This window comes from Anomaloglossus baeobatrachus, chromosome 9, assembly GCF_048569485.1.
Source record: "Anomaloglossus baeobatrachus isolate aAnoBae1 chromosome 9, aAnoBae1.hap1, whole genome shotgun sequence".
Taxonomy (NCBI): Eukaryota; Metazoa; Chordata; class Amphibia; order Anura; family Aromobatidae; genus Anomaloglossus; species Anomaloglossus baeobatrachus.
The window spans coordinates 110,789,330-110,856,874 of record NC_134361.1 but is presented as its reverse complement, the minus strand read 5'-3'; the positions used below and the strand labels follow the sequence as shown (position 1 = coordinate 110,856,874).

The following is a 67,545-nucleotide window of genomic DNA, read 5'->3' as shown; positions in this document are numbered from 1 at the left end:
TTTTTTTCCAAAGTGCCAACCAATCCAATTATGTAAATAATTGATTGTAACCTTACCTTTGCAGTCTTCTCTTCAGCAGGGGGCATCACGCTCATGCATGCTTACCACACAATGAAGCAGAGCCCCTGCCCTTTCCAGACACAGCAGTTGGATTGATCTTTCTGGAATAAATTGCAGCATATTAGACAGAGATTTTAGCCTGGAATGCAATCAGATGTCACCCTGTAATCCACATCTACATTTCAAAGTCTGAACATCTTGAAATCCCATAAATATTTGCTCCCCTCCCCTTTCATTGTGTAGTTATGTCCCCCTCCCTGGCCACTTCCTGGTAAACATGTCCCCCCATCCTGATACTGTATATATTTCCTACATTCTGGTATATTTGTCCCCATCATGGCCCCATCCTGGTAAATATACCTCATCCTGGTAAATGTCCTCCATCCTGGTAAATGTACCCCATCCTGACATATTGCCCATCCTTGTAAATGTTCCCCCATCCCGGCATTTACCCCATTCCTGGTAAATGTGCTCCATCCTGGTAAATGTTCCCAATCCTGGTTAATTTACCCCATCCAGGTAAATGTCCCCCTTCCTAGCATGTACCCCTTCCTGGTAAATGTACCCTATCGTGGCATGTTTTCCCCATCCTGGCATGCACGTTTCCTCCATCCTGGCATGTATGTTTTAACCATCCTGGCATGTATGTTTCCCCATCCTGGCATGCATGTTTCCTCCATCCTGGCATGCATGTTTCCTCCATCTTGGCATGCATGTTTTCCCCATCCTGGCATGTATGTTTCCCCATCCTGGCATGCATGTTTTCCCCATCCTGGCATGCATGTTTCCTCCATCCTGGCATGTACAGTTAGGTCCAGAAATATTTGGACAGTGACACAAGTTTTGTAATTTTAGCGGTTTACAAAAACATGTTCAGAAATACAATTATATATATAATATGGGCTGAAAGTGCACACTCCCAGCTGCAATATGAGAGTTTTCACATCCAGATCGGAGAAAGGGTTTAGGAATCATAGCTCTGTAATGCATAGCCTCCTCTTTTTCAAGGGACCAAAAGTAATTGGACAAGGGACTCTAAGGGCTGCAATTAACTCTGAAGGCGTCTCCCTCGTTAACCTGTAATCAATGTAGTTAAAAGGTCTGGGGTTGATTACAGGTGTGTGGTTTTGCATTTGGAAGCTGTTGCTGTGACCAGACAACATGCGGTCTAAGGAACTCTCAATTGAGGTGAAGCAGAACATCCTGAGGCTGAAAAAAAAGAAAAAATCCATCAGAGAGATAGCAGACATGCTTGGAGTAGCAAAATCAACAGTCGGGTACATTCTGAGAAAAAAGGAATTGACTGGTGAGCTTGGGAACTCAAAAAGGCCTGGGCGTCCACGGATGACAACAGTGGTGGATGATTGCCACATACTTTCTTTGGTGAAGAAGAACCCGTTCACAACATCAACTGAAGTCCAGAACACTCTCAGTGAAGTAGGTGTATCTGTCTCTAAGTCAACAGTAAAGAGAAGACTCCATGTAAGTAAATACAAAGGGTTCACATCTAGATGCAAACCATTCATCAATTCCAAAAATAGACAGGCCAGAGTTAAATTTGCTGAAAAACACCTCATGAAGCCAGCTCAGTTCTGGAAAAGTGTTCTATGGACAGATGAGACAAAGATCAACCTGTACCAGAATGATGGGAAGAAAAAAGTTTGGAGAAGAAAGGGAACGGCACATGATCCAAGGCACACCACATCCTCTGTAAAACATGGTGGAGGCAACGTGATGGCATGGGCATGCATGGCTTTCAATGGCACTGGGTCACTTGTGTTTATTGATGACATAACAGCAGACAAGAGTAGCCGGATGAATTCTGAAGTGTACCGGGATATACTTTCAGCCCAGATTCAGCCAAATGCCGCAAAGTTGATCGGACGGCGCTTCATAGTACAGATGGACAATGACCCCAAGCATACAGCCAAAGCTACCCAGGAGTTCATGAGTGCAAAAAAGTGGAACATTCTGCAATGGCCAAGTCAATCACCAGATCTTAACCCAATTGAACATGCATTTCACTTGCTCAAATCCAGACTTAAGACGGAAAGACCCACAAACAAGCAAGACCTGAAGGCTGCGGCTGTAAAGGCCTGGCAAAGCATTAAGAAGGAGGAAACCCAGCATTTGGTGATGTCCATGGGTTCCAGACTTAAGGCAGTGATTGCCTCCAAAGGATTCGCAACAAAATATTGAAAATAAATTTTTTTTTGGGGTTTGGTTTATTTATCCAATTACTTTTGACCTCCTAAAATGTGGAGTGTTTGTAAAGAAATGTGTACAATTCCTACAATTTCTATCAGATATTTTTGTTCAAACCTTCAAATTAAACGTTACAATCTGCACTTGAATTCTGTTGTAGAGGTTTCATTTCAAATCCAATGTGGTGGCATGCAGAGCCCAACTCGCGAAAATTGTGTCACTGTCCAAATATTTCTGGACCTAACTGTATGTTTTCCCCATCCTGGCATGCATGTTTTCCCCATCCTGGCATGCATGTTTTCCCCATCCTGGCATGCATGTTTTCCCCATCCTGGCATGCATGTTTCCTCCATCCTGGCATGCATGTTTCCTCCATCCTGGCATGCATGTTTTCCCCATCCTGGCATGCATGTTTTCCCCATCCTGGCATGCATGTTTCCTCCATCCTGGCATGCATGTTTCCTCCATCCTGGCATGCATGTTTCCTCCATCCTGGCATGCATGTTTTCCCCATCCTGGCATGCATGTTTCCTCCATCCTGGCATGCATGTTTCCTCCATCCTGGCATGCATGTTTCCTCCATCCTGGCATGCATGTTTTCCCCATCCTGGCATGCATGTTTTCCCCATCCTGGCATGCATGTTTTCCCCATCCTGGCATGCATGTTTCCTCCATCCTGGCATGCATGTTTCCTCCATCCTGGCATGCATGTTTTCCCCATCCTGGCATGCATGTTTCCTCCATCCTGGCATGCATGTTTCCTTTATCCTGGCATGCATGTTTCCTCCATCCTGGCATGCATGTTTCCTCCATCCTGGCATGCATGTTTCCTCCATCCTGGCATGCATGTTTCCTTTATCCTGGCATGCATGTTTCTTCCATCCTGGCATGCATGTTTCCTCCATCCTGGCATGCATGTTTCCTCCATCCTGGCATGCATGTTTCCCCATCCTGGCATGCATGTTTCCTCCATCCTGGCATGCATGTTTCCTCCATCCTGGCATGCATGTTTCCTCCATCCTGGCATGCATGTTTCCTCCATCCTGGCATGCATGTTTCCTCCATCCTGGCATGCATGTTTCCTCCATCCTGGCATGCATGTTACCTCCATCCTGCCATGTATGTTTTCCCCATCCTGGCATGCATGTTTCCTCCATCCTGCCATGCATGTTTCCACATCCTGCCATGTATGTTTTCCCCATCCTGGCATGCATGTTTCCACATCCTGGCATGCATTGTTCCCCCACCGCCACCCCACGCTGGCATGTGCGTTCCCCCTCCCCCACCCCGTGCTGGCATGTGCGTTGCCCCACCGCCACCCGTGCTGGCATGTGCGTTCCCCCACCGCCACCCCACACTGGCATGTGCGTTCCCCCACCGCCAGCCCGTGCTGGCATGTGCGTTCCCCCACTGCCACCCCCCGTCCCCATCTTGACACAGCCGCACACGAGTTAATAAAAAAAAATTAAAAAAAAAAAAGCAACACACAACTTACCTTCCAGCACCCGCTCCACCGCTGCGCGCCGCTGGGTCCTCAGTTCCCACGTGGCCAGAAGGCCTCATTACGCCGGTGCCGCTCACTGACGCTCCTCCGTCTCCTAGGCAACACACCTGCAGCCTGGGAGAGGAGGAGTGTCAGAGCAAGGAGAAATGTCTCCTCCGCTCCAACACAGTTTTGATCTGCTGGCGCCACTGCACTAGCAGATCAAAGCTGCAGGATCTGGCGACAGCACGCGTGCCAGCAGAATGGGCTCTGCGTGCCCCTGGTGGAACGCGTGCCATAGGTTCGCCATCACTGGTATAGAGCATCTCAGTGGGCACAGAGAACATCAGCAGAGGATAGAGCATCTCAGTGGGCACAGAGAACATCAGCAGTGGATAGAGCATCTCAGTGGGCACAGAGAACATCAGCAGAGGATAGAGCATCTCAGTGGGCACAGAGAACATCAGCAGTGGAGAGAGCATCTCAGTGGGCATAGAGAACATCAGCAGAGGATAGAGCATCTCAGTGGGCACAGAGAACATCAGCAGAGGATAGAGCATCTCAGTGGGCAGAGAGAACATCAGCAGAGGATAGAGCATCTCAGTGGGCACAGAGAACATCAGCAGTGGAGAGAGCATCTCAGTGGGCACAGAGAACATCAGCAGAGGATAGAGCATCTCAGTGGGCATAGAGAACATCAGCAGTGGATAGAGCATCTCAGTGGGCACAGAGAACATCAGCAGAGGATAGAGCATCTCAGTGGGCACAGAGAACATCAGCAGTGGAGAGAGCATCTCAGTGGGCATAGAGAACATCAGCAGTGGAGAGAGCATTTCAGTGGGCATAGAGAACATCAGCAGAGGATAGAGCATCTCAGTGGGCAGAGAGAACATCAGCAGAGGATAGAGCATCTCAGTGGGCACAGAGAACATCAGCAGAGGATAGAGCATCTCAGTGGGCACAGAGAACATCAGCAGAGGATAGAGCATCTCAGTGGGCAGAGAGAACATCAGCAGAGGATAGAGCATCTCAGTAGGCACAGAGAACATCAGCAGAGGATAGAGCATCGCAGTGGGCACAGAGAACATCAGCAGAGGATAGAGCATCTCAGTGGGCACAGAAAACATCATCAGAGGATAGAGCATCTCAGTGGGCATAGAGAACATCAGCAGAGGATAGAGCATCTCAGTGGGCACAGAGAACATCAGCAGTGGATAGAGCATCTCAGTGGGCACAGAGAACATCAGCAGTGGAGAGAGCATCTCAGTGGGCAGAGAACATCAGCAGTGGAGAGAGCATCTCAGTGGGCACAGAGAACATCAGCAGAGGATAGAGCATCTCAGTGGGCACAGAGAACATCAGCAGAGGATAGAGCATCTCAGTGGGCACAGAACATCAGCAGAGGATAGAGCATCTCAGTGGGCACAGAGAACATCAGCAGAGGATAGAGCATCTCAGTAGGCACAGAGAACATCAGCAGAGGATAGAGCATCTCAGTGGGCACAGAGAACATCAGCAGAGGATAGAGCCTCTCAGTGGGCATAGAGAACATCAGCAGAGGATAGAGCATCTCAGTGGGCATAGAGAACATCAGCAGAGGATAGAGAATCTCAGTGGGCACAGAGAACATCAGCAGAGGATAGAGCATCTCAGTGGGCAGAGAGAACATCAGCAGAGGATAGAGCATCTCAGTAGGCACAGAGAACATCAGCAGAGGATAGAGCATCTCAGTGGGCACAGAGAACATCAGCAGAGGATAGAGCCTCTCAGTGGGCATAGAGAACATCAGCAGAGGATAGAGCATCTCAGTGGGCATAGAGAACATCAGTAGTGGATAGAGCACCTCAGTGGGCACAGAGAACATCAGCAGAGGATAGAGCATCTCAGTGGGCACAGAGAACATCAGCAGTAGATAGAGCATCTCAGTTAGCATTGGGAATATCAGCAGAGGATAGAGCATCTCAGAGGGCACAGAGAACATCAGCAGTGGAGAGAGCATCTCAGTGGGCATAGAGAACATCAGCAGAGGATAGAGCATCTCAGTGGGCAGAGAGAACATCAGCAGAGGATAGAGCATCTCAGTAGGCACAGAGAACATCAGCAGAGGATAGAGCATCTCAGTGGGCACAGAGAACATCAGCAGAGGATAGAGCATCTCAGTGGGCACAGAGAACATCAGCAGAGGATAGAGCATCTCAGTGGGCATAGAGAACATCAGCAGTGGATAGAGCATCTCAGTGGTCACAAAGAACATCAGCAGTAGATAGAGCATCTCAGTTAGCATTGGGAATATCAGCAGAGGATAGAGCATCTCAGAGGGCACAGAGAACTGGCTTTAGACAAGGAGGAAAGCACATGGAAGGGAAATAAATGCAGTAATGGAACTTTGCTGATCCATGAAAAGTGAAGACAGCAGCACACTGGATACATAGAAGAGCTCACATCCAGCCTATATTACTGTCAGAGTGTATATCAGAGCATAGGCTATAGACGTGGAGGAAAGCACATGAAGGGGAAATAACTTTTGGAGCTGTGCTGATACATAAAAGCAAGGGAAGACACCAGCACCATGAAAAAACAAAGATTTAATTTCCAACCTATATTACTGAGAGAGACACTCCTATAATAGAAAAGTAGGTTAACTCTTGCTAGCCTGTCTATGAATGAGCACACAGCAGTTCAACACTAGAGTCTGCCTGTGTTGATCAGAAACACCAGAGTAACCATTGTACGGAGTGTCAGACTCTGCAATGTGAACAGAGCCTGACACTGCCATGACAGTCGTCAAGTTTTGTGCAAAACTCCGTGTGACACCCGAGTGCTGCAAAGTAACAGTGCTAACCAATGAGCCACCGTGCTGTTATATTTTAGTCATATAACTACATGGTTACTGCTGAGAATTTTAATAACCCCTGGCTGTATTTAAGAGTCCATCTGCAAAGAAGAAAAGAAGAGTATAGAAGACCAGGTGTTGTAGAATCTTTTTTATGTAACAGCCGTGAATGCTGGAGGCTAAAACGCTATAGAAATCAGATGTATTCAGCATCATGAAAAGAATAATGGATGTATAAAGCTGCACGCCAACACAGACAGCACAGTAAATCCTATTACATAAAGCCGTGTACTACAGCTAACACTCAGCTTAGAAAGGTGAATGGTATCTATAGCAGTGAAAACAATGTATTCTTCATAATTAATGACAGATATATATACTGTGGGGACAGACGGGATATATAAAGTGACATAAACCATCCAACTTCTAACTGCAACAAGTAATGTTATTCTAATCAGTTGTTATATACTGTATATCTATTTAAGGGAGCTAAAATCTGAAGGAACACCAAAAAGATGTATCAGGACAGAGGTAATTATACCAATAGTTATGAAAAAGTCATATTTTATTGGATACATAGGTTAAAAACAACATAAAACTACATGAACACATAGTTTCAACAAAACTAAAATTATGGTGGGTGAGAGATCATGGGAACCCAAAGGATATAAAGTGTAGATGTCATATAGAAATATATTACAAAGTATGTATAAATTCATACTCATAATAGTATATTCCTGTGAAATGCCAAAGGTTTGAAATACATTGCCTACAGAAACAGTAAAACATAGACAATATGCTATTAAGTAGTATAGCCCATGTATAAATTAAATCATCAAAGCAGAAGTCACAAAATTATAAATAGTCATCTCACCCAACAAACACCCGACACGTGTTTCACCAATGCTTTGTCAGGGGTGAACCGTGCATTGGGTGTTTGGTGACTGAGATGACTATTTATGACTTCTGCTTTGTGTCTATGTTTTGCTATTTTCAAATGAAATGTATTCCAAACATTTGGCATTTTGCATGAACGTACCAACATGAGCACCTACTTATACCTACTTTATAATATACACTAAGGAGCAAAAGGGTAACAATGTTTTGAACTTTTAACTTTCAGGTTCCAAATCTCACCATTCACTACAACTTTGAGTGTGCTAATAAATACTGGAAAATAGAGTACAGAAGCACAGAGGAATTAGAGTAGTGAAAAATTACAACACTTTATTGATGTAAAACCAGGTAAAATCAATCATGAGAGAGAAATGATGCAGAAATAGAGAAAAGAGTGGGGAAAGGGGGAGGGGGACAAAGAAAAGGGAAGCACAGAAAGGCTGCTGCAATAAATGGTACAATACCAAGGGTAGTGTGGAATCAAAAAATGCTACATAGCAGAGAAACAAACCAACGGGAGAAGTAAGTGCAACAGTGAAAAGTCTGAAATCATGTCGACATAAGCCCTGAAAACCATAAAGAGTCACAGTACAATGACATACATATAAACAGAAACCCCTATAGATATTCAATAAGGTGATATTACTAACCAAACAACACCTTATATCAAAAATGTCTTTATTAAGATTCACTAAAATAACACGAATGAAAGGTTCATATAAGCTCATCAGCAAAGTGCAAGTGTCAATTAACATACATTCCAACTAGTAGAGCGCCCAGGACAGTAGTTGGTTATAGATTAAAGACATATATATATATATATATATATATATATATATATATATATATATATTTATATGACAGCGATAACACGTTTCACGCGCACAGCGGTCAGGCAATCAGGATGCAAGGGGTAGATATAACATGTCAGAAATTGCAAAAAATGCTGTGCCAAATATCAAACAATACATAAAAACCTTATAAACATGTGGCACAGCAATCCCATACGATATACAATTCATCATATCATTTACACATTTACATATACATAGATACATTCCAGTTATGAATCAGACCTACATATATCATAGTGCCAAAATAAAAAGGCTAAAGATACAGGTTGACAATTATGGCAATTGGCTAAGCAGAAAAACCTCCAATATAATATCCATCAGGAAATCCAATTTAAGATGAGAAAAAAAAAAAGAGGGGATTTCTCCAAATAAAGGTAACAGTGGACTGTGCATATGGCCAATACAAGAAGATCTAAGAATAATAAAACAAGCAGGGAACAAATTAGAAAAAACATAATCAATATAAAAATAAGAAAAGAGAAAAGACAAGAAAATAACTGATGAGCAGTCACAAAAAGGAAGAGAAGCTCAAAGCCTCGTTCAGACCTTTCGGGACGAGCATGTCAAGAGTCACCATCCATCCATTTCATTTCACACTGTGCGAGTCATCGCTTTTATCCCCTAATTTCTCCGTGGATAACGTCAATCCCGCAAATTTTAAGACATCCGGGGTCACATCCGTGGTGAGATTTAAAGTGACGAGGAAGCGTCTTGAGCAGAGACACATCCTCGACACTCCTCGCAGCTCCAATGTCCCGTACATGTTCCCTTACCCCAACGCGGAGCTCACACGAAGTAAGTCCCACATAGGTCAGGGACATGCACAGGTGGCAAAATAAACAACAAAGGTAGTACCACAAGAAATATAGTGTCTGATGGTATAAGATCTAGAATCTTTCGAAGAATGAAACAAAGAACATTACAGTACAACGAAGAACATTAGAGCATGCGAGGCAATGTCTACATGGATAACAACCACGGAGTGGGCCACTGGATCCGAAGGGATTAGGAGATGGAGGGATATAGTGACTCTTGACAAGCAAGTCCCTCAGGTTCAGAGATCTACGGGCAGTCATAAGGGACCTATCGGGGAGAATGAAAGCAAGCATGGGGTCAGATTTCAAGATAGACCACTGTCTAGTGAAGACATCCCTCATGCTTTGCCATTCATGGTTATAGGTCCCTATAAAGCGAACATTAACATCGCAGCCCTCATCCCTTTTTTTGTAACAATCACTCACAAGGCGTATTTTTCACCCTTAGATAGCCTGGTTTAATGGAACGGTTGCTGTACCCACGCTCCCTGAAATGCTCCCTCAACACTGTTTCTCAAAGCTCTCATCGAAAGAGCAGATTTGTCTCATCCTAAGGAACTGACTGGTTGGAATGGCATTTATGGTTGCGGATGTGCAGATGTTGCATGCCAGTAAGAGTTGGTGGCGGTAATTTTGCGAAAAACATCAGTCTGAATGGAACGCTTCTTATCAATCTGGATAGAAGTGTCCAGAAAGTCAATGATTTGAGGACTATATTTATAAGTAAGTCTGGTGTTATACTTGTTCTGATTCAATTCAGACATGAAATTCCTAAGCTGCACTGTTGTGCCCTGTCACAAAAACAAAATGACATCAATGTAACGTATCCAGCACTGCACATGGGTGCGGCCCGACACCTTGTCATTGCCAAACACCTCAAACTGGGGTCTCTGAGTCTGTGTCCCACCGGTCCGAGGTCGACCTGCCACCCGTTCGCTGGGTAAGGTCTTGACACATATGGAGGGATACTCTCCAGCTCAGGCAGACCCTAGCACAGAGTCCTGCTTAGCTCTCCAAGTTCCTGCTGTTTAACTGACTCAATTCTTTCTTCACACATGCCGTAACCCTCTGCTTACTCCTCCCTCCGGCTCCTTGACAACCCTCCAACTGTACTTTCTGTGTTCCCTAGTCTAACTCTTATCCTCCTGCAGCTTGTTCCCTAGTTCCACTTAACCCTAATTCTATACCTGGCCCTGTACTACATCTCCTGCCGAACACAGCATGAGGGACCAGTACGTTATCCACAGTATCTACAACATATAAACGCATACATTTCCTTACTATCCAATCTATACCAGCGGTAACTGCTAAGTGGAGCCGAACGATGCGCCCATTCGGCTCTGCTACATTCTACCTTTATCATTACACATACAATACATATTTACACCATCTTCATAGGAGGGGGCGCTATATACAAGCACTAACTTGTATAGGTTCATCGGTGTCAACTGGTTGGGAGAAAGAAGCCACTGAAATGCCTTTAAATGTGTCTCTCAGGTGTCTATCTAAACAGTCATTGTCATTTCATATCTTCCTTCAGGGACTATGGGCAGAGCTTGTATGCCATCATGTCCCTAATCTGACCCAAAAGTTCCTGACAGGACTGACTTTTGAGAGCAGAGTCGTTCCAGTAGGTCTCTACTGTCCACCATCTAAACTGTGAGCAATAGTCCTCAACTCTACAGTCTCCCTGAACCAGCTTGTGGATCTTGGATTCAGCTACTGTGACTTTGTCAGGGTTGTCATAAATGAGGCCAAGAGCAAAAAAAATGCCTGAAAAGAGGAAAAAGCAGGTGATTCCTCAGGCAACGAAAATGCCCAGGCCTGCGGATCCCCACGGAGCAAGGATAAAACAATGCACGCTCTTTGACTCTCACCCTCAGAACAGAGTGGACAGAGGCAAAAAGTACAACTTGCAAGAGGCAAAAAATATTGAGGACTTAATTCTCACTCCGTCGAAGCAGTCCAGTAACGTTACCTTGCGTTACCACTGTTCCATTAGGACTAGTGAGTTGTTGATGCCTGATGTCCACAACCTCCAAGGACAAAGTTTGAATTTGTGTGGCCAAAACGTCCACGTGGTCCATGATGACACCTCGGCATACACTATGGAGTGGGCTGGCTGTAATGTTAAGCATGTGTGTACCGCCCCAGTGTCAGCAGCCAAGCTGCTCGGATCCGGATCAGCGGGGGCTCGAGGGGCGTCCGGACCTGGGGGTATCACGGCCACTCGAATGAAAGGGGAGTATTTACAGGGGATTGTGTATGGAATAGTTTGTGATGCCACCCGTGGTGCGTTGTAAGGTGGAGTACCACCACTGCGGCTGAGAGTGCCCAGTGGCGATGGAGTGGGCAGCCAGGTGTTTAACCCCTCCACGGGTAGGGGAAATGCCCTGGGACTCAGTGATGGTGACAGGGAGATGCCGTTGGGGAGGTAAGGGTTACTTGCGTACTCACTCAGTCCAATAACGCTGACACCGACAACTGTAGTAAACCAAAGTTCTGGACACCGCTGCCGCTGAGGGGGAGCACACCTGGGTTCCGTTTCCGTTGGTGTTGCCTGTTGATCTGTGACCTTCCCCTTGGCACCTTGTTTCTCTCGGATTGGTCCCTGTAGCCTGAAACTAGTCGGGTCCCGCTCCCCAGTATGGCTAACTGAGGGAGCTTGCTCTCAGGGTTCACGCTTGGGATTTCTTGGACCGTATTTGTGGAAAGTCCTATCCCTCTCGTTGCGCTAGTACCCCGATTTTGGAGCGCGTGGAGAGCGGATCTTGAACTTCTCCTGACACTTTAGACCTCCCCTTAACCAACCCGCCAAGTGGGCGTCCTTATTCCACTCAGGCCGTCCACTGTTGTGTCTGGTGGGTGTGGTGCAGAGTGTTCCTAGGATTTTGATTAGCTGGTCTTTGGCAACACCATTTGGTTAGGGACCCGTAACCAAGGAGGAGGTGGATATTGCATAGAAGGGCAGATTGCACAATACCCTGTGACGACCTGATAGCCCAGGGCGTCACATGTGCGTAACCCAAAGCCTATCTCAGTGCTGCTGCACCTCAACTCTACTGGTTGCTGTACAGACAGGGATCCCTAGCTACACAGCCCCCTAATGGTTCCTGCACAGATTGGAATATCCCTAGTCACAAAACCAGAAACCAACAACATGGACGTGTCTGCCTGAAAGGCTGTTGGGTTGTTTCACGTATCTCCTGAGGAACCAGTGGGGACATTTCTATACACTACAAACCAAGATAGGGGAAGCATGTAGAGGTAGACAGGTACCCAAAGTAAGGAAACATAAAACACATACAAAAATAGTAAGGAGAAATAATAAATGCAAGAAAGAGTTACCTCCTACGGACCTAATAGCAAAGAAAAAGTGTCGGTAAGACAAATAAGAATACACAGAGCAAATGCAACACTGGTCTCATTCTATCAGGCAAAATCCCCAGCAGCGGGGTTGGAACTCCATAGCAGAAAACCACATGGAAATAATATAGCCAGCAAAGAAGACTGGAATCAGGAGAGTATAAATAACCCCACACGGGATGTGATAGGACAGAGACAATAAGCAAGTGAAAACAGCAGATAACTGAAAACCAAAAGGAGAGAAGCAAAAGTAAAAGATCATCAGAATTTGGATAGGAACTGACCAGACTGTGGCTCCGCAAGGAAGGGAACAGGCCCTGGAGCAGGAGGCAACCGGTTAAAGCCCCGAGGCAGTTCTATTGATTTATGAATTAATATAAAAACAAAAGGTTACTCTATAACGGTTCTTATCAGCTACCATATACTCCGAGAGCACCAGTGCTGAAAATACAGGAGTTGGTTCCAGGTTTTTTTTTTTTTTTAACATTTCTGCCTTATGAATATGTTTTTGAATGTCAGTATCCTATCAGTGTATATTTTCAGCAGCTGCCATATTATGCAACAGTTACACAAATCAAAGCGACAGACAAATTTCAAGCTGGTACATTCATTCCATGGATATGTGGTTCTGAGGGCCGGCTCCAGGTTTTTGTGGGCCCCGGGCGAAAGAGTCTCAGTGGGCCCCATCCACATGCAAACACGCACATACAGATACATACAGGCATATGTACATATACATATTTAAAGAGAAATTTTCAAAAACACATATAAACAGACATAAATCCATACACAGTCATATACACTGACACACATCATACACACAGACACATTAGAGACATTATTAATATGGGGAAGCCGGCAGCAGCCTAACTCACCTCCCCCGCTTGTCTCCCGTTCAGCTACTCCAGGGCATGTGTCTATGCTGCACCGATTGGTGGCTGTCACTAACAGACATGGCCACACACAGACACTGCTGTGTATACATCACAGGAGAGGCTGGGGACATACACATTACTGGGGGGCATACACATTATTGAGGAGGGGGACATACAGCAATGGGAGGCATACAGCTCCAGAGGGGGGGGGGATACAGCTCTGAGGAGTGTACAGCACTGGGGTGGAGGGGGACATACAGCTCTGGGGGTGTATACAGCACTGGGGTGGAGGGGAAATACAGCTCTGGGGGGTATACGACACTGGGGTGGAGGGGAAATACAGCTCTGGGGGGTATACAGCTCTGGGGGGTATAGAAGTATGCAGCCCCCAAATTCCTCCATATAACATAATGTATCCATATTGCTCCACATAATTTAATGCAGCCTCATATTACTCCATATAATGCACCCACATATTCCTCCATAATGTTATGCAGCCCCCATAGTCCTCCATATAGAATAATGCACCAAATATTCATCCATAAAATATAATGCACCCCAGATTGCTTCACATAATATAATGCAGCCCCCATGTAGCAGCACCATGCAGCAGCCCCATGTAGCCCCCCATGTAGCAGCAGCATGCAGCCGCATGTAGCAGCACTATGCAGCCACATGTAGCAGCACTATGCAGCCACATGTAGCAGCACTATGCAGCCACATGTAGCAGCACTATGCAGCCACATGTAGCAGCATTATGCAGCTCCATAGTCATCTGGCCACCGTGATTAATACATACTCACTTGTCTTCGTTCCCACGCTGCTCCAGTCTCCTCAGCGTGTCCACTGTTCTGCCACTCTGACAGCTCAGGACACAGGCGCGCACAGTAATGACGTCATCGTGCTCCTCAGTACTGAGCTGTCAGAGGCTGAGCGCAGAGACAGATGATGAGAGAGGCAGTGTGCCGCTCCTTCTATAATCATTGCATTCCATTATATTGGCATCTGTGATGCCGGTACAATTGAAAGTGCGATCCTCAGCGGGGGAGGGGGGTCCGCGGGAGGTGAAGGAGACCGGTGCAGCGCTGGCATTGGGCCTCTCCTCTCCGAATCACGGGCTCCAAAGCGGTCAAGTGGCCTGCCGCCATTGGCGGTACGCCACCCTGCTGTCTGAGAGTGGGCCCCCTCGGCAGTCCACGGCCCCGGCACTTGCCTAGGTGTGGCGGGTGAGGACGCCAGCCCTGGGTCCTGATATATCTTACTGATTCATCACTGGCCCACCCTTCGCAGAAATGATCTCATTTGGAAATATTTATCCACCATAAAAAAAACACTCAGAATTCTGGAATAATTACATAACTGAATTAATATTTTTACTGCAAATGCTAACAGAATGGCACAATATAGTAAGTTAATAAAAAAACAAGATGATCTAACTATAGGGCTTTGAAAAAGTTTTTATACAACACGAACTTTTCTGCATTTTTTCACATTACAACCACAAACGTACTTTATTGGAATTTTATCTGATATACCAACACTAAGTAGCAAGTATTTGTGAAGTGTAAAGGAAATATTTTAAAAATATAAATATATAAATCTAAAAATTATGAGGTGCATTTGTATTCAACCCCCTATAGTCTGATACCCATAAATAAAATCCTGAGTAATCAATTACCTCCACAAGTCGCCTAATTAGTACATTGAGACCACCTGTGTGTAATTTCTTCTCAGTATAACTACAGAGATTCTGTGAAAGCCTCGGAGGTTTTATTTGAGAACATTAGGGATCAAACAGCATCATGAAAACCAAGAAACACACCAGACAGGTCAGGGATAAAGTTATGAAAAAGAGTAAAACTGGGTTAGGTTATAAAAAAAAATATCCCAAGTTCTGAACATTTCACAGAGCACTGTTCAATCCATCGTCCAAAAGTGGAAGGAGAATGGCATATCTACAAACCTACCAAGACATGGCCATCCACCTAAACGGACATCCCATGCAATGGAAGGACTAATTAGAGAAGCAGCCAAGAGGCCAAGAGTGACTCTGGAGGAGCTTCAGAGACCCACAACTCAAGGGGGAGAATTTGTCCACAGTGTAACTAGTAGTCGTTAATTCCACAAATTTGGCCTTTAAGGAGGAGTGACAAAAATAAAGTAATTTTTAAAAGCAAGCTATAAGAAGTCCTGTTTGCAGTTTGCAAGAAGCCATGTAGGGGACCCAGCTAACGTGATAACCCAATGAAAGCTTTCATCCAGGGCCAATAACTGGTTTGTGATCCATCAGTCTGTCTAATCTAATAAAGGTAACTTTATTTGCCAAATATTGAGCTGTAAAGCACCATGCCAATATTTTTTTCATTTCATCGCTGGAGTTTTGCTTTAAATCTAAAGGGCACTTTACCCACAACGATATCGCTAACGATATATTGTCGGAGTCACGTTGTTAGTGACGCACATCCGGCGCCGTTAGCGATATCGTTGTGTGTGACTAAAAGGAGCGACGATCAACGATCGCAAAAACGGCACAAATCGTTGATCGTTGACACGTCGCTCCTTTTCATAATATCATTGGTGGTGCATGCCGCTGGTTGTTCGTCGTTCCTGCGGCACCACACATTGCTATGTGTGACACCGCAGGAACGAAGAACATCTCCTTACCTGCGTCCACCGGCAATGAGGAAGGAAGGAGGTGGGTGGCATGTTCCGGCCACTCATCTCCGCCCCTCCGCTTCTATTGGGTGGCTGCTTAGTGACACCGAACGAACCGCCCCCTTAAAGGAGAGATTGTTCAGTGTCTCCAGCGTCGTCGCTTAGCAGGTATGTGCGTGTGACGCTGCCGTAGCGATATTGTTCGCTACGGCAGCGATCACCAACATGACGAAACAGCGACGTGGGCGGGTGCTATCGCTAGTGATATCGCAGCGTGTAAAGCACCCTTTAGTTCCCTAACCAGTGTCATATGCTTCATCTTCTATTGCCGCAATTGCTGTCAGTCTCATGATTTGTGACCTGCAGGCAGCTCCAGTATTTCCTGGAGCATACAGGAGATCACAACTCTATACACATCTATGAGAACCTTGTTCTGGCTCTCAGAGATACATTGGGAGGTTGTGACATAACTTCTGACTTCCGGCCAGTCAGAAGTTACAGTGGCAAAAAAAAAAAAAAAAGACAGCTGCACTATGAAATGCTAAAGCATACAAACCATGAATGTAAGAATATAGACAGGTATTACTGCTAAAGGAAATCTAAGAACCAATTGAGATATTTAGAATACAAAAATGGCCATTGTTATATCTGCCCAGTGGCCACGTCAAGGCATATCTCATGTTACTGGGAAGAGACAATGAACTGAAGCCTCTCTATGGGTCAGAAGTTACAGCCACAGGATGGCACTGCAGGACTGGAGTGGCGTTGGTAAAATGTGAAGCCGCTGGAAGATGATAATTTGACAGGGCATGGGGCTTAGGGGTGCTTCACACAATCGCTGCTACGGCACGGTTTTGGTGACGCAACAGTGACCTCATTAGCGATCTCGCTGTGTGTGACACTGAGCAGCGATCTGGCCCCTGCTGCGAGATCGCTGCTCGTTACACACAGCCCTGGTTCGTTTTCTTCAAAGGCGCTCTCCTGCTGTGACACACAGATCGCTGTGTGTGACAGCGAGAGAGCGACGAAATGAAGCGAGCAGGGAGCAGGAGCCGGCAAATGGCAGCTGCGGTAAGCTGTAACCAGGGTAAACATCAGGTAACCAAGTTCGTTACCCGATATTTACCTTAGTTACCAGCCTCCGCAGCTCTCACGCTGCCAGTGCCGGCTCCTGCTCTCTGCACATGTAGCTGCAGTACACATCGGGTTAATTAACCCGATGTGTACTGTAGCTAGGAGAGCAAGGAGCCAGCGCTAAGCAGTGTGCGCGGCTCCCTGCTCTCGCGGTTATGATCGCTGCTTCGGCTACTGTGTTTGACAGCTAAGCAGCGATCATAACAGTGACTTACAAGGTCGCTGTTACGTCACAGAAAATGGTGACGTAACAGCGACCTCGTTGTCGCTGTCGCTTAGTGTGAACCAGCCCTTAGATTTAAAGAGCCACTCCAGTGCTTCATCTAGGTAGAACATCTCAACTTTGTTGTTCCTTTCCGTCAAACATGGTGGTAACAGCATCATGCTGTTGGGAGGCTTTGTTCAGCAGAGACAGGGAAGCTGGTCAGAGCTGATGGACCGACAGATGGAACTAAATATAGGGCAATCCTGGAGGAGAACCTGTTAGAGGCTGCAAAAGTATTGAGACTGGGGTGAAGGTTCACCTGCAGCAGGACAACGATCCTAAACATCCTGCTAGAGCTACAATGGATGGTTTAGATCAAAGCATATTCATGTGTGTGAGTTAACCAGTCACAGTCCAGACCTAAATCCCATTTAAAATCTGTGGCAAGACTTGAAAATATCTGCTCACAGACGCCTCCATCCAATCTCACTAAATTTTCAGACTTATATTTTTAAAATATTTAGAAATCCATGTATCATATCCTTTACACTCCACAATACTTGCTACTAAGTGTTGGTATATCGCATAAAATCAGAATAAAATATATTTAAAGGGTGACTGTCACAAGGTTTTTACTACTTAATCTGAGAGCAGCATAACGTAGAAACAGAAACACTAATTACAGTGATGTGTCACTTGCTGTAGTTTTGATTGAATCAATGTTTCATCAGCAGGAGATCATCATTACAGGACTTCTTGGCCTGCTGCCAGGTAGTCAAGCATAGTATCATAGTTTTTTTTTAGGTTGAAGGGAGACTCTAAAGCAGGCTTTACACACTACAACATCGCTAATGCGAAGTCGTTGGGGTCACGGAATTTGTGATGCACATCTGGCCGCATTAGCGAAGCCGTTGCGTGTGACACCGATGAGTGATTTTGCATCGTCACAAAAAGGTGCAAAATCGCTCATCGGTGACATGGGGGTCCATTCTCGAATATCGTTGGAGCTGCAGGTACGAAGTAGTTCGTCATTCCTGCAGCAGCACACATCGCTCCGTGTGACACCGTAGGAACGAGGAACCTCACCTTATCTGCCGCCGGCCCCAATGCGGAAGGAAGGAGGTGGGCGGGATGTTACGTCCCGCTCATCTCCGCCCCTTCGCTTCTATTGGGCGGCCGCTCAGTAACGTCGCTGTGACGCCGCACGGACCACCTCCTTAGAAAGGAGGCGGTTCGCTGGTCACAGCGACGTTACAGGGAAGGTAAGTATGTGTGACGGGTCCGACCGATGCTGTGCGACACGGACAGCGATTTGCCCGTGTCGCACAACCGATGAGGGCGAGAAAGCACGCTAGCGATATTGGTACCGATATCGCAGCATATAAAGCGGCCTTAAGTCCATCTAGTTCAACCCGTAGCCTAACATGTTGATCCAGAGGAAGGCAAAAAAAAACAAAAAACAACAACGTGGCAAACAAGTTCCAATGGGGGAAAAAATTCCTTCCTGACTCCACATACGGCAATCAGACTAGTTTTCTGGATCAACACCCTGTCATAAAATCTAATATACATAACTGGTAATATTAAATTTTTCAAGAAAAGCATCCAGGCATATTGATCAACTTTGTATAACCCCACCCCCATAACCGATTGTTAGCTTTTTGTTTACACTTACCAGGGCAGAAATCTGCCAGTGATGTGGGCGGGGTTATATAGAGCTCAACATACAGAGAGCTTGCAGATCTGCAGAAAACAGTGATTTTATTAAAATGTCAGAAAGCAGCTCAGTAAGTGACACATCACTGGAATCAGGGTCTCTGCCCCTATTTTATGCTGTTCTCTGATGGAGTAATAAAAACCTAGTGACAGATTCACTTTATGTATATAGGTGTAATGTAAAAAATGTGGAAAAGTTCACAGGGTATGAAGGCACTGTACAGAGGAATATAAAAAAAAATAATTCTAAACACATTTGCTGGAATTTATTCTGGTGACACAAGATAAGAACTAGTTTTTCATCTTTCCTTAGGTTTGCAGTATACCTTCTTCAGAGATTGAAATGAAATCTGTCAGCAGGATTTCACCACCAAACTATTTACATGCACCAGTAGCTCTTCCAAGGACAAGTGCCCCCATTCACCTTTTGAGCCTCCCCTATTTCCTCATAGACTGTAAGCTTATGAGAACGGCCCTCACTCCTCCTGGTATCTGAATTTTGTTATTTTGTATTGTCTTATATTGTCTGTACATCTCCCCTCTGAATTGTAAAGCGCTGCGGAATATGTTGGCGCTATATAAATAAATAAAAATGATTATTACCTTTACATGACCAGTCCACTCCTCCATTACTGAGATTAATGTTTGAACTGTTCTACAAATAGCTCTTCAGCATCATGTATGTGTATATCTGAAGCCTCTATCACTCCAGCTCTATTCCCCCATCCAGTACCGCCACCTTCTTGACTGGCAGCTCCTTTGCCTAAAGCCACACAGCATGGAGGCTGTCAGTCAAACAGAAGGTGACGGTGGTAGGCGGGGGAATAGAGCTGGAATGACAGAGGCTTCAGATCTACAAAAATAGTTCAGCCTCATTAGCATATCAATTTAAACTGATTCTTCACTAATGGAGGAAAGGACTGGCCATGTAAATGTATTGCTAGACTTGCTTTTTAATGAGAACCATGCATATAAATACTTTGAGGTGGTCAGATGGTAGGGGGAGGATGAAATCCCGCTGACAGATTTCCTTTGATCAATTAAAGCGACTGTCACCAGGTTTTTGCTCCCCCATCTGATAGCAGCATAATGTAGAGACAGAGACCCTGATTCTAGCAATGTGTCACTTACTGAGCTGTTTGCTGTCATTCTGATAAAATGAATGTTTCCTCTGCTGATAACAGTTATACAGAGCTCATTAATATGCTGGACTACCTGCAGCACGCTAAGTAGCCCTCTAATCTCCTGCTGATTAAACAGTGATTTTATCAAAACTAAACTAAGCAGCCCAGTAAGTGACACATCGCTGGAATCAGGATCTCTGCTCCTATGTTATGCTGTTCTCAGATTAGATGGCAAAAACCTGGTGACAGATTCCCTTCAAGGTGACCATATAGTTAAGATTAATGCCATCTGAATCCAGTACTGGTGTGTCTGACCCTTGATGTGTCTACTAGCTACTCACTCCTCTCCATCCATTCAGAATATATCAACGCTCAGCTCAACTAAGTGTGCATGTGTATACTCATTAGTAATATTAGACACAACAAAACAATGTAAACTGTATGGCCAGCTTAAGAACAGATGTGGGTTCAAGTTCACAAAACCTATACACATACATTACAAGAGCATACATAGAGTCAAGCAAACTTTGAAAACATGATGTACTGATTTCAGATGACTTAATACAAACCTGAAGCATGACCTTTCGATTCTGAGAAGTGATATTTAGACAAATCAGAAGAATTCCAAGGATTCATCTTGGCTCATAAATATTTGTTTAATACACTGTACCAGAAACACTTCCAAAAATCCAGGGTAAATACAGGGAGAAAAAAAATCAAACTGTTTATAACAATTTTTTCTATACTTAAAAAGAATGTGTTTTAGCCCTTTCACGGCATTCGTCAAAAGTGAAGGGGTTCCTGCAAAATGACGTAAATGTACGTCATGGAGAATCATGCAGGAGCTGTGCCCACACAATTGCCGCCGGTAGCTCAGAGTGAGACCGGAGTCACACTTGCGAGTGCCTCATGTGTCATACGCGAGAGTCTCACTTTACCCGGCATGCTCTCTGGACAGGAGCGGTTCAGCTGCATATATTTCTATCCAGCTGAGACGCTCCCGTCCCGAGAGCAGCAGGCCGTGACAGGGGAAGCATTGCGAGACTCGCGCATATTACACGTGAGTTACTTGCATGTGTGACTCTGGCCTAAGTGATAGCTGAGCTCCAACGGTCACAGCCAAGGCCGTTGACCACACCGCACCTCCCCTGACTGTTTAACCCCCTAAAATACAGTATTTAGGCTGGGTCAGGGAGGGAGCGTCCTCTCCCACACGATCGGAGCCCTGCAAAAGTAACGCAACGCAGCCTGAGGTCAAATAACCTCCGAGTCTGCCAGGTACGGTGGCCTGTTAGACCATGCCAGGACCATGGTCTAAAAAAGAGAATTTTGTTTACTTACCGTAAATTCTTTTTCTTATAGTTCCGTATTGGGAGACCCAGACATTGGGTGTATAGCTTCTGCCTCCGGAGGACACACAAAGTACTACACTAAAAAGTGTAGCTCCTCCCTCTGAGCTTATACACCCCCTGGTGAGCAGACCCAGCCAGTTTAGTGCAAAAGCTGAAGGAGAATAGCCACCCACAAGTAAAAACAGAGCAAGAACCGGAACAACCGGAGACTCTGCCCACGACAACAGCCGGTGATAACACGCGGAACAAGAAACTGCCAACAGGCAACAGGGAGGGTGCTGGGTCTCCCAATACGGAACTATAAGAAAAAGAATTTACGGTAAGTAAACAAAATTCCCTTTTTCTTTATCGTTCCTATGGGAGACCCAGACACTGGGACGTCTCAAAGCAGTCCATGGGTGGGAATAAACAGAAAAACTGAGAAGTAGGCAGAGCCTAACTTCACAAATGGGCGACAGCCGCCTGAAGGATGCGTCTGCCCAAGCTCGCATCTGCCGAAGCATGAGCATGCACTTGGTAGTGCTTTGAAAAGGTATGCAGGCTAGTCCAAGTGGCAGCCTGACAGACTTGCTGAGCCGTAGCCTGGTGACTGAAAGCCCAAGAGGCACCGACAGCTCTGGTCGAGTGCGCCTTGATCCCCGGCGGGGGAGGCACCTGAGAACACTGGTAGGCATCCGAAATGGTCGACCTAATCCAACGGGCTAAGGTCGGCTTAGAAGCAGAGAGGCCCTTACACCGACCTGTGGTTAGCACAAAAAGAGAGGTGCACCGCCTAAGAGCAGCGGTGCGAGACACATAGATCCGGAGCGCCTGCACCAGATCCAGAGTATGCAACGCTTTTTCAAAGCGATGAACAGGAGCCGGACAAAAGGAAGGCAGGGTAATGTCCTGGTTAAGGTGGAAAGGAGAAACCACCTTAGGGAGAAAGTCCGGAGTCGGACGGAGAACCACCTTGTCTTGATGAAAAAACAAAAAAGGTGACTCCGAAGAGAGCGCAACCAAATCAGAGACTCTCCTGAGGGAAGTTATGGCCACTAGAAAGACCACTTTCTGTGAGAGACGAAACAAAGAAACCTCCCTAAGAGGCTCAAAGGGGGGTTTCTGCAAGGCCGTGAGGACCAAATTGAGGTCCCAGGGATCCAAGGGCCACCGGTAAGGCGGAATGATGTGAGACGCGCCCTGCATGAAGGTGCGGACCTGAGCCAGCCGGGCGATACGCCGCTGGAACAGCACTGACAGAGCCGAGACTTGTCCCTTGAGAGAATTGAGGGACAGTCCTAGCTGCAGACCGGACTGTAGAAAGGACAGAAGGGTCGGCAAGGAAAAAGGCCAAGGAGCATGGCCGGAAGAGCGACACCAGGACAGGAAAATTTTCCAAGTCCTGTGATAGATTTTGGCCGAGGAAGACTTCCGGGCCCGAGTCATAGTGGAAATGACTTCAGGAGGAATACCAGAAGCCGTCAAGATCCAGGACTCAAGAGCCATGCCGTCAATCTGAGAGCCGCAGAATTCTGGCGGAAAAACGGACCTTGTGAGAGAAGGTCTGGACGGTCCGGAAGATGCCACGGCACCTTTACGGACAGATGGAGCAGGTCTGGGTACCAAGCTCGCCTGGGCCAGTCCGGAGCAATGAGGATGACCCGACGGCCCTCCATTCTGATCATGCGCAGGACTCTGGGCAAGAGAGCTAGAGGGGGAAACCCGTAGGACAGACGAAACTGGGACCAGTCTTGAACCAGAGCGTCCGCTGCGAAGGCCTGAGGATCGTGGGAGCGAGCCACGTAAATCGGAACCTTGTTGTTGTGACGGGATGCCATTAGGTCCATGTCCGGAGTGCCCCACTTGCGGCAGATTGCCTGAAACACTGCCGGATGCAGGGACCACTCGCCACTGTCCACGGTTTGACGGCTGAGATAATCTGCCTCCCAGTTTTCCACGCCTGGGATGTGGACTGCGGATATGGTGGACTTGGAGTCCTCCGTCCATTGAAGGATACGTTGTACCTCCAACATTGCCAGGCGGCTGCGTGTCCCGCCTTGGTGACTGATGTAGGCAACCGCTGTCGCGTTGTCTGACTGGACTCGGATGTGCTTGCCCGCCAATAGGTGGTGAAAAGCTAGGAGAGCCAGGAGCATGGCTCTGGTTTCCAGCACATTGATCGAGAGGGCTGACTCGGACGGAGTCCAAGTGCCCTGTGCTCGGTGGTGGAGACATACCGCTCCCCAGCCGGATAGACTGGCATCCGTGGCGAGGACCACCCAGGACGGAGCCAGGAAGGAGCGTCCCCGAGACAGAGAGAGGGGCCGAAGCCACCACTGAAGAGAGCTCCTGGTCTGTGGCGACAGAGCCACTAACCTGTGCAAGGAGGAAGGCCGCTTGTCCCAACAGCAGAGAACGTCCAGCTGCAGAGGACGCAGATGGAACTGGGCAAAGGGAACAGCCTCCATTGACGCCACCATCTGACCCAGCACCTGCATCAGGTGCCTGATGGAATAACGGCGGGGCCTCAGCAGAGAGCGCACCGCCAGTTGGAGGGACTGCTGTTTGATTAAGGGCAACTTCACAAGTGCCGGCAGAGTCTCGAACTGCATCCCTAGGTACGTGAGCCTCTGGGTCGGAGTCAGAGTGGATTTGGGCAGATTGACCAGCCACCCGAATTGGGCTAGAGTGGCGAGAGTGAGCGAGACACTCCGCTGACAGTCTGCGCTGGATGAAGACTTGACTAGAAGGTCGTCCAGGTAAGGAATCACTGCCAACCCCTGGAGGTGCAGAACTGCAATCACTGCTGCCATGACCTTGGTGAATACCCGAGGGGCCGTGGGTAACCCGAAGGGGAGAGCCACGAATTGGAAATGTTCCTCTCCGATTGCAAAACGTAGCCAACGCTGGTGAGAAACTGCAATTGGCACATGCAGATAGGCATCTCTGATGTCGATGGATGCCAGGAAATCCCCTTGGGTCATTGAGGCAATGACTGACCGCAGAGATTCCATGCGAAAATGCTGCACCTGAACAGGCTTGTTGAGAAGCTTGAGATCCAGGATGGGCCAGAAGGAACCGTCCTTTTTGGGGACTAGGAAGAGATTTGAGTAGAAACCTCTGAACCGTTCCCGGGCGGGAACCGGTACAATTACTCCGTTGGCCTGCAAGGATGCCACGGCCTGAGAGAAGGCGGCGGCCTTGGAACAGGGGGGAGTTGACAGAAAAAATCTGTTTGGCGGGCTGGAAGAGAATTCTATCCTGTAGCCGTGGGAGATGACATCCCGCACCCACTGATCGGAGACGTGTTGAAACCACGCGTCACCAAAGTGGGAGAGCCTGCTACCGACTAAGGACGTTGCTGGCGCGGACAGATAGTCAAGAGGAGGCTGCCTTAGTGGCAGCAGCTCCTGCGGTCTTCTGTGGACGCGCCTTTGTGCGCCAGTTGGATTTTTGGTCCTTGGCTGAGTTAGTGGACGAGGCCGAGGGCTTAGAGGACGACCAGTTGGAGGAACGAAAGGAACGAAACCTCGACTGGTTCCTACCCTGGACAGGTTTCCTGGTTTTGGTTTGTGGCATGGAAGTACTCTTCCCGCCAGTAGCTTCCTTAATAATTTCATCCAGTTGTTTACCGAATAGCCTGGACCCAACAAAAGGGAGCCCAGCAAGGTACTTCTTTGAAGAAGCATCTGCCTTCCACTCTCGAAGCCACAAGATCCTGCGGATAGCGAGGGAGTTAGCCGAAGCCACCGCAGTGCGGTGAGAAGTCTCCAGCATGGCAGACATGGCATAGGATGAAAAAGCGGAAGCTTGGGAAGTTAAGGCAACCATTTCGGGCATAGATTCCCTGGCGAGGGAATGCATCTCCTCTAGAGAAGCAGAGATGGCTTTGAGAGCCCACACTGCTGCAAAAGATAGGGAGAACGAGGCCCCTGCCGCCTCATATACAGATTTGGCCAGAAGGTCAACCTGGTGGTCAGTGGAATCCTTAAGAGAGGTGCCATCAGCCACTGATACAACGGTCCGGGCTGAGAGTCTAGACACCGGGGGGGGGTCTACCTTTGGTGAATGAGCCCACTCCTTGACCACCTCAGGTGGAAAGGGAAAACGGTCATTAGAACCACGCTTTGGGAAGCGTTTGTCAGGACAGGCCCTAGGCTTGGTCACAGCGGCCTGAAAACTGGAGTGGTTAAAGAACACACTCTTTGTCCTCTTAGGCAAGGTAAACTGGTGCTTTTCTGCCAGAGAGGGTTGCTCCTCTGATACTGGCGGATTGAGGTCCAGTACAGAATTAATGGACGCAATCAAATCACTAACATCTGAGTCACTTTCGGACAGATCAATGGGGCACATGGAGGTAGCCTCCGAGCCCCCTGTAAAGGCATCCTCCTCGTTCCGCGAGTCAGCTTCTGAAACAGAGCCACGGGACGAGGAAGGGGAGGGAGCCCTACGTCTCCTCTTAGGAGGACGGGGTCTGGGACCAGATGAAGAATCCTCTGTGAGCTCCGCTGAGAGAGCCCTAGCAGCAGAGGCACCCTGTGAAGGGGGCTGATGCATGTTCAGCAAAGTCCGGGACAGCTGTCCCATGGAGTCGGCAAAAGACTGGGAGATTGACCTAGATAAGGATTCTACCCAAGCCGGGGGTTCAGCCACAGGAGCCGGAGCAGCCAGAGAGACCACTGGGGGTGCGATTCCAGGCTGAGGCATCGTCAGGTTAGAGCAGGCATCACAATGTGGATATGTGCTCGGTTCAGGCAGCACGAGCTTACATGCAGTGCATACTGAATATAGCTTTGGAGCCTTGCTCCTCGTGTGAGACATGCTGCTGAAGTGGGGGCTCTGCCAGAGTGACCCCCAGAGAGTATATATAGAGGCCCACAACCAGAGGTTGTGGCTTACCAGACCGCTGGAGCGGTGTTGTGTGCCCTCCAGATCCCGAAGCCCGGACCCCCAAGCACCTCAGCAGGGATGCTGCAGCCAGTGCTGATCGCAGAGAAAACGCTGATAAAATGGCGCCGGAGCGAGGAGAGGGGGAGGGACCTACTCTGAGAGCAGGATCTGGAGGGCCAAAGAGACTTACAGGGGAGGAGACATGTACCCAGTGAGGAGTGTCTCTCCCCTGTGTAGAACGGCCGCTGGGCGGAGCCGCACTGTCCCTCTGCATGAATGACATGCGAGGGCAGTGAAACCGAAAGTAGGCCTCCGGCGAAGCCGGGGCCTAAATTTGAGCGGTGCGGCCGGCGCACAGGCACCATCGGCGCGGTTCTCAGGCGACAGCCAGAGAACCGGCCAGAAATGTCAGAAAACTCACTCAGCACACTCTCCCACCATAATAAAGTACAGGGACCCCTAGAATATAAACGTCTCAGGTACTTAGCTTGCTGAGACGCAGGGTTCCAAGTCCCTGGGGATGAGTGCTCCGTCCAGCAGGATCCTGAAGGGCTGCGGATGGAGACCGGTCTCCTGCCAAGCATGGAGAACCGTGCTGGCTCCCACTTCAAGCCAGAGCCCGAGGGATGGTGAAGGAGCGCGGCATGTAAGGCTCCAGCCTTGGAATCAACCTTAACAGCACCGCCGACACAGTGGGGTGAGAAGGGACATGCCGGGGGTCCAGACTTGGACCCGCTTTTCTTCAAAATCTTTCCAAAAATGAAAAATCAGATGAGAATGCATGTGTGGATGTATGCCTCCTGAACACAAAGCAATGAACTGGCTAGATCTGGTTCTCCAGGGGGTGTATAGGCTCAGAGGGAGGAGCTACACTTTTTAGTGTAGTACTTTGTGTGGCCTCCGGAGGCAGAAGCTATACACCCAATGTCTGGGTCTCCCATAGGAACGATAAAGAAAGGCGTTCGGTCAGCGTCAAACTGACAGGTATAATGTATTGCCATGCTTATTATACCAGCAATCAGAGTAATAAAAGATAATATCCCATATTGTGAAATAAATATTGTTTTTTTTTCTAGAAATCGTAATACAGAATAAAAATATTATACTAATAAATACATATATGTAAAAAAAAATAAACAAAAAAGTATACATATTTGGTATCGTCGCGTCTGGAACAACCTGATCTATAAATTATAGTAGTTAACCCCTTCACTTAATACTGTGAAGAAAGAAAAAAAAAAAAGCAAAAACAATGTTTTTTTCATCATATAGCTAACAACAAAAGTGGAATATAAAGAGATGAAAAGTTGTATGTAAATAATAATGTGTAACTGGAAACATAATCGTGTCCAGTAAAACTTTTACTGTGCAAAATAAAAAAAAAATAAAAAAAATATATAAATATGGTCTCGTTTTATTCCTACTGACCGAAGAATAAATCTGTCTTATCACTTTTATGACGAGGTGAACAGCGTAAAAAATAAAAATCTTGAATTTCTGTTTTTTCTTGATTTTGCCTCACAAAAAAAGATCAAAAATTATGTGGCCCAAAATGGTACCAATAAAAACTCCAACTCATCTCACAAAAAACAAGCCCTCAAATAACTGTTGGCCGAAAAATAAAAAAAAACAAAACAAACTATAGCCTTCAAAATACAGTGATGCAAAAAACCTTTATTTTGTAACAAAAAAAGAAAAAAAAAAGCTATTCTTAGTGTGATAGTCGCCAAACCTAAAAAAACTATATGAATCTGATATCGCTGAAATCGTACTCGCCTGAGGAATAATGCCGTCTAATCACTGATACCGCAGTGAACCAAGTAAAAAAATAAAATCAATTCTTCAACTGCTGTTTGTTTATTCTACCTTCCAAAAGGTCACAGTAAGGCTTTGTTCACATTTATCCTGCGCTCTACAATGAGCGCTTACATGAGCAATTATGTGTAAATCTCTGAAAAATGTGATTCAGACAAATTTCCCAAAGAAAAATTCATTGTAATGAGGCAGATGGAGTCATTTTGACCTACCATCTGGCCTGTGGTCCGGCAGTGTACATCTTTTTACGCCTCTTTTTAAGTGTGCACAAAACTGCAAATGCAGTTTTGTGCATCTTTAAAAAGACACAGATGAACAGAGGCCAAACATTCTGGAGCAACTGTGCTGCCTCATTAGTGAGTGGATCTGTTGGGGGTTTCACCAAAATCAAGTATTTCAGAGATGTAGATGGAAACTCAATGTAAGTGCTCAGTATAGAGCTCAGAATAAATGACAACTGATCCAAAATGTTCTGTACCCAAATTGCCACCAATAGCATTCAAATCAAGCCTCAAAAAACAAGTCCCCACTTAGGTCCGTCAACTGTTAACGGTTACTGGTAGCACAAAAACTCTGGGAAAGCGTTGTGGCTCCTCACCCCCACCCCCATAAAAAAGAAATCCAGCAAAATCTATACTCTCAAATTCAAATACTCTACCCCCCCCCTTCTGAGCACCATAATGTGCCTAAACCACAGTTAAGGTCCACATTAATGCACATGTGCTGCAATGGTTTGTGGCTACCATGTCACATTGAAAAAATCCCCGAGGGTGAGAACAGCAGAGCACCCCTCATAGGTGACCTTATTTTGCAAATTACACCTCTCAATGAATTGATCTAGGCTTGCAATGATCATATTAACACGACAGGTGTGTCACAAAATGTTATACTATTGGTCGGTGAACAAAACAGAATAACATTTTTATCACTAAAATGTTGTATTAACCCCAGATTTCCAGTTTTCACAAGGGGAACAGGTTAAAAAAATGCCCCATAATACATTACACAACTTCTCCTGAATGTGACAATACCCCATATGACTGTACACTACTGTTTGGCCGCACTGCAGGGCTTGGGAGGGAAGGAGCGCCATTTGACTTTCGGAGCAGATTTTCCTAGAATAGTTTGCAGAATAGTTTGCAAAGCCCTTAAGATGCAGTGTGCGGATGAGACCTAAGTGCCAGAACAGCAAAGCCCCCTGAAGTGACTCTTTTTTTGGAAATTACACCCCTCTGGGAATTTATGGGTGCAGTGACAATTTTGTCTCTGGGAAACACCCATGAAGTCAAATGCAGTGAATATTGCAAAATTAAAAATTGCAAATAAGCCCCTATAGTGCTCAGTACATTGCAGTGCTAAGTACATTGTCCCTAGCTCATGCTTCTGGTGATCCGCACCTAGTAAATTAAGCGGACTCTCTAATCTAGTTTAAAAGGCATAAAATTGAAAAGCTCAAAAATTGTGAAATTTTCTGTAAAATGGTCAATATTTTTATACACACAAATATTGACAAAATTTACCACTAACATCAAGTATAATGTGTCAAAAAAAAGTTTTAGAATCGCTGGGATATATTGAAGCGGTCCAGTCTTATTACCACAAAGTGACCACTGGTCAGAATTGAAAACATTGGTCTGGTCAGGAAGGTGGAAAAGGGCTGTGGGGTGAAGGGGTTAAAATGGATAACCCATTGTTGTCAGAGTCTCCCTACAGGGTGTATTACATGGAAGGTCTGAACCCCCTGTTATGTATAGATACGGCACATGGAAAGGGAGTGTCTTGGAGACTTTTTTTAATCTATTACCCAATACAGGTGCAGTTTATGCAACCTGTACTCTGCGAGAGGTCAGAGCCTTGGGGCTGTCACTAGTCACATACTCAGACAATTATTATTTCTTACAGAGAAACTCACTCCCTTTAATTAGGATTGTCTAGTTATTTTAATTGATCCTAAGTCAATATACGATAGGTGTGGCACAACCAACATGCAGTTGTTTGGAGCGGCCTCTTTCCTTTTTACACAACTTAAAACAAAACACTAGCGCTCACGGAAAAAGATGAAAGGGCACTGTATCAACTCTAACACAAATGAGTTTTTTGAGAAGATAGCTAGACAATTTTGAAAGCTGCAAGCAGTGGACAGGGTCCGCATGAACCGGTCAGGGTAAAAAAACCAAAACGGAATTATGTATATGACTGCTGTGCTAATAAAGAAAACAGCGAGACGGGAATTGGTTAAAATATGTATAAATACTAAAAATATTTTGGATACCTGCAGTTTTGGAGGTTGATTGAGTGATATTTAAGGAGTTAATGTAGATCCAAAGTAGAAGTAGTATGCAGAGTTTCACTAGTATGGCAACAACAAAAAGGTTTAGGTTGGTTTCAGACGTCCGTGTTTCAGGTACGTGTGACATCCGTTTTTAACACGGATGTCACACGTACCCATGTTACCCTATTGTGTACTCTCACACGGCCGTGTTTTCACACGGACCGTGTGGCCCCGCTATTTCACACGGAGACGTGCCCGTTTTTTCTCCAGCAGCACGGATGTCACACAGACCGCACACTGATGTGATCCATGTGACACGTACCGGAGAAAACAGGTTTTTAAATAAAAAGATTTTCTATAGTTACCTATATCCAGCGATTCTGACTCCGGCTCTGCTGCCTCCCGCTCATTATTTTCATTGATTATTCACAGCAGTGAGCAGCTGGGAGCAGGGGCATCGCGGTGACAGCAAAGGAGACCGCACCGCCGAGAAGAGCATCGCTGGGGACAGCATCGCTAGTGGCAGGTGAGTATCCTGCCAGCATTGTGTGCGCAGGGACGTCCAGGAGGTCATCGGATTTCCCAATGAACTCTGATGACCTCCTGATGACACCCCTGTGACAACTGCGTTACAGCGAGTGTCACGATGGTGACTTCCAGGGGTTCATGAGAGTTCATTGAGAACCCTGATGAGTCCCTGGCTATCACTGGACAAACTGCTGTATACTCACCTGTCACCGGCGATGTCCCCAGTGATGTCCCCAGCGAGCCTGTCCCCACGATGTTCTGGCTTCCAGATCCTCAGGCAGTGAATAATCAATGAAAATAATGAGCGGGGATCAGGAGCGGGACGCAGCAGAGCCAGAGACAGCATTGCTGGATACAGGTAAATATAGAACATCTTTTCCTTACAGAGACACGTGTTTTACCCGGCACGTGTCACACGTATGCAAACACAGATGTCACACGTGTGACACGTATGCCACACGTATCACCATAACCATATGTGTGACTGGTACCTGATTAAAAACACGGACGTCTGAAACCAGCCTTAAAATGAGTATGAAACAAAAAAGTGGGGGGGGGGGGGGGGGAATGGATTACAGTGGGGTCATAGATATAAACTTGCCTTTTTGGGTTCTTGGATGGAGATAGGGATTGTAGTTCCCTAGATAGTGGACTCTGAAAGGGCAACAAAAGGTGTATGGGTGACTGAATGTTGCCTAAGGGAATAAAATCAGTGAATGGGGGAGGTTATGATATGATAGTACAGTGATGCTAATACCTGGCATATGGGGGCTGTCTGATCAGGGTGTCCAAATATGTAATGCCCAGATTGGATTAGATGTAGTTTCCAAAGGAGGATTAAAAGGCTGTAAATATACAAACATAGTCTGACTAGTTCCAGACTTAACAAAATGACTAAAGATCTGCCTGGTGCAGGAGAAGCAGGTACAGTGCACTTGCCTTGCAGTGGTGGTCAGCTGTGTAAGCGCTGGCTACACAGGAACAGATTTTCCTTAGAGGTGTGCTTAGAGACACCGTGGATCTGATGGGAGCAGTGGGCGCTCTAATGTGGGCAGTGACACTATCCTATCTTAAACTTCCCCCATTCACTGATTTTTTTTTCCCTTAGGCAACATTCAGTCACCCATACACCCTTGTTGCCCTTTCAGAGTCCACCATCTAGGAAACTACAAACCCTTTCTCCATCCAGGAACCCAAAAAGGAAAGTTTATATCTATGACCCCACTGTAATCCATTACCCCCTCCCCCACTTTTTTTGTTTCGTACTCATTTTAAACCTTTTTGTTGTTGCTATACTAGTGAAACTCTGCATACTACTTTGGATCTACATTACCTCCATAAAGATCACTCAATCAACCTCCAAAACTGCAGGTATCCAAAACATTTTTAGTATTTATATATTTATACATATTTTATCCAATTCCCTTCTCACTGTTCTTTATTAGCGCAGCAGTCATGTACATAATTCCATTTTCTTCGTTTTTACACCTTTCTGTACAGTACAATTCCATAGTTTTGGAAGCAGCTGTGCGCAGTATTGGAACTCAGGACTATTCATTTACCAGTATGGAGTTGTGCTGGTAAACAATGTAGGATACACATCCCATTTAATCAGTTAACCTGACAATGGTGGCAGGAGTCAGACCTTGCTTTGATTTAATATTGGATAGGCCAACGTAAAAGCATGGGAATACAGTGGATTATAATCTGTAAAAATATAGAAAAGTACAGAACTGAATACACAAAGGAGATGATTTCTTTACTCTCAACCTATTTAGTCACCTGGCTAACTACCCTACATTTATAACTCACTTAGATGTGCCGAACAACCATATACTGCAGTAAACAAGTGATTGCACTCGTTTACTGCAGTTTACATCGACCATCGTAAACTGGTTGTTCGGTCCCCATACAGCAACAAATTGTCAGCACCACATTCCCCATTTCCAGCGGGTGATGAGCTGCTGTTAATTTATCAGGACAAATGATCTCATAACTAGAGAAACTAACATTTTGCCCACTTGTTGGGTTATCACCATCGTGTTTACAATTATCAGATCTTCTAAATATCAGGGATAACACAATTTCTCATCAAAAGAAAAGCTTAAAATATGCCAAAAAATAGAAGTAACGTAATACGAAACTTCCTTTCAATAAACGGATCCAATCCTTGTTGCTTATACTGAACATTGAAGTATTTTTTTTCCATTCTCCTCTGCAGTGGCATATGAGGTTTGTCCCAGAGTGCAGAATATTCGCAGTATTCAGGCTCCTGCACATGGTTGTATTACGGATTTGTCTTGTAACAAGCTGTAATGTGGCTGCCATAAAACCTCTATTGTAACTCCAAATGCCTCCAATTTCACGTGAAGACATTTTTCTTTTGTGTTTATAGAAAACCAGACGTAATTGCTGCATGTTACTTCAGACTTTGTAAGAAGTAAGTATCTACCACTAGGATAATATTGATGCTTCTAGAAAGAAAATCTTCATATACTGGAGCGAGGACATAGTTCTCAGAAGCGTGTAAGAAACATACATTTTTCTTATAGAAGTAGAATCACAAACAGGATAGATAATTTGCTGGATTTGGTCTTGTCATATAGACCAGATATAATTTCAGATGTACAGGTCCGGGAGCACTTGGGCATCAGCGACCATAGTGTAGTAAGTTTCAATATAATATTCAATAGAACATTTCAAAAGGGAAAATGTGGAAACATGGACCTTCAGGAAAGTGGATTTCAACAAAGTAAGAGAAGAGCTTAATGGTGTAGATTGGGACCATATCATGGTAAATAGGGATACTGAACATAACTGGGGCAAGTATAAGGATATATTGCTAGAATCCTGTAAAAAAAAAACAAAACAAAAAACTTATACCCTCTGGTAATATAAGGTCCAAAGACTACCAGCCCCCTTCCACTATGGTTAAATAAGACAGTACAGAATATAATAAGACAAAAACAAAGGGCATTTTAAATCTTGAAAGACGAGAATACAGAAATAGCATTTCAGGAATACAAAAAAAGAAATCAAGCTATCAAAATTAGCTACTGAAACGCAATTCGCCAATGACATTACAATAAATTCCTCAAATTTTTAAAAATACATAAAAGCCAAAAAGTAAAACAAAGGATGGTATCAGCCCCTTAAAAAGATAACAGGATAATTCTATAGAACAAAGAAAAGGCTGAGATATTAAACAGGAACTTTTCATCCATGTTCACCAAGGAATTGACTGGCCCAGGGAACACTCAAGTCAAATATCAAAGTTTACCACTTGATATAACTAAATTTAACACGAGAGGTCACCTACGTCTGAGCAAATGAAACATTGACAAATCCCAAGGCCTGAATGGCATTCATCCACAGTTATTGAGGGAATTAAACTCAGTAATTGACAGACCGCTGTAGCTCATCTTCTTAGACTGTGTTGTAATAGAGCTGGTGCCACAAGATTGGAGGATTGCTGATGTGGTACCGATATTTAAGAAAGGTAAGAAGGTAAATGCAGGCTTCTACTGTCAGGTAAGTCTGACATCAATGATCAGTGGCGTGCAAAATTTTTTAGGCCATTTTAAGAGATGATATGGAGCAATATATTGCAGAGAATATAAAAAAGTGACAACCACCATGAATTTACGAAAGATATGTCGCGTCTAACCAACATGCTGGGTTTCTATGAGGAGGCAAGTGCAAATCTGGATATCGGTAATGCAATTGATGTGATTTGGACTTTGCAAAGGCATTTGATACTGTACCACATAACAGCCTTATAATGAAGCTCCAGAAGCAGGGACTAGGGGAAACTATATGCAAATTGGTAAGGAATTGGCTAAAAGATAGGAAACAAAGTCGTAAATGGTACACTTTCTAAATGGGCTATAGTCAGGAGTGGGGTGCTACAGGGTTCTGTGCTAGGATCAATTCTTTTTAATATTTTTATCAATGACCTTGTGGATGGGAATGAGAGAAAAGTGTCAGTCTTTGCTGACCAGGACTGTGGAGTCGGAGTCGGTATAAAATGCACCGACTCCTAAAAATATATAATAAATCGGGGACAGTAGTGCAATGCAGAATGTGCTGAATATTTTACTAAATAATAACATTTAGTATAATGCTTATATTTAAGTGAAAAATGTATTGTAGTACAATGTGAACATTAGACATTTAATTATTTTTATGATAAAATATATTTATTGGAATACAACTTTAGAACACAAAAAACTAAATTGTAAATATGTAATACATTATATATATATTATATATACACACACACAAGATATATATGTAATCTACTGTATATTATAGTGTATTACATAATTACAATTTATTACAGTTTGTGTTCTAAAGTTGTATTCAATAAATATATTGTATGTTCTATCCAAATATCTTGATTATTGTATCAGAAAAATTATTAAATGTCTGATGTTCACATATACATGTTCATGTATTACAATACATTTTTCACCTAACTATAAGCAATACATGTAGGAGTCTGAGTCTGTGCAAGAGAAATTGAGGAGTCTGAGTCGAAGGTTTTGTTTACCGACTCCACAGCCCTGTTGCTGACAACACCAAACTATGTAGATTATTAAAAACTAACTTTGATATTACAAAGTGATCTGGATAAGATGTCAGAATGAGCTGACACTTGGCAAATGAGATTTAATGTTGATAGATGTAAAGTAATGCACCTAGGACAGAGTAATCCTATTGCTGCATATACATTAAATGGAAGTATACTCAGGACTACAGAACAGGACACAAGAGGTTTTCTTCTGATGACTCTTCCATGAAGGCCATATTTGTGCAGGTATCTCTAAACAATAGAAAAATGTACCACAACTTCAGTCTGCTAAGTTTTCCTGAAGGTCTTTTGCAGCCAAACGGGGGTTATAATTTCTCTCTCCAGCAATCCTACGAGCAGCTCTCGCAGAAATTTTGCTTGATCTTCCAGATCTTATCTTGACCTCCATTGTTCCTGTTAACTGACATTTCATAATTACATTACAAATTGAGAAAAGGGCAAATTGACAACACTTTGCTATCTTCTTACAGCCTTCTCATGCTTTATAAGCCCCCACCCTTTTCAGAGTGCTAGGCAGCTGCTTACAAGAACCCATGGCTGCTGTTTATTGGCACAAGGTTAAAAGGAGGCTGGGTGTCTATAAAGCTGTGAAATTTACATTACGTGGCCTTTCCTAATGATAACAGTGAACAAGCCATAACCCTAACAGGCTAATTAAGGTCCGAAACTTTGGTCAAAGTTATCTAAGTAAACAAATCTTCAAGTGTGTACAAACTTTTGCATTGGCCCATTTTCCTTTTTCTAATTTTTAAAATTTAAAAGATGAAAAAAAAAAAAATATATATATATATTTTTTGCCTAAAATACAAAGGAAACATGTCATCTTTAACTTTATGCCTTTTAAAAATCATTTAATCTTCAACTTGCTTAACTGTTCACAATAACAGTAATTTTTACCAGGGTTGCCAAAACGTTTGCATGCCACTGTATTTGCAACATGCACATGAGATTTCAAAAATCACATTCACTCTGCTGGGACAGTAAAATGTTGCATTTTTCCATGGCAAAAAACGCAACGTGTGAACATGTCCTACTTATCCCAAGCCCTGCTTTATTTGTCCAGACATTACTGAAATGTAGTTCCTTATTCACAGGCATATGAAATGAGTTTTTTTTGTTTTAAGGTAATGTCCACCTACCTCAGAGCCCTAAAAGTGAGCCAGGGCCCGAAAGCAGCTTTCTAGATGATCACAGCAGGCAACGGTAAATGTAAGGTGGAGATCACATGCATTGAACACCTAAAACCTGCATCAACACGTGCTATTGCAAATTGAATATGTGGTTCGCAATTTTCCCCCTAAAACAGCACCAATATGTATGTGGTTATGGTTTTTAGCCACATCACATCAGGTCACCAAAACTGGTGTTTTTATTTCATCTATACACTTGACTAGCATAGGTATGACACGCACAATTTGTGATACAAGTTCATAAGCTATATTAAAAGCCATAAAGCCACATGATCTATAAAGATGGTCTGGTCTTATCTAGTATCGGAATAGTTTTTTTTTACTGAAAATGTAAATCATTACTACGTCAGTAAGAAATATATGCTGAGTTACAAAATTTGATGTTTTAGACATAAATAAGAAAAACTTGAAATATTCCCATCATGTACAAACAGCAATGAGGAAAAATCATACACAATTGTTGATGTAAAAAAAAAAAAAATTGTGAAGACGTTACAGACTTCAAGTTTTTAAATCAGCCCTATTGAATGAAGAAAGTAGAAGTAGCTGTCATTTTAAAGTCTCTTCTTTCGCGCATAGCCCCCCCCCCCCCCCTCACACCGATGTATCCAGTCCAGATCTGACACTACAGGTCATTCAGGCCAAGTCTAGGAGTTAGCCCAATCCTGGAAACGAAAGCAGTCACTTGCGATCTTCCACACGCTGTTTGATGGTGTGGTGTGCAGTGTCAGGAGGAAAATTTGGTTAAAGTAGTGATGTTTATTTCCTTCAAATTTGACAGATCCATGTGCAACCACCAGCACCGTCTTCTGTCCTTGAGTAGCTATTTCTTGAAAAAGAAAGAAAAAAAAAAAAAATGAATACATTTATTAGTACAAAACAAAGATCTAGGCCTAGATTTGCCAAGTCCTAGACCGCCAAGCTGCTTCCCTTCCATCACCACCAGCTGCTCACTGCCTGTTATCAAGTGCAATCTGCTGAGATGTCAAAACAGACTGCAGCAAGTGGGGTCTGGACATTGGTTGTGTAATCGGGGGTCTGTAAGATACTGCACATAGAGGCATACCCTTTCTTGTGACAGTTTATTCATCATCCCACCACTGTGCTTCCATGGCCATAACCTGTACTTTCCAGAGAACGGCTCTACCTCACTGGATATAAAATCTTCAACTTTGGAAAGTGCTAAAATCTTAACATCCATCAGTGGAAAAACGAACGCGTTTCTGGTGCAGAGGGCGCCTTTACTAACATACTATCAGTGAAGGTGTCGTGTGCACCAGAAGCGCGTTGAGTTTCCTCTGATGGATGGTTTTTGCATATAAAGATATTTTTATAAACTTTCTAAATAAAGTTGTAGATTTTATATCCATTGAGATGGATCCTCTCCCTCTGAATATTATGGCTATTTGTGCCACTGGTACCAGCGCTGCTCCGAAAAGAAATAGGCTGTTATGGTGACTTTTTTGTAGCCATAACCTGTACATTTTAATTTTCTTTATGACGGGCAGTAAAATCTCTGTCCTTCACCTCTGTGAACATGGTTTACTGCCTGATTAGCAACGGTATAATACTGTATCTTTCCACATCCAGCTGTCAGGTATATACAGCTGTAATGGAAGAGTAGGAGATTCCTGCATGTGAAAATAACGACTTAAAATGTAATTTTACTCCAACTGCTTTAGGAGAACATGCAACAAATTCCATAGTTCAGAAACAAATGTCCCATGCGTTTTGAACCCATACATTGGTTCTTAGTGAAGGCAGTACATTACACTGTTGTAAGGGCTTAGACAACTAACAGGTGACAGAGATCGTAACAGCTACTGATTGGATGATGTAAGAGCGGCAAAGAGAAAATGTACCGTATTTTTCGGACCATAAGACGCACCCTGGCTTTAGAGGAGGAAAATAGGAAAATAAAATTTTAAGCAAAAAATGTGGTCATGACACACTTATGGGGCGAGGATCTGCTGCTGACACTGTTATGGGGTAATGTCCTGCTCATACTCCTCACCCTGCTCCTATACTCCCCAGCCTGCTCATATACTCCCCATGCTGCTATATACCCCTATCCTGCTATATACCCTCATCCTGCTCATATACTCCCCATGCTGCTCATAATATACCCCTATCCTGCTATATGCTCTCATCCTGGTGTATCGCAGCATCCTGTGGCACATAAAAAAAAACAAAAAAAAAAAAAAACAAAAAAAAAAACAAAAAAAAAACCAAACGTTCATACTCACCTCACCCCACTCCCTGCAGCACCGCTCCTCTTACCGTCTATGTCAGCGGCAGCGCCGCTGAATGCAGCAGTCCCCCTGCAGCATCGCGATGTCCTCCGGTGGTCTGTGCCGGCGGCTGCGTGTGGACACGTGCGCACAGCGATTACGTCATCGCTGTGCGCACCGCTAGTTACGCAAGTCAACTGACCGGACAGACGGGAGGAGGAGCGATGCTGCAGGGGAACGGTGAGTAATCTGTACTGATTCACTGCCCCCCGCGCTGATGATGATGCGCGGGGGGCAGTGAATACAGCCGCACATGATCACTCCAGTTGCCAGGGGTGATCATGTGGGCCGACTGTTTATCCCTGCCCATCACCCCGCCCACCTGTCAGCGCCGACTTCACCGCTGAGAGATGGGCGGGAGGATGGGCGTGCATATTAAATGAGCTGGCCCACGTGGTCACGGCAGGCTGCTACAGCCTGCTCGTGCCCTCGATGACCCGCTCCACCGCAGCACCCTCATTCCCCGCAGCCACAGTCAGACCATAAGACGCACCCCCAACATTTGGGGGGGAAAAAAGTGCGTCTTATGGTCCGAAAAATACGGTAGATTATGCATTTTTTAAGGGATTGTCTACTACCCAGCGTGTTTGCCCCCAGTAAAATAATTATACTCACTTACAGTGCTGGTGCCGTTCCAGCGGTGTTGGCACTCGCTCTCCTGGGGCTCACACGATGTTGTCACATCATGAGAGCCCTGCGCCCTAATCAGTGCTTCACTCTCCCCGCCTTCGTACAAATTGAACTTCCAAGGTTAAGTAAGGACTGTGGCGACCTGCTCACTTCTTGTTGATATTCAATTTGATTGAAGGCTGGAAGAGTGAAGTCAGCGCTGACTGGGTGCAGGGCTTGCATGATGTAACAATGTCACGTGAGCCCCAGTAGATGATTGACCACACCGCTGGAACAGCGCTAACACCGGAGTGCAGTATGTGTTTTTATTTTAACAAGGGCCAACAATCTGAGGTGGGGATGTCCGACTAGTGGTAACCCCCTTATAAGACAAATGAAGCACATACTTTATTCATATAAGGTTACATCACTTCTATAGTTTAATCCCAAGGTAGCCCAAGCCTCCATGAGTAGAATAAAATATGCTTCATAGCGAATCCGGACCAATCCCCCCTTCTTGCACAATGAATTCCTTCTATGCTGCAAACTGCTAAGTGTGATGTGTCTCCTGTAGGTTGTTCTAACAAATGGCAACATATTTCAGAAAGGGTACGCTGGATTTTATTGGGATTGGGTTGAGCCGCATTTATGTGCTCAGATATTGTAAGGTTCAGTTTATGGGTTGTGCAGCCAATATACTGTAATAGACATAGCTGGCAGGCACGGTGGCTCAGTGGTTAGCACTGCAGTCTTCCAGTGCTGGGGTCCTGGGTTCAAATCCCACCAAGGACACCATCTGCAAGGAGTTTGTATGATCCCCCCATGTTTGTGTGGGTTTCCTCCCACACTCCAAAGACATACAGATAGGGACTCTAGATTGTGAGCCCCAATGGGGAAAGCGCTCCCAATGTATGTAAAGCGCTGTGGAATTAATAGCGCTATATAAATGAATGCAATTATTATTATAAAGAGCATTACAGTTGATAAACAATTTTTTTGGGAAAAGTCTTGTTAGAGTTGAAGATTGTGGTTGTCACCTCCTGTATTAGCCATCTGAAAGAGTACTCAAGTTGTCTCGTGAGCGTTTCATAATTTTGCAGTGTCAAACGGTCTCCTTACTTCCTGGTCTGTGGCAGGGCGGGCTCTCCTGGAGTGACAGCTCTGGTGATTAACAAGACAAAACAATCACTGATCTCGGGGAGACCAGCCAGAGAAAACACTGCCAGCAGCCAAAAAGGGCGCTCAAGCCAGTGAAATCCTAGGTGCATTGCCCCCTGGGAAATATGCAAATCGAAAAAGTCCGTGGAGCCTCTGTTAGGAGTCTCAACACGGAAAACTAGCCAGATATTAGCAGAGCTGTCAAATTAGTAAAACTAATTCTGCTGTACCACATTCAGCTATTAGTGGTTTGTTATGGAGTGCACACTGCTGTCACTGCTGCAAGCCACAGCTCCAGACAGTGAGTGGCCTAGCGTCAAGGAAATCAGCTGTACCACAGGAAAGATAAAAGCTCTCATTGCAGGAGAATGAAGGTAGATAGAAAAGGCAAAACAATCGCAAACTTGTTTATTTTGATTGTTATTTAAAGTAATTAATAATTTAAGAATACTCCTTTAAATATTTTAAATTACACTGTTATATAAAGCCCTGTATGGCTTTGAAATGCGTAGGACATGTGATTCTGCAATATGGAATTCTTTTTTAAAAAAAAAAAAAAAAAGTCTGGAACTGGGAAGTTGATGTATATTCACCTCTTCTATACATGCAGCAGGTGCTCACAGAAGATTGTACTATTTATGAGCTTCCGTAACATTTCAAGGAAAATACATATACTGATGGGATTGTAAATGAAGTGGATCAAACAGGGGACAACAACCCTAACTATTTATGCTGCCTCTGCTGATCAACATTTTGTCACACTTTGGGAAAGGGTTAAGGGTACTTTCACACTTGCGCTCAGCGGAGTCCGTCACTATGGAGAATAGCGCAGTCTGCTAATGCACTGCGCTATTCTCCATAGACTTGTATGAACGACTCACTGTAACGCAAGTGTCAGCGTTGCATCCGCTGGATGACACAGCATCGTTATTTTGAAGCTGCGTCGGGTGGAAGGAACGCAGCATGTAACATTTTTTTGAGCGGCGGAAACCTTTATTTTTCACTGCACATGCTCTTTTTTTTTTTAAAAAAAAAACCACAGAAACTTTATTTTGTTTCTCGGTGGCCGAGCGCTCAGCTGAGCGCCCGGCCGCCGGCATGCGAGAGCGCTCAGCTGAGCGCCCGGCCGCTGGGTGATCAGCTGATCGTTCACAATAGTCTGCTGCCGGTAAAACTGTAAAGAAGAAGGAAAAAAAAAAAAACAACTTTCCGTTGTTTTGTACAATCCATTGCATCCGTTGTGCCATTATATGCAACACATCCGTTGCATCCGTCACACAACGCAATGCAACAGATGCCGTTCAACGCAAGTGTGAAACTAGCCTAATATGGGCTTCAATTTGCAGTTCTAAAATCTGTGAAAAACAAATACATCTCATGATAGTTACAATAAATCAGTATAATGCCCCAAAATCAGAATGGGTTGGTTTCTGTAGAATGTGCTGTGGATTTCTGGGCCTGCAAAAAAAAAAAAAAAAAAAACAAAAAAACCCAAAACTGCCACTTGTAAATAGACTACGGGACCTAATTCAGAAATTGTCCAGTTGCACACTTTTGAGGCTTGTGTGCCTGTCACTATTGTACATAGTTAAGCACTTAATAAAAAAATCAGCTGTTACAAATAGTAAGTGCGCCCTCTACTGGGCAAACTATGGTACTTTTTGTCCGAGTTCCGCTCTAGATGTTAAGTCTTAGTAAATTGAAGTTGAAGCCTTCTCACCGTGGACTGGCTGACAATCAAACATTGTTACTGAAAATTCACTTGATGGTAACATATCAAAAAACTCAATAAGCGCATTCTGTCCAGAGATGGGATTGCCGTTCCAAACCAAAGTTGCAGTGTCCATGTAGAGTTTTGTAAGTTGCTGTAAAAAGAAACAAAAGATTAAAACTTCACTGCATATATCCCATATGAACATAAAGAGATGTGAACAGATAAAAACACCTTATAGACCATTTATTTTTAATTTATGAAGGTATTATGTAATTCATTAAACTTCTGCATCACTTCTGTCTGCAGCCTCTAGGCTTCATTGTACATAGCTGGCTGCAGAATACGCTATCAGAGAGTCCATCAGTGAGCTGCTTCTCACCAGAGACTGTAAGAGGCCTAATAGTTTTAGCTTTCTTCTCCTGATATTCTCAGAGTTGATTTATAACCATAAAAAGTTTTGTATGGTCATAAATCAGCTTACAGGAAAATCAGAAAAAGATAGATAATCGTTACTGGTTGGTAGACCTCACTAAAGGACTCACTGTTACCTCATTCTGCTAAGTGCAGTACAACCAGCAACATATACTGAATAAAAATAGAAAAGCAACACTTTTGCTTTCTGCTCCCATTTCAGGATTAGACAGCATGTGTATTGCACAGGTGTGCCTTAGGCTGGCCACAATAAAAGGCCATTTTAAAATGTACAGTTTTACAGTATTGGAGGCTTCAGGGTGGTCAGAAAACCAGTCAGTGTAACAGTTCCCTTATTCTTCCACGCTCCACATTAGCAAAGAATAAAAATAATAGCGAATATAACAGTGACATTAAAATGTAGCATGTAAAAAACAAAAAAAACACCTGAAATCAGAAAAATATTTACAGCCCTTTAAATCACACGTGCGGAAAAAAAAACGGAAAATGTGCCTGGGCAGGAACAGGGGTAAATGCTCCGCTCTTGAACTGGTCATAACGTATTAAATTTACTTCCGATTCAGTGCAGATACTCGATTGTAACGATGACGTCCCATCCATTGTGACTGATTCACCCAATCTGTGGCCTCAGCACTGTACAGTACAACACCACTGAGGTTAGTGATCGGCTGCAGCAGTCACATGGGTAGATCGTGCAAGACCGGAGAAATGAACAAACCATAGGCTCGGAAAATGACGTGAAAATCAGCCAGGTGAGTATCGCGCTGTGCCTGAGTGATGCCCTGCATTGGGGGCCCTGCGGGTACTGTTTCTTCGGCTAAAATTAGGCTTTCATTCAGCGTACTGAGGGCATCACGCAGACACGAGCACAGCGCAATACCTGGCTGATTTTCACGTCATTTTCTGAATCCAAACCCCAAGCCTAAGGTTCGCTCATCTCTAACAGACAGTAAGCAACTGCCAGACCCCTCCGTAGACAATTTGTCTTTCAGAAGAACAGATGGCTCCTTTTTAAGCAACTGATATAGGCAGAACAAACACCTAATGCACATCAGATGGCTGACCGATCCCACCACAGTCAGCATGCCCAGCCGCCTAACTACAGTGTATGGCTGCCTTTGTTAAAGTACTAGGCGCAATGTAAGAACTAGATTTGAGGTCCTGGACCAATCTAGCACCAATTCATGACTGTTTTGGGGTTTTTTTTTTCAGTACAAAATTAAATAAAAAGCCAGCTTACCCTTCGCCTCTTGTCAATGGTTTCATAATACAGACTTACAAACTCGTCAGCAGCCCTACATGCAAGGTCCACATCAGTCCGGAAGTCCTAAAGAACAGAAATATATATGTGCTTTATATTAATAGGACTGAGAACTAGACAGAAATATAATGCAATGATGCCATCCAGCATTACAGGACACTGCAGAACTGTGCAAGCAATTGTCACGTCTTATGTCCTGGACTCTTCAATCTGAGCAGTAACCTGAGAGCAGCATAATGTAGAGACAGAGACCCCGATTCCAGCGATGTGTCACTTACTGAGCCGTTTGCTGTCATTTTGATAAAAGCAATGTTTTCTCTGCTGCTGATCTAGCAGTTCGGCCAGAGTCACACTAGCGAGTGACTGTGTGTCTCACATCGGTATCAGCCGGTATGACCGCACAGTCTCTGGACAGGAGCGTTTCAGCTGCATAGAAATACATGCAGCAGACCCGCTCCTGTAAGGAGAGAAGCCAGTTGCACCGGGTGATGCCAATGCGATAATCATGCAAGTCATACATTTGTGTGAGCACACCCTTATACAGAGCTCACTAATATGCTGGACTACCTGACAGAATGCCAAGTAGTCCTCTAATGATAATCTACTGCTGATTAATCAGTGATTTTATTAAACTACACTAAGCAGCCCAGTAAGTGACATCGCTGGAACCAGGGTCTCTGCCCCTATGTTATGTTATGCTCAGATTAGGTGTTAAAAATCTGGTGTCAATTCGATCACTGGTTGTACAGAGGGAGCAGGAGTTGCTGTGCAGACAAGAGGTTTAATTGTACCCTGTAACTTTGGAAAAACACCAGCCATTCTAACATTTCTTGTTATTAATGATTTTTCAGCAATAACAAGAAAAGAAAACAAATAAAAGTATAAACATTTTAAAATTCCCTGCCAAAGTCTTTTCACACCTTAAGGGACCCAGTGTGTGAATTAAATGTTCACAATAAAAAGGAAATAAATAAAACAAAAATAAGATAGAGACACTGCTAATCTTAAACACTGTTTCAAGTTTTCTAATAACGTCTACGCAACCTAAAATGTTTTTAAATAGAACTTCAAGGTCATAAAAACAAAGAAAAAATGTGAAAACAAAGACGCATTAACTATTTTTCTTTGCATTTCAATTAAAGCTGGTTTCACACATCCGGATTTTGCTGAGCGGCACAATACGGCGCTCTGCAGAAAAAACGCAACCGTTTTTTTTGCCGCCGGTTGTGTTTTTCCCCGCATAGACTTGCATTAGCGCCGTATTGTGCCGCATGGCCTTGTGTTGTGTCCGTTTTTTTCCGGATGCGGAATATGCCCATGCGGCGGCCGGATGGAACATTGCCTGGCATGTTTTTTGGTGTGGTGAAAAAACCCGCATCGCGCCGGATCCGGCGCAATGCTACGCTATTTACAATGCAAGCCTATGGACGCCGGATGCGGCGTCCTGCGGCAAAAACTGCATCCGGCCGCCGTTTTTTTGCACTGCGCATGCTCAGTATCAAGCCGCATCCATCAAAAACCGGACGGGCCGCATGGAAAAACTTATGCAACAGATCCGTTTTTTTCGCCGCATCCGTTGCATAGGTTTTTGAGCCGGATTGAACTGCACTGCAAAAACCGGATGTGTGAAAGCAGCCTTAGCCCCATGAATCACAAAAATCAGTTCTAGTTAAATATCTGAACAAGATTTTTTTTTTCTTTTAGAGCCATTAAATGTGCATGAACTGTGCCTGGTCAGGAACGGGGGAATATGGCCAATAGTGACCTGGTTAAGGATAAACCGACATGACGTCTGGTACAGATCACCGGAGATCAATCTACTCTTCAGTGAAGCAGCAGATTCTGAACAAATCACTATTGTATGCTGAATTTTGGTTGGAAGAAGGCATCATCTTACATTTGGCGCTCGTGCAGCTCTATCCTGTCTCAATAACAAAGTTCGTTCAGATGAAAGCATTATATGTCCATGCGCTGTCTGTATGCAAAACTGATAGCATGTGAACAGCGCTCTGACCAATGCGAGTCACAGGGGTGATGTACAGAAACGTGATTCCCCCCACCCCACACGGACTGATAGTCTTATGTGAAGAAAAAAAATCTCAGCATGTGCTACTTTGATCCATATTCTGCATTAGACTTGTCCATTATAAATCAAATGGTGCATAAAAAACAGATCACATGCAGCCAGGGCCGGCTCTAGGTTTTTGTGGGCCCTGGGTGAAAGTCTCAGTGGGCCTCATTCACACATAGACATGCACAGATACATACAGGCATACATACACATCATTTAATGAGAAATTCACAAAAACACATAGAAAAAGAAAAAAATCTAGACAGTCATGTACACTGACATACATAGATACACATCATACATGCACATTATATATATATATATTTTATATTATATTATATTATATTATATTATATTATATTATATTATATTATATTATATTATATTATATTATATTATATATATATATATATATATATATATATATATATATATATATATATATATATATATATATATATATATATATATATATATATATATATATATATATATATATATATATATATATATATATATATATATATTTCTAATATTGGGAAGCCGGCAACAGCCTCATTCACCTCCCCGCTTGTGTCCATCCAGCTCCTCCTAGATTGGAGGCAGTCACTAACAGACATGGCCACACAGAGCACACTAACACCGCTGTATATACATCATAGGAGAGGCTGGGGACATACACATTACTGGGGGGCATACATATTACTGAGGAAAGAGGTATACAGCAATGGGGACATACAGCTCTGAGGTAAGGGAGGGGTGACATGCAGTTTTGGGAGTATACAGCTCTGGGGTGGGGGTGACATACAGCTCTGAGATGGTATACAGCACCGGCGTGGAGGGGACATACAACTCTGGAGGTATAGTAGTATGCAGCCCCCATAGTCCTCCATATGGTGTTATGAACCCCCCATAATCCGCTATATAATATTATGCAGCCCCATGTTGCACTATGCGACCCCCATATGGCACTATGCGGCCTCATGTAGTATACAGCCCCCATATAGCACAATGCAGACCCAAATAGCATTAGGCACCCTCACGTAGTATACAGCCAGCATATAGCACAGTGCACACCCAGATAGCATTAGGCATCCTTGTGTGGTATACAGCCCGTATATAGCACAATGCAGACCCAGATAGCATTAGGCATCCTTGTGTGGTATACAGCCTGTATATAGCACAATGCAGACCCAGATAGCATTAGGCACCCTCGTGTAGTATACAGCCGCCATATCATTTAATGCACGCCCTTGGTCGTCTGGCGTACACTCTCTTTCCCTCGTTCCCCTGCTGCTCAGATCTCCTCAGCGCGTCCACTGCTGTCGCTCTGACCTCTCAGCAGGCGCGCAGCGTTGACGTCAAGAGGCGCAGAGCGCCGAAAGACACAGCGGGGAGAATGATAAAAAAGAGGGAGCGCGCCGCTCCATCCCATCATTGCTCTCAATTGTATCGGCAACTGGAATGTCGATACAATTGAAAGCACGATGATCGGCGGGGGGGGCTGTGAAGCGCAGGCACCGGGCCCCCCCCCCCCCCGAGTAGCAATACGCCACTCCTAATACAGCGAGTGGGCCCCCGGCAGCCCAGGGCCCGGCATTTGACCAGGTTTGCCAGGTGCTGACCCTGCATGGAGGTTACTATTTACATGCAGGGCTGTGGAGTCGGAGCTCATTTTAGTGGAGTCGGTATAAAATGCACAGACTCCGACTCCTAAAATATATAATAAATTGGGGACAGTAGTGCAATGCAGAATGTGCTGAATATTTTACTAAATAATAACATTTAGTATAATGCTTATATTTAAGTGAAAAATGTATTGTAGTACAATGTGAACATCAGACATTTAATTATTTTTATGATACAATAATCAAGATATTTAGATACAACATAAAATATATTTATTGGAATACAACTTTAGAACACAAAAAACTAATAAATTGTAAAAAATATATATATATATATATATATATATATATATATATATATATATATATATATATACACACACACACACACACACACATACATACGCAAGATATATATGTAATCTACTGTATATTACATATTTACAATTTATTAGTTTGTATTCTAAAGTTATATTCCAATAAATATATTTCATGTTCTAAATATTGATTATTGTATCACAAAAAATATTAAATGTCTGGTGTTCACATACACATGTTCATGTATTACAATAAATGTTTCACCTAACCATAAGCAATATATGTAGGAGTCGGAGTCGGTGCAAGAGAAATTGAGGAGTTGGAGTCGAAGGTTTGGTTTACCGACTCCACAGCCCTGTTTACATGTTATACAATAGGAAACTGGATTTGTCATTTATTACTTATTAAATTGTTCATGCTGCATGGATGTACAAAATGGACACATTGTCAAAGACAAAAACAGACGACAATATAAATGCAAAATATTTTTTTCCCTATACATAAGATGGAAGATTTTGCATTAGCTCGTGTGAACTCTGCTACTACCAACTCCTGTAAAGAGAGCCTGTGAGGAGCACAATTTTGTAAAGACCTGGCTGTAATACACATTTAAGTGATACCTTAGTGAAGAAATCAGCTTTCTTGTTCTTCTTTAATCACCATTTGAAGTTTTCAGCTAATTAGAATTTGGTGCACATGGATTGGACTCTCTACTGGGTCTTCTCCTCCCGATCTTTAATACCCCAGACCCTCCACTCTGTGATGCCTCCTCAGATTGAAATCTCAGCAGTGACCGGTCATTCAAAGATCTGAGACACAGAGGGCCGGGGGAATCACAGACAGGGAGGAGAAGACCCAGTGTACAGTCCGGCCCCTGTGCACCCAAATCTAATTAGCAGAAAATTTCAAATGGTGATTAAAGAAGAATCACAAAGCAGATTTCTTCACAGCAGTATCCATGTGATCAGTATTACAGGAAAACTACACCCATAACTTTACATTACAAAATCATGCTGACAGGTTCTCTTTATTTATACAGTGCAGTGAATCCATAAAAATGAAAAAGAACAAACCCAAATATTGAATAAAAACAACAACAAAAACGTTCATATGACTACAAAGACAGAAAACCATCATGTTCTAGCTCTTAGAATACTGTTATAAAATAAATACAATTCAAAAATTGATATCACTCGATTTGTGGGGCGCTGGACTTCCACCGATCTTATACTGGCGGTCATCACTACTGCATGACCTTTTACCAGGTTAAGATTAGGGCTCATTCAGACGACTGTTCCGTCTGTCCTGGTCAGTTCCTGTTTTTTTTACAATGGGGAGATAAGGTATGCACACCAGTGACTATGTAAGGGGAATACATGAAATAGCAGAAACTGCTGTGTGAATACTGACTTGAAAAATCCAATAGCTATATGCAAGAGTGAAAATGTGAAAAATGGAATCTGCATTACTGCCATGAACATATGAATCAAGAAAAATTTAGCTACTGAATTGATCAATGCAATAGAGCCCCAACACTACGCCAAAGTATTTCTCTACGTTGGGGTCCCTAGCTTGTGTGTGTCCTCTCATGCAGTTAAAAAAACTGCATGAGAGGACACACACATTCGTTATTGTTAGTAGTTTTTCCGTTTGTGAACCCTCCCCATACACACCTATTGCCAATCCATATCATACGCATAAATAGCCTGGGTCTCAGCTTCCCATACACGGTAAGTTTTTTAACGGCATGAGAGGACACACACAAGCTAGGGACCCCAACGTAGAGAAATACTTTGGCGTAGTGTTGGGGCTCTATTGCATTGATCAATTCAGTAGCTAAATTTCTCTTGATTCATATGTTCATGGCAGTAATGCAGATTCCATTTTTCACATTTTCACTCTTACATATAGCTATTGGATTTTTCAAGTCAGTATTCACACAGCAGTTTCTGCTATTTCATGTATTCCCCTTCCATAGTCACTGGTGTGCATACCTTATCTCCCCATAGTGATGTTTTTTTAGGTTTTTGCACCCTGTTTTTTTACAGACCTACTGACAGGACCATCTTTTCAATGTCTTTTGTGTAAGATCGGATGGCACAGAGAAGCACTTCCGTGTGCATCCGATCCTACAAAAAAAAAACAGATTGGATGCCGTATGTTCATTCTGTTAATATGGAACATGTCCTCTTCTGTTTCATAATAACGGACCATGACTCAATAGAGGTCCTCAAAATCCCTGGAAGCCGCACGGAAGCACTTCCGTGTGCCTTCTGTCAGGTGTCCTTGCAGTCTGTGTCCTACACCCGCCCCGCAGCTGCCCGCACTGCAGCACGCGAGCAGCCGCAGGGATGATGAGCGCTGCCGTCAGGAGGTTAGTATAGTTCATTACCTGCGGTGATGAATTCCTGCTCTCCTGACGTCAGCGCTTGTCACTGACTTCTATGTCCGTCACATTGTCATATCACCTCTTGCGGGCGGCCCGAGACTGAACAGTGGTGATGTGACGGGCCATTCACGATACTTCACTTGTGAACGCAGCGGTCATTGAACTCCGTGACAAACGCTGATGTCAGGAGTGCAGCGGCGTTCATCACCCAGGTAATGTACCTAGCTAACCTCCTGAACTCAGCGCTCGTCATGCCCTGCAGTCACCTGAGCTGACTTATTGATGTTGAATAAAACTGTGGAGAGAGAAAGCGCAATAGGGTCTTATCACCTACAACAGTGGTATCAAGAAAGGTGTTCAACTCACCTACTAGGGTTGTGACAGGCACAACTCCTAGTGAAGCTTAAAAATGGCGAAAGCAACAGCCCCGATAATGCGTGTACTAGAGAAAGAGAGGATTGTATGCCGTGCTATCAGCAATGACAAGAGTTGATTATTCCATTTCTTTGTCAGGTCAACGTGTTTCAGGGACTGACTATCCCCTTCATCAGGACATTAGGAATATCAAACTTTTGATGTTCCTAATGTCCTGATGAAGGGGATAGTCAGTCCCTGAAACGCATTGACCTGACAAAAATAAAGAAATGGAATAATCAACTCGTCATTGATGATAGAGAGGATTGTATGCTGCGCTTTCTCTAGTACACGTGATCTCATGATGTTAGCTCAGGTCACTGCACTGCTCTCCCAGCCAACGGGGAACATTCTGTTCTGCATTGACTGGGACAGTGAGCATGGATCGTCATGGGACCCCCTTATTGGATTACGCCGGACCCAGATTTGTTTTTTCTTTACAATAAATTGATGAAAGAAGGAATGTGTTGGGGAGCGTTTTGTCAAATAAAAATTTGTTGTCTTTTTTTTAAATTACTGACTGGGTTACTGATTTTGGGTATCTGATAGACGCCATGACATCACTAACCTCTGCGCTTGATGCCAGGTGACATTATACATCTGATATCAACCCCATATATTACCCTGTTTGCCACAACACCAGGGCAACGGGATAAGCCAGGTAAAGTCCTGAGACTGTCGTATCTAATGGATGCGACAATTGTGGCTGGCTGATATGTTTAGGCTGGGGGGCTCCCACGACGTAGGTCTCCCCATCCTGAGAATACCAGCCAGCAGCTGTGAGGCTTCACCTTGGCTGGTATCAAAATTAGGGGGGACCGCACGTCGTTTTTTTAAATTATTTATTGTTCTGTACGATATAGACCCGCCCACCGGCGGCTGTGATTGGTTGCAGTCAGACAGCTGTCACTCAGCATGGGGGCGCATCTGACTGTAACCAATCACAGACGGGGTGGGGGAGTGAATATGTATCAGCCTAATAAGCGTCCGGATCGGGAAGATCAAAGAGCTGCCACGGGAGCAGTGTCGGTGATCAGTGAGTATGTAGCGCTTGCTCCTACCCCTTTGCGCCAGATTCTGTTTCCCTTAGACTTTAAATGGGGACCAGCATTTGGTCAGATACCCTGGACTGTATGTAACTCTCCTTCCGTTTATTTGCGGTCCGCACAAAAAGACCGAAGTCACACGGACCGTATACTGAATAGAATGGGACGATGCGGGTGCCACACGGATGCATCCGTTGAAAAACAGGAGCGTTTTTTGTGGACCACAAGAACGGAATGGTCATGTGAAAGTAGCCTTAACATGTTATTTATACAGTGAATTGCAGAAAACTAAAACAACATAAACAAACCCAAACATTGAATAAAAAAACAACAACAAAAACCTTTATATGACTACAATGACAGAAAAACATTTTCTAGCTTTTGGAATACTGTAATAAATTAGATAAAATTGAAAAATTGATGGCTGATTTGTGGGGGGTACGGGACCTCCACCGATCTTACACTGGGGGTCATCAGTACAGGATGGCCCATTTACCAGGTTAGGATTATACATGCTATAAACAAACTGTGAGAAACAGCAGAAGTCACTTCGGATAACATTGATAACAATTCTTCTCAGTAAAGCAAAGCGTTTTATCTGATCAGTGGTGTGGGGGTTTTACAGAGCCCAGCTACATTCTGGAATCAGGCTCTCTGCCCCTACATTGTGCTGCTCTCAGATAACAGAAAAATACTGCTGACATATTCCCATTAGGGAGCAAAATCCATGTAATTTACCATTATATCATACAACCATGTTGGGAAATTCAGACGCCAAGAGACACTGCTGATTAGTAGGATAATGAGCCTAGCACACTGGTGTATCTGCCTCAAACGCAAGAGATGCTGTTATTACTTTCTGATACAAATCCTGCCAATTTGTGCACACAGCACCTATACAGGCCTATATGTTTCCATGGTTAGACGCCGTGTACACTGCTGCCAGCCACTGGGATCTGCTTTATAGGTAACAGCTGCTGTACAGTGAGGGGGATGAGCAAGGTAACTAGCACGAGCTGCTGGCTGATAACAGAAAACAATAGAACAGAACATTCTACTGTATAGGGAGGGGCATGAGGAAGGTAGCTAGCACGAGTTGCTGGCTGATAACGGAAAACAATAGGTCAGATGGCATTCAGCTGTATAGTGAGGGGATGAGGAATGTAGGTAGCATGAGCTGCTGGCTGATAAAATAAAACAATAGAACAGATGTCATTCTGCTGTGTAGTGATGGTGGTGGGGGGGGGGGGGGGGTGAGGAAGGTAACTAGCACGAGTTGCTGGCTGATAACAGAAAACAATAGGACAGATGGCATTCTACTGTGTAGTGAGGAGGTAACTAGCACGAGCTAGTGGCAGAATTCAATAGAACAGCTATCATTTGTCTGGATTTTACGTCCCACTTCAGCAGGGTCATCAGTAATACACACGGCAGAGGGCCGGAGCAGACTGATCGGTATACTCACACTAGACGCCATGGCCGCCGCCGTCCCCGCACACGGCCGCTACACTGCAGACCTCAACAGCACAGACTTCCGCTCAATACGGAAATGGCTAAATCCCAGTGGCCAGAGGCACCTCTTGTGACGCCACGCACATGTGACCAGAATAGGCGGGGCCTCCTCCGACATAGCTGTTACCAGGAAGATGCATTATTCTTTTAGTCCACGTGGGCATATAGTTGACTATAATAGAAGCGGGGGTCTGGGGGTAAGACCACAGGAGGAGAGGGTGCAGGGGGGGAAACATCACCACACCGACTAACGAAGCCTGCCACGCCCACTAACGAATCAGGCCACGCCCACTAACGAATCAGGCCACGCCCACAGGTCCTGCTACCCACTGGGATTTAGCCACAACCCGCTCAATACCCGCGATCCTATCGCCTCCGACCACAACGTCCGGTACACGGATATCTAAGTCCTCCGGAATCTAAGACCAAGCCACTTTGATTCCACCAACACAAGAACCTCACATTGCCCTCTAAGAGGCGACAACGAGCTGTGAATGTGCCCTGTTATTGATAACTCAGCACATGCGGTCCGCGCCTGCGCAATGATGCAGGTGACGGGCGATCTGGGTACACTAATATTCTGCTTATATCTTTGTTTGTTTTTACTATTTTATATATTTTACTTCATATTTACTTATTTTTTTCTAGTACAACTCCGCAGACTGGCAGTGCTCCCATGCAAAGCGTTATGTCACCAATATTGTCAGTCTGCTGCCATTAACCTCTTCATAACCAGGCCATTTTTAATTTTTCCGCTCACATTTTTTATCACTAAGGCTAGGTCCACATTTCCGTTGTTTTGCATCAGTCACATGCATTGCTTGAAGCTTGTGACTGATGCGTTGTACAACGGGTGACGAATTGGAATTCATTTTCATTATAAAGCGGATTCCGTTGTAAAACGTGAGAGAGAGAACAATCAGCTGATCGTTCATAATAGCCGGCCGCCGGATGATCAGCTGATCGCTCTCATTAGCCAGCCGCCGGATGATCAGCTGATCGCTCTCATTAGCCAGCCGCCGGATGATCAGCTGATCGCTCTCATTAGCCGGCCGCCGGATGATCAGCTGATCGCTCTCATTAGCCGGCCGCCGGATGATCAGCTGATCGCTCTCATTAGCCGGCCGCCGGATGATCAGCTGATCGCTCTCATTAGCCGGCCGCCGGATGATCAGCTGATCGCTCTCATTAGCCGGTGGCCGGGTGATCAGCTGATCGCTCACAGAAGCCAGCCGCTGGGCAATCAGCTGATCATTGGGCCGCTGAGAGAGAGCATGCTCAGCAAAATCAAAAGGATTCCGCTGCTCAAAAAACGCTACATGCTGCATTCCTGCTGCCCGACGGTCAGTCATTCCACGACTGATCAGTCGGGCGGTGGATGCAACGCAGCGTCATCAGTCACAATCCGCTGCTCATACAAGTCTATGGGAAACAACGGAATCCGCCAAACTGATTGCGTTGTTTATCAGAGCGGCGGATTGTGACTGATCCTAAACAACGGAAATGTGGACCTAGTCTAACTTACAAGAACAATAACTTTTTTTGCGTTAATATAGTCGTACGAGTGGGAGTTTTCAACAACACAATTAATTTTACAATATAATGTAATGAAGCATGGTAAAAAAATCCACAGTGGAGTCATCATCTAATTCCTCCATGTGTAGTGTGGTCTGTCACTCTCTACCTGTCCTCCATGTGTAGTGCATGGTCTGTCACTCTCTACCTGTCCTCCATGTGTAGTGCATGGTCTGTCACTCTCTACCTGTCCTCCATGTGTAATGCTTGGTCTGTCACTCTCTACCTCTCCTCCATGTGTAGTGTGAGGTCTGTTACTCTCTACCTGTCCTCCATGTGTAGTGTAGGGTCTGTCACTCTCTACCTGTCCTCCATGTGTAGTGTAGGGTCTGTCACTCTCTACCTGTCCTCCATGTGTAGTGCAGGGTCTATCACTCTCTACCTGTCCTTCATGTGTAGTGCGTGGTCTGTCACTATCTTCCTGCCCTCCATGTGTAGTGTGGGGTCTGTCACTCTCTTCCTGTCCTACATGTGTAGTGTGGGGTCTGTCACTCTCTACATGCCCTCCATGTGTATGTGGTGTGGGGTCTGTCACTCTCTACCTCTCCTCCATGTGTAGTGCAGGGTCTGTCACTCTTTACCTATCCTCCATGTGTAGTGTGGGGTCTGTTACTCTCTACCTGCCCTCCATGTGTAGTGTGGAGTCTGTCACTCTCTACCTCTCCTCCATGTGTAGTGTAGGGTCTGTCACTCTCTACCTGTTCTCCATGTGTAGTGCGGGGTCTGTCACTCTCTACCTGTCCTCCATGTGTAGTGCATGGTCTGTCACTCTCTACCTGTCCTCCATGTGTAATGCTTGGTCTGTCACTCTCTACCTCTCCTCCGTGTGTAGTGTGAGGTCTGTTACTCTCTACCTGTCCTCCATGTGTAGTGTAGGGTCTGTCACTCTCTACCTGTTCTCCATGTGTAGTGCAGGGTCTATCACTCTCTACCTGTCCTCCATGTGTAGTGCGGGGTCTGTCACTCTCTACCTGTCCTCCATGTGTAGTGCAGGGTCTATCACTCTCTACCTGTCCTTCATGTGTAGTGCGTGGTCTGTCACTCTCTTCCTGCCCTCCATGTGTAGTGTGGGGTCTGTCACTCTCTACATGCCCTCCATGTGTAGTGTGGGGTCTGTCACTCTCTACCTCTCCTCCATTTGTAGTGCAGGGTCTGTCACTCTTTACCTATCCTCCATGTGTAGTGTGGGGTCTGTTACTCTCTACCTGCCCTCCATGTGTAGTGTGGAGTCTGTCACTCTCTACCTCTCCTCCATGTGTAGTGTAGGGTCTGTCACTCTCTACCTGTCCTCCATGTGTAGTGCAGGGTCTATCACTCTCTACCTGTCCTCCATGTGAAGTGCGTGGTCTGTCACTCTCTACCTGTCCTCCATGTGTAGTGTGGGGTCTGTCACTCTCTACCTGTCCTCCATGTGTAGTGCATGGTCTGTCACTCTCTTCCTGTCCTACATGTGTAGTGTGGGGTCTGTCACTCTCCACTTGTCACCCATGTGTAGTGCAGGGTCTGTCACTCTTTACCTATCCTCCATGTGTAGTGTGGGGTCTGTTACTCTATAGCTGTCCTCCATTTGTAGTGTGGGGTCTGTCACTCTCTACCTGCCCTCCATGTGTAGTGTGGGGTCTGTAACTCTCTACCTGTCCCCCATGTGTAGTGCAGGGTCTGTCACTCTTTACCTATCCTCCATGTGTAGTGTGGGGTCTGTCACTCTCTATCTGTCCCCTATGTGTAGTGCAGGGTCTGTCACTCTTTACCTATCCTCCATGTGTAGCGTGGGGTCTGTCACTCTCTACCTCTCCTCCATATGTAGTATCGGGTCTGTTACTCTTTACCTGTCCTCCATGTGTAGTGTGGGGTATGTTACTCTCTACCTGCCCTCCATGTGTAGTGCAGGGTCTGTCACTCTTTACCTATCCTCCATGTGTAGTGTGGGGTCTGTCACTCTCTACCTGCCCTCCATGTGTAGGGTGGGGTCTATAACTCTCTACCTGTCCCCCATGTGTAGTGCAGGGTCTGTCACTCTATACCTATGCTCCATGTGTAGCGTGGGGTCTGTCACTCTCTACCTGCCATCCATGTGTAGTGTGGGGTCTGTCACTCTCTACCTCTCCTCCATGTGTAGTGTCAGGTCTGTTACTCTTTAGCTGTCCTCCATGTGTAGTGTGGGGTCTGTCACTCTCTACCTCTCCTCCATATGTAGTGTCGGGTCTGTTACTCTTTACCTGTCCTCCATGTGTAGTGTGGGGTATGTTACTCTCTACCTGCCCTCCATGTGAAGTGCAGGGTCTGTCACTCTTTACCTGTCCCCTATGTGTAGTGCAGGGTCTGTCACTCTTTACCTACGCTCCATGTGTAGCGTGGGGTCTGTCACTCTCTACCTGCCATCCATGTGTAGCGTGGGGTCTGTCACTCTCTACCTGCCATCCATGTGTAGTGTCGGGTCTGTTACTCTATACCTGTCCTCCATGTGTAGTGTGGGGTATGTTAGTCTCTACCTGACCTCCATGTGTAGTGCAGGGTCTGTCACTCTCTACCTGCCCTCCATGTGTAGTGTGGGGTCTGTCACCCTCTACCTCCTCCTCCATGTGTAGTGTGGGGTCTGTTACTCTTTACCTGTCCTCCATGTGTAGTGTGGGGTCTGTTACTCTCTACCTGCCCTCCATGTGTAGTGTGGGGTCTGTCACTCTCTACAGGTCCTCTATGTGTAGTGCGGGGTATGTCACTCTCTACCTGTCCTCCATGTGTAGTGCAGGGTCTGTCACTCTCTTCCTGTCCTACATGTGTACTGCGTAGTCTGTCAATCTCCACTTGTCCTCCATGTGCAGTGTGGGGTCTGTCACTCTGTACATGCCCTCCATGTGTAGTGTGGGGTCTGTCACTCTCTACCTCTCCTCCATGTGAAGTGTGGGGTCTGTTACTCTTTACCTGTCCTCCATGTGTAGTGTGGGGTCTGTTACTCTCTACCTGCCCTCCATGTGTAGTGTGGGGTCTGTCACTCTCTACCTCTCCTCCATGTGTAGTGTAGGCTCTGTCACACTCTACCTGTCCTCCATGTGTAGTGTAGGGTCTATCACTCTCTACCTGTCCTCCATGTGTAGTGCCTGGTCTGTCACTCTCTACCTGTCCTCCATGTGTAGCGTAGGGTCTGTCACTCTCTACCTGTCCTACATGTGTAGTGTGGGGTCTGTCACTCTCTACCTGTCCTCCATTTGTAGTGTGGGGTCTGTCACTCTCTACCTGCCCTCCATGTGTAGTGTGGGGTCTGTCACTCTCTACCTCTCCTCCATGTGTAGTGCGGGGTCTGTTACTCTCTTCCTGTCCTCCATGTGTAATGTAGGCTCTGTCACTCTCTACCTGTCCTCCATCTGTAGTGTGGGGTCTGTCACTCTCTACCTGTCCTCCATGTGTAGTGCGGGGTCTGTTACTCTCTGCCTGTCCTCCATGTGTAGTGTGGGGTCTGTCACTCTCTACCTGTCCTCCATGTGTAGTGCGGGGTCTGTCACTCTCTACCTGTCCTCCATGTGTAGTGTGGGATCTGTCACTCTCTACCTGTCCTCCATGTGTAGTGTGCGGTCTGTCACTCTCTACAGGTCCTCCATGTGTAGTGTGGGGTCTGTCACTCTCTACCTGTCCTCCATGTGTAGTGCGGGGTTTGTCACTCTCTCCCTGTCCTCCATGTGTAGTGTGGGATCTGTCACTCTCTACCTGTCCTCCATGTGTAGTGTGGGGTCTGTCACTCCCTACCTGTCCTCCATGTGTAGTGTGGGGTCTGTTACTCTCTGCCTGTCCTCCATGTGTAGTATGGGGTCTGTCACTCTTTACCTTTCCTCCATGTGTAGTGTGGGGTTTGTCACTCTCTACCTGTCCTCCATGTGTAGTGTGGGGTCTTTCACTCTCTACCTGTCCTTCATGTGTAGTGCGTGGTCTGTCACTCTCTACCTGTCCTTCATGTGTAGTGCATGGTCTGTCACTCTCTACCTGTCCTCCATGTGTAGTGTGCGGTCTGTCACTCTCTACAGGTCCTCTATGTGTAGTGTGGGGTATGTCACTCTCTACCTGTCCTCCATGTGTAGTGCAGGGTCTGTCACTCTCTTCCTGTCCTACATGTGTACTGCGTGGTCTGTCACTCTCCACTTGTCCTCCATGTGTAGTGTGGGGTTTGTCACTCTCTACATGCCCTCCATGTGTAGTGTGGGGTCTGTCACTCTCTACCTCTCCTCCATGTGTAGTGTGGGGTCTGTTACTCTTTACCTGTCCTCCATGTGTAGAGTGGGGTCTGTTACTCTCTACCTGCCCTCCATGTGTAGTGTGGGGTCTGTCACTCTCTACCTCTCCTCCATGTGTAGTGTAGGCTCTGTCACACTCTACCTGTCCTCCATGTGTAGTGTAGGGTCTATCACTCTCTACCTGTCCTCCATGTGTAGTGCGTGGTCTGTCACTCTCTACCTGTCCTCCATGTGTAGCGTAGGGTCTGTCACTCTCTACCTGTCCTACATGTGTAGTGTGGGGTTTGTCACTCTCTACCTGTCCTCCATTTGTAGTGTGGGGTCTGTCACTCTCTACCTGCCCTCCATGTGTAGTGTGGGGTCTGTAACTCTCTACCTGTCCCCCATGTGTAGTGCAGGGTCTGTCACTCTTTACCTGTCCTCCATGTGTAGTGTGGGGTCTGTCACTCTCTACAGGTCCTCTATGTGTAGTGCGGGGTCTGTCACTCTCTACCTGTCCTCCATGTGTAGTGTGCGGTCTGTCACTCTCTACAGGTCCTCTATGTGTAGTGCGGGGTTTGTCACTCTCTACCTGTCCTCCATGTGTAGTGCAGGGTCTGTCACTCTTTACCTATCCTCCATGTGTAGTGTGGGGTCTGTTACTCTCTACCTGCCCTCCATGTGTAGTGTGGGGTCTGTCACTCTCTACCTCTCCTCCATGTGTAGTGTGAGGTCTGTTACTCTCTACCTGTCCTCCATGTGTAGTGTAAGGTCTGTCACACTCTACCTGTCCTCCATGTGTAGTGTAGGGTCTGTCACTCTCTACCTGTCCTCCATGTGTAGTGCAAGGTCTATCACTCTCTACCTGTCCTCCATGTGTAGTGCGTGGTCTGTCACTCTCTACCTGTCCTCCATGTGTAGTGTGGGGTCTGTCACTCCCTACCTGTCCTCCATGTGTAGTGTGGGGTCTGTTACTCTCTGCCTGTCCTCCATGTGTAGTATGGGGTCTGTCACTCTTTACCTGTCCTCCATGTGTAGAGTGGGGTCTGTCACTCTCTACCTGTCCTCCATGTGTAGTGTTGGGTCTGTCACTCTCTACCTGTCCTTCATGTGTAGTGCGTGGTCTGTCACTCTCTACCTGTCCTCCATGTGTAGTGTGGTGTCTTTCACTCTCTACCTGTCCTCCATGTGTAGTGTGCGGTCTGTCACTCTCTACCTGTCCTTCATGTGTAGTGCGGGGTCTTTCACTCTCTACCTGTCCTCCATGTGTAGTGCAGGGTCTGTCACTCTCTTCCTGTCCTACATGTGTAGTATGGGGTCTGTCACTCTCTACCTGCCCTCCATGTGTAGTGTGGGGTCTGTAACTCTCTACCTGTCCCCCATGTGTAGTGCAGGGTCTGTCACTCTTTACCTATCCTCCATGTGTAGTGTGGGGTCTGTCACTCTCTATCTGTCCCCTATGTGTAGTGCAGGGTCTGTCACTCTTTACCTATGCTCCATGTGTAGTGTGGGGTCTGTTACTCTCTACCTCTCCTTCATGTGTAGTGTCGGGTCTGTCACTCTCTACCTCTCCTCCATGTGTAGTGTCGGGTCTGTTACTCTTTACCTGCCCTCCATGTGTAGAGCAGGGTCTGTCACTCTTTACCTATCTTCCATGTGTAGTGTGGGGTCTGTCACTCTCTACCTGCCCTCCATGTGTAGGGTGGGTTCTGTAACTCTCTACATGTCCTCCATGTGTAGTGCAGGGTCTGTCACTCTTTACCTATCCTCCATGTGTAGTGTGGGGTCGGTCACTCTCTACCTGTCCCCTATGTGTAGTGCAGGGTCTGTCACTCTTTACCTATGTTCCATGTGTAGCATGGGGTCTGTCACTCTCTACCTGCCCTCCATGTGTAGTGTGGGGTCTGTCACTCTCTACCTCTCCTCCATGTGTAGTGTGGGGTCTGTTACTCTTTACCTGTCCTCCATGTGTAGTGTGGGGTCTGTTACTCTCTACCTGCCCTCCATGTGTAGTGTGGGGTCTGTCACTCTCTACCTCTCCTCCATGTGTAGTGCGGGGTCTGTTACTCTCTTCCTGTCCTCCATGTGTAATGTAGGGTCAGTCACTCTCTACCTGTCCTCCATGTGTAGTGCGTGGTCTGTCACTCTCTACCTGTCCTCCATCTGTAGTGTGGGGTCTGTCACTCTCTACCTGTCCTCCATGTGTAGGGCATGGTCTGTCACTCTACCTGTCCTTTATGTGTAGTGTGGGGTCTGTCACTCTCTACCTGTCTTCCATGTTTAGTGCGGGGTCTATCACTCTCTACCTGTCCTCCATGTGTAGTGTGGGGTCTGTCACTCTCTACCTGTCCTCCATGTGTAGTGCGGGGTCTGTTACTCTCTGCCTGTCCTCCATGTGTAGTGTGGGGTCTGTCACTCTCTACCTGTCCTCCATGTGTAGTGTGGGATCTGTCACTCTCTACCTGTCCTCCATGTGTAGTGTGCGGTCTGTCACTCTCTACAGGTCCTCCATGTGTAGTGCGTGGTCTGTCACTCTCTACCTGTCCTCCATGTGTAGTGCGGGGTCTGTTACTCTCTGCCTGTCCTCCATGTGTAGTGTGGGGTCTGTCACTCTCTACCTGTCCTCCATGTGTAGTGTGGGGTCTGTCACTCCCTACCTGTCCTCCATGTGTAGTGCGGGGTCTGTTACTCTCTGCCTGTCCTCCATGTGTAGTATGGGGTCTGTCACTCTTTACCTTTCCTCCATGTGTAGTGTGGGGTTTGTCACTCTCTACCTGTCCTCCATGTGTAGTGTGGGGTCTGTCACTCTCTACCTGTCCTTCATGTGTAGTGTGTGGTCTGTCACTCTCTACCTGTCCTTCATGTGTAGCGCGTGGTCTGTCACTCTCTACCTGCCCTCCATGTGTAGTGTGCGGTCTGTCACTCTCTACAGGTCCTCTATGTGTAGTGCGGGGTATGTCACTCACTACCTGTCCTCCATGTGTAGTGCAGGGTCTGTCGCTCTCTTTCTGTCCTACATGTGTAGTGCGTGGTCTGTCACTCTCCACTTGTCCTCCATGTGTAGTGCAGGGTCTGTCACTCTTTACCTATCCTCCATGTGGAGTGTGGGGTCTGTCACTCTCTACATGCCCTCCATGTGTAGTGTGGGGTCTGTCACTCTCTACCTCTCCTCCATGTGTAGTGTGGGGTCTGTTACTCTTTCCCTGTCCTCCATGTGTAGTGTGGGGTCTGTTACTCTCTACCTGCCCTCCATGTGTAGTGCAGGGTCTATCACTCTCTACCTGTACTCCATGTGTAGTGCGTGGTCTGTCACTCTCTATCTCTCCTCCATGTGTAGTGTAGGCTCTGTCACACTCTACCTGTCCTCCATGTGTAGTGCAGGGTCTATCACTCTCTACCTGTACTCCATGTGTAGTGCGTGGTCTGTCACTCTCTACCTGTCCTCCATGTGTAGTGTAGGGTCTGTCACTCTCTACCTGTCCTCCATGTATAGTGTGGGGTCTGTCACTCTCTACCTGTCCTCCATGTGTAGTGCAGGGTCTGTCACTCTTTACCTATCCTCCATGTGTAGTGTGGGGTCTCTTTCTCTCTACCTGCCCTCCATGTGTAGTGTGGGGTCTGTCACTCTCTACCTCTCCTCCATGTGTAGTATGAGGTCTGTTACCCTCTACCTGTCCTCCATGTGTAGTGTAGGGTCTGTCACACTCTACCTGTCCTCCATGTGTAGTGTAGGGTCTATCACTCTCTACCTGTCCTCCATGTGTAGTGCGGGGTCTGTTACTCTCTGCCTGTCCTCCATGTGTAGTATGGGGTCTGTCACTCTTTACCTGTCCTCCATGTGTAGTGTGGGGTCTGTCACTCTCTACCTGTCCTCCATGTGTAGTGTGGGGTCTGTCACTTTCTACCTGTCCTCCATGTGTAGTGCGGGGTCTGTCACTTTCTACCTCTCCTCCATGTGTAGTGTGGGGTCTGTCACTCTCTACCTGTCCTCCATGTGTAGTGTGGGGTCTGTCACTCTCTACCTGTCCTTCATGTGTAGTGCGTGGTCTGTCACTCTCTACCTGTCCTCCATATGTAGTGTGGGGTATTTCACTGTCTACCTGTCCTCCATGTGTAGTGTGGGGTTTTTCACTCTCTACAGGTCCTCCATGTGTAGTGTGGGGTTTTTCACTCTCTACAGGTCCTCTATGTGCAGTGCGGGGTCTGTCACTCTCTTCCTGTCCTACATGCGTAGTGTGGGGTCTGTCACTCTCCACTTATCCCCCATGTGTAGTCCAGGGTCTGTCACTCTTTACCTCTCCTCCATGTGTAGTGTGGGGTCTGTTACTCTTTACCTGTCCTCCATGTGTAGTGTGGGGTCTGTTACTCTCTACCTGCCCTCCATGTGTAGTGTGGGGTCTGTCACTCTCTACCTCTCCTCCATGTGTAGTGTGAGGTATGTTACTCTCTACCTGTCCTCCATGTGTAGTGTAGGGTCTACCACACTCTACCTGTCCGCCGTGTGTAGTGCAGGGTCTTTCACTCTCTACCTGTCCTCCATATGAAGTACGTGGTCTGTCACTCTCTACCTGTCCTCCATGTGTAGTGTGCGGTCTGTCACTCTCTACAGGTCCTCCATGTGTAGTGCGTGGTCTGTCACTCTCTACCTGTCCTCCATGTGTAGTGTGGGGTCTGTCACTCCCTACCTGTCCTCCATGTGTAGTGCGGGGTCTGTTACTCTCTGCCAGTCCTCCATGTGTAGTGTGGGGTCTGTCACTGTCTACCTGTCCTCCATGTGTAGTGTGCGGTCTGTCACTCTCTACAGGTCCTCTATGTGTAGTGCGGGGTCTGTCACTCTCTACCTGTCCTCCATGTGTAGTGCAGGGTCTGTCAGTCTCTTCCTGTCCTACATGTGTAGTGTGGGGTCTGTCACTCTCTTCCTGTCCTACATGTGTAGTGTGGGTTCTGTCACTCTCCACTTGTCCCCCATGTGTAGTCCAGGGTCTGTCACTCTCTACCTATCCTCCATGTGTAGTGTGGGGTCTGTCACTATCTAGCTGTCCTCCATTTGTAGTGTGGGGTCTGTCACTCTCTACCTGCCCTCCATGTGTAGTGTGGGGTCTGTAACTCTCTACCTGTCCCCCATGTGTAGTGCAGGGTCTGTCACTCTTTACCTGTCCTCCATGTGTAGTGCAGGGTCTGTCACTCTCTACCTGTCCTCCATGTGTAATGTGCAGTCTGTCACTCTCTACAGGTCCTCTATGTGTAGTGCGGGGTCTGTCACTCTCTACCTGTCCTCCATGTGTAGTGTGCGGTCTGTCACTTTCTACAGGTCCTCTATGTGTAGTGCGGGGTTTGTCACTCTCTACCTGTCCTCCATGTCTAGTGCAGGGTCTGTCACTCTTTACCTATCCTCCATGTGTAGTGTGGGGTCTGTTACTCTCTACCTGCCCTCCATGTGTAGTGTGGGGTCTGTCACTCTCTACCTCTCCTACATGTGTAGTGTGAGGTCTGTTACTTTCTACCTGTCCTCCATGTGTAGTGTAGGGTCTGTCACTCTCTACCTGTCCTTCATGTGTAGTGCGTGATCTGTCACTCTCTACCTGTCCTCCATGTATGGTGTGGGGTCTGTCACTGTCTACCTGTCCTCCATGTGTAGTGTTCGGTCTGTCACTCTCTACAGGTCCTCTATGTTTAGTGCGGGGTCTTTCACTCTCTACCTGTCCTCCATGTGTAGTGCAGGGTCTGTCACTCTCTTCCTGTCCTACATGTGTAGTGTGGGGTCTGTCACTCTTCACTTGTCCCCCATGTGTAGTCCAGGGTCTGTCACTCTTTACCTATCCTCCATGTGTAGTGTGGGGTCTGTTACTCTCTACATGCCCTCCATGTGTAGTGTGGGGTCTGTCACTCTCTACCTCTCCTCCATGTGTAGTGTGGGGTCTGTTACTCTTAACCTGTCCTCCATGTGTAGTGTGGGGTCTGTTACTCTCTACCTGCCCTCCATGTGTAGTGTGGGGTCTGTCACTCTCTTCCTCTCCTCCATGTGTAGTGTGAGGTATGTTACTCTCTACCTTTCCTCCATGTGTAGTGCGGGGTCTGTTACTCTCTGCCTGTCCTCCATGTGTAGTACGGGGTCTGTCACTCTTTACCTGTCCTCTATGTGTAGTGTGGGGTCTGTCACTCTCTACCTGTCCTCCATGTGTAGTGTGGGGTCTTTCACTCTCTACCTGTCCTTCATGTGTAGTGCGTGGTCTGTCACTCTCTACCTGTCCTCCATGTGTAGTGTGGGATCTGTCACTCTCTACCTGTCCTCCATGTGTTGTGTGTGGTCTGTCCCTCTCTACAGGTCCTCTATGTGTAGTGCGGGGTCTGTCACTCTCTACCTGTCCTCCATGTGTAGTGCAGGGTCTGTCACTCTCTTCCTGTCCTACATGTGTAGTGTGGGGTCTGTCACTCTCTACCTGTCCTCCATGTGTAGTGTGGGGTCTGTCACTCTCTACCTGTCCTTCATGTGTAGTGCGTGGTCTGTCACTCTCTACCTGTCCTCCATGTGTAGTGCAGGGTCTGTCACTCTCTTCCTGTCCTACATGTGTAGTGTGGGGTCTGTCACTCTCTACCTGTCCTCCATGTGTAGTGTGGGGTCTGTCACTCTCTACCTGTCCTCCATGTGTAGTGCGGGGTCTGTCACCCTCTACCTGTCCTTCATGTGTAGTGCGTGGTCTGTCACTCTCTATCTGTCCTCCATTTGTAGTGTGGGGTCTGTCACTCTTTACCTGTCCTCCATGTGTAGTGTGGGGTCTGTTATTCTTTACCTGTCCTCCATGTGTAGTGTTTGGTCTGTCACTCTCTACCTCTTCTCCATGTGTAGTGTGAGGTATGTTACTCTCTACCTTTCCTCCATGTGTAGTGTAGGGTCTGTCACTCTCTACCTGTCCTCCATGTGTAGTGAGTAGTCTGTCACTCTCTACATGTCCTCCATGTGTAGTGTGGGGTCTGTCACTCTCTACCTGTCCTCCATGTGTAGTGTGCGGTCTGTCACTCTTCACAGGTCCTCTATGTGTAGTGTAGGGTCAGTCACTCTCTACCTGTCCTCCATGTGTAGTGCAGGGTCTATCACTCTCTACCTGTCCTCCATGTGTAGTGCATGGTATGTCACTCTCTACCTGTCCTCCATGTGTAGTGTGGGTTCTGTCACTCTCTACCTGTCCTCCATGTGTAGTGCATGGTCTTTCACTGTCTACCTGTCTTCCATGTGAGAGAGGGGAGCCAGCACGATATGTGTGCTCCATTATGGTTCTGCTTTTAACTTTATCTAGGAGGCCGCATGGCACATGAAATACAGAATGTAGAGTAGGACCCCCCTATTGAGATTTGCCGTGACGTTGGCAGGGGTGGCTCAAAAAATTGATCAATTATTTGCTAAAAATCTCATTTTTTTTTATTATAGTACAGTTGGAATAAATTTGTGAATTTTCACTTTTTATATGATGCATGCCAATTTCAGATCGTGCTGGTTCCCTTTTTTTCTCTGTTTTGACCGTAGTTATGCTACAAATCTGGTGTCTGACCAACACCATACCATGCACGCCTGATTTTGGCTTGCAATATATTCCTCCTGTTGGTAGCTGTTCAGACTCAGTTACCTCACCCCTTTCCACAGGCAATGCTAATTAAGCACCATTCTTGGATCTGGTCCGCCTTTATCAATGGTTGCTGTTTGACACTGGGAGGATCAGTTCTGATATAGTCCTGGTATGTGTAGGGCTTGCTCCACATGCTGGGACCTGGGCTGGTCTCTATCCACAAGTGCCTTGTTTGCAACATGGAAGCGGCTATATACAGGTTGCACATGTGTAGTGTGGGGTCTGTCACTCTCTACCTCTCCTACATGTGTAGTGTGAGGTCCGTTACTCGCTACATGTCCTCCATGTGTAGTGTAGGGTCTGTCACTCTCTACCTGTCCTTCATGTGTAGTGCGTGATCTGTCACTCTCTACCTGTCCTCCATGTATAGTGTGGGGTCTGTCACTGTCTACCTGTCCTCCATGTGTAGTGTTCAGTCTGTCACTCTCTACAGGTCCTCTATGTGTAGTGCGGGGTCTTTC

At 45.8% G+C, this 67,545-nt stretch overlaps 1 protein-coding gene across 1 annotated transcript; it reads right to left on the bottom strand.

Annotated features, from left to right (window-relative positions):
- Positions 1-37,135: 37,135 nt before the first annotated feature.
- Positions 37,136-53,746, bottom strand: NXT2 (nuclear transport factor 2 like export factor 2). Its single transcript, XM_075322707.1, has 4 exons — positions 53,639-53,746; positions 44,287-44,373; positions 42,621-42,765; positions 37,136-37,671 (listed from the first exon to the last, which is right to left on the bottom strand). Exons 1-4 carry the CDS (start codon positions 53,648-53,650, stop codon positions 37,490-37,492), a joined length of 426 nt encoding a protein of 141 aa, XP_075178822.1. The 5' UTR covers positions 53,651-53,746; the 3' UTR covers positions 37,136-37,489.
- Positions 53,747-67,545: the final 13,799 nt, after the last annotated feature.

Excerpts from the sequence above, each read along its gene's own strand:
- NXT2 (XM_075322707.1), bottom strand. Across the intron at positions 42,766-44,286 it reads CCATTGACAAGAGGCGAAGG|CAACTTACAAAACTCTACAT; the intron begins GTAAGCTGGCTT and ends TTCTTTTTACAG. Across the intron at positions 37,672-42,620 it reads TGATTGTCAGCCAGTCCACG|AAATAGCTACTCAAGGACAG; the intron begins GTGAGAAGGCTT and ends TTCTTTTTCAAG.